The 72089-nt window shown below is 41.3% G+C and overlaps 1 long non-coding RNA gene and 5 gene segments (V, D, J or C); 2 read left to right on the top strand and 4 right to left on the bottom strand.

The window, feature by feature from the left end:
* LOC118240845 overlaps window positions 1-11627 on the top strand; it is a 320919-nt gene extending 309292 nt beyond the window's left edge. Inside the window, 2 exon segments of the V gene segment in view lie at window positions 9864-9901; window positions 11308-11627. Coding sequence covers window positions 9864-9901; window positions 11308-11627 — 358 coding nt within the window.
* Window positions 11628-19558: 7931 nt separating this feature from the next.
* LOC118240927 lies at window positions 19559-20231 on the bottom strand. The segment is given in 2 exon segments: window positions 19559-19881; window positions 20066-20231. Coding segments are annotated over 2 exon segments (360 nt in total).
* Window positions 20232-28642: 8411 nt separating this feature from the next.
* LOC118240943 lies at window positions 28643-29812 on the bottom strand. The segment is given in 3 exon segments: window positions 28643-28680; window positions 29269-29583; window positions 29758-29812. Coding segments are annotated over 3 exon segments (402 nt in total).
* Window positions 29813-37603: 7791 nt separating this feature from the next.
* LOC113568263 lies at window positions 37604-40465 on the top strand. The segment is given in 2 exon segments: window positions 37604-37618; window positions 40127-40465. Coding segments are annotated over 2 exon segments (354 nt in total).
* Window positions 40466-42286: 1821 nt separating this feature from the next.
* Window positions 42287-42895, bottom strand: LOC118240928. The segment is given in 2 exon segments: window positions 42287-42673; window positions 42847-42895. Coding segments are annotated over 2 exon segments (378 nt in total).
* Window positions 42896-44667: 1772 nt separating this feature from the next.
* Window positions 44668-47108, bottom strand: LOC113592213. Its single transcript, XR_004775709.1, has 3 exons — window positions 47019-47108; window positions 46108-46168; window positions 44668-46023 (listed from the first exon to the last, which is right to left on the bottom strand). It is a non-coding gene; the product is annotated as an uncharacterized LOC113592213 (long non-coding RNA).
* Window positions 47109-72089: the final 24981 nt, after the last annotated feature.

The raw sequence follows: 72089 nt of genomic DNA, 5'->3' as shown, positions 1-72089 counted from the left end.
AACTCTCAGTTGGACGTAAGTAACTTTCACTGCTTATCCAAATGTTGGTATTTTCTGAAATAATAATCGATATGTTTGATGTTTGATAATGATGGAGACTTAAAACATGTTGCGGTAGCATTTCTTGTGGTTTACGGTGCAACAGCTATTACGGGGTAATTTATCTAATAATATAATGTATGTTTGTATTTTGTTTAATTACTTTATAAATCTGAAAAGCGTTTGGGTAAGTCTTATGAGTTTTCTAAAGCATTAATGTCGAAGCTGCATATTACATGGTAAATAGTGGCGAGAGCGGCGTGTTTAGATCAGGAGGTTTTTGTATGGACAGGAAATGAGATTGTAGCTCTGTGGTGGACTTTCAGCGGCGGAACAAAACTATCAGTTGGACGTGAGTAGACTTTAGGTTTTCTTCACAATTAATCCACGTTATCTGAGCATGTCAATATGCCCGGTGGTTCTGTAAACCACCCGTACTCTTTTATAGACTAATTGTATACTGACATGTTCTCCTCTCATTCATTAATGTGCTGCCTTTTAGATAGTCTGTGTTTATTACTCAAATGTTCCTCTGTTTATTGGTCAAAATGAAATAAACAATTTTGAATAAATTTGATAGTCTCTTATTTAAAACATTTCCCACAACATTACTCATAACAATAAAGTCCTACATTTCTATACAGCAGAAATGCTAATGTGTGATGAGGTACAGGATTAAACTTTGATAAAGCTGCCGTTTCATTACTCATAATAAAGAAGGAAGCAGGAAGCCAGATATTATGGAACCAAAAAATAAGATATTTCCACGTTTCATTCAGTAGAAACTGTAACATGAGTAAGTCAGTGTATTTTTGGAACATCAGGGGACAAACCATCTTTGGGCCTTTCAGTATATCACATTATCATTTTTAGTTTATTTCTGCCAGAAAATAATCCCATCATGCTTTATATCACTTTGTAGCACAAGATGGGCTGTTTCAATACAGTACTGTCATGGGTCACTTATGAAGGCAGAAAGTTGTTCTATCCAAAAAAGACTAAATATTTACAAATGTTTCATGAAAAAGAAATCTTCCCTACCTGTACAGGTTTAACATACATACACCCCACTCACCTGATATCCACCCCGACTCTGTGTGTGTGTGTGTGTGTGTGTGTGTGTGTGTGTGTGTGTGTGTGTGTGTGTGTGTGTGTGCTAGAGAGCATTGCATGTTTGTGTGTGTGAGAATTTTACTGAAAGGTAAATTTAATTTTAAGTTTTCAGACAGTTTAGTAAAAAGTCATTGTTTCAGTTGGTGGCATTATTTCATCTTGTTGTGTAGTAAGTTTATTTAAGCAAGTATAGTGAGGTTATTTAACTTTACCCTAAAGAGCTTAAATTTTTCACTTTTACTTTTAATAAAGATTTAGAATGGACATGAAAAGTATGTGTTGGTAGAAGTGTTTCACAGTGGCTGAGAATAATCAGATGAAGGCACAGACATGGTGATTAGTGCTTTAGTGTCCACTACCACTGAAACGAGCTGGAGTTCCTGACTGTAAGCTAGTAGCCCCGTAGATCAGGAGTTTAGGAGCTTCTCCAGGTTTCTGCAGGTACCAGGCTAAAAAGTTATTATTATACACTGCAGGGTTTGTTCTACAGCTGATGGTGACTGTGTCTCCTGGAAGCTTTAGTGTGTGCTTACATCACCTCTAAATAGGACAGAATCTCCTGAAGATTACTGACACTGATTAATGGTAACTCTGACAGTAATAATCTCCTGCATCTTCAGTCTGGACTCCTCTGATGGTCAGAGTGAAGTCAGATCCAGATCCACTACCACTGAAACGAGCTGGAGTTCCTGACTGTAAGCTAGTAGCCCCGTAGATCAGGAGTTTAGGAGCTTCTCCAGGTTTCTGCAGGTACCAGGCTAAAAAGTTATTATTATACACTGCAGGGTTTGTTCTACAGCTGATGGTGACTGTGTCTCCTGGAAGCTTTAGTGTGTGCTTACATCACCTCTAAATAGGACAGAATCTCCTGAAGATTACTGACACTGATTTAGCAGTCATTCTACTAGTAGAGATTTCTCTCCACTAATAACTACCTGCTCTATTATAAGAACAACTGTCCCAAGAGACCAAAGGTCTCAGTACTGCAGTGTTGTGACTGGTTTCTGATGCTCCATGCACTGGGTGTGTGTAAATGTGCCTTTGTGGGGTCTTGATAAGCACTAGATAAATTCCATGTGTTGTTATTATTGTTATAACTGCAGTGTTTTGTCTTCACCTGCTCCAGCAGAAACAGAGAGATCATCTGATCAAAGAAAAGAGATACAGGAGAAGTTTAGGAGCTTCTCCAGGTTTCTGGTGATGCAGCTCAGTCTGAGCTGTTATCACTGTCAGTGTCAACAGCAACATTAGCATTGTGTTTAATGGTGGGTTTCTTCTTGATGGATCATACTAATGTTCACACCTTCCATTTCTAACACATAGACAGCAAGAGTAGAAGGACATATAGATCTCCAAAACTCTCCTCCAACAGAAGTGCAACAGTGTTGTCTGTATTGTGTCTTTGTGATTCATTATAGATTTTTTTGTTGACTTTAGTGAGTGTGTTGTGGTTCCTAGAAGAATTATTTTCTTTAGATGTGTGTTGTTCAGTAGTGAGTGAGTGTGATGGGGCATCTCTCCTCCACAGAGTGTGTCATTGTGCTGTATCACATCCTCCCCCTCCACACCTGCAGTAGGTCCCAGCTGCAGCAGTGCAGTCTCTGTGCAGTCTGACTGAGGGAGGTTTTTGTACGACTCTCTAACACTGTGTGAACAGGTGTACACTACTGATATAATGGTAACTCTGACAGTAATAATCTCCTGCATCTTCAGTCTGGACTCCTCTGATGGTCAGAGTGAAGTCAGATCCAGATCCACTACCACTGAAACGAGCTGGAGTTCCTGACTGTAAGCTAGTAGCCCCGTAGATCAGGAGTTTAGGAGCTTCTCCAGGTTTCTGCAGGTACCAGTTTAGATAATGTCCATAGCTGCTGTGATAATACACTGCAGGGTTGGTCCTACAGCTGATGGTGACTGTGTCTCCTGGAAGAGCAGATTTCACTGCAGGAGTCTGAGTCACAGTCACCTGACACATGGATTCTGGGGAAACAACAAAACAAAACAAAGTAAATCCAATTTAAATCATATTTTATTTTCCATTTCTTATGTTGCTTATATCTGTTAATAGAAGGTTTAGAATATTTTATTAAACAAGACATCTGTTTTTTTAGGTTATTCACCTCAAAAGCAAAGCATAAAATGATCTTTTACCTTGAGTCCAGAGGGCCAGTGTGCAGATGAAGATGGGGATCAAAGTCATGGTTGCTGTGGGTGAAGTTGCTGGGGCAGGCAGCTCTCAGTCATGAAGTGTTAAACTCACAGGACTATAAACACTCCCAGAGCACTGCAGGTTCTGTACATGCAAAGTTACCTCCCTGTATTAATACACGTCTACCCAATACTCTCTGTGGCTTCTCTGTATTAATATATGTCTACCAAATACTCTCTGTGGCATCTCTGTATTAGTTTTTTATGTTTCTTTACACACTATGATTAACAATAACTTACAGTTAGTGAAACCTGACACTCAGAAAGCAACGCAGAACTATAAGCAAACGTCTCAGCCTCAGACTTTAACCAAATCACTACACATACACAAACCACTTCTACTAAACACACTTGTCTACATTAGACACAGAAATCTAACACGATGTCACTTCTACTAGTTTATCTGTCTTTAAGTAAAAGACCTGCAGTATAAATATATGGAAGTATGTAATGTATTCATGTGATGTGTTCACCTCAGTATTGTTTGCTGCACGCAACCTTTTTACAAGTCCGTTTCTATCAGGTCAACACAATGTAGTCTGGACTTAACCTGACAAATGTAAGAAGAGTGAAAAACATCACTGGCCACAGAGCTATTTTGAATGTCCAGGGCCAGCGTGGTGGTAACATCACAATGTGGCTACAATCACACAGAATGGAGTCCATTACCATGGCAACCTGGGTCCTTACAGCAACACAGTCTAGACACTCACTTTAGACAGACTACACACCATCATCACAGTCCACACACTCACATTAGACAGACTACACACCATGATCACAGTCCACACACTCACGTTAGACAGATTACACAACATCATCAAATTGTCATGTTATTGTATAAATTATTTTGCAAATGAACTGAGGTGTTCTGCTACTTTTATGTTGCTATGTGAAATGTGTGTAGTGATCTGACAAAATGAGCCCTGTTTTCAAAATGAAGCTTAAGCAACTGTATAAAAAATTATACCAAATTCCTCCTCTCTTAGCTGTCATGACAATACAAACTAAACTAGATTATTAATATTCATTAAATATTAGGACAGTGTCATGGTGCTTGTGCGGTATTATGTATGGTAGCTCAGTGGTTAAGGTACTTGACTACTCGTCAAAAGGTCACTAGTTCAAGTCCCCACTGTTGGGCACCGGAGCAAGACCCTTAACCCTCAAATTGTGTTCTGTCATAACTGTAAGTTGCTTTGAATAAAAGTGTCAGCTAAATGCCATAAAATGTAAATAGTTTGGGTAAAGATGTGAAAAGTAATTAAAGATTTAAAAATGATCCATTTCTGAAATATGAAGCTTAGGGTTGTGTGTGTGTGTATGTAGTTGCTATAAAGTCAAAGAGGTTTTTGAATGACAGCTTCATTAGAATGTATCACTATGGGTGACTCGTGGATGAGGCACTAAACTCAGTGAGTGGTAAGCTGGACTGTGGATGTCTGAGAGGTGCAGCAGGAGAGCAGAATGCAGCAGCTCTGTCTGTATTCTGTTCTGTGTCCTGGCATTTCTGTTACTTCCACTGAAATAAAGCTTCATTTTGGACATTGTCTGCTCTTTTATAAGAAATTAAGATCTTTATTAATGTTACCAGGCAGTTTCTTGTGCCTGAGTGAGCTTATCTGAACAGATCAGAACATCTGGTGAAAGTGTGGCTCTATTCTGGGAGAAAGAGAATCACCCAGCCATGGTAATGCAAATCTGAGTTACACCCCACTGCTCTCTCTCTCTCTCTCTCTCTCTCTCTCTCTCTCTCTCTCTCTCTCGCTCTCTCTCTCTCTCTCTCTCTCTCTCTCTCTCTCTCTCTCTCTCTCTCTCTAGGCCAGCTGAGGTGGACTATGTCGCCCCCTGCTGTCCAGGTTGGTGGCTCACTCTCCCTGCAGCTACACCAACACCACCTAACATTCATTCCTCTTGTGGTGGTGAGTGTATCATTACCTTGATTAAATGAACTAAATAAGAAAAACAAAAGGCCTCATTCTTAGTAAAGAGAACATGTTTATGCCCCGTAACAACACAGTTCATATTCCTACACTCGCTTCACGGTTCACACTTCCTGTTTACACTTCATTGTTTGCACTATCTAAGTCTGATGTATACATATGTAGCACTGCTAATATTTCTATTTCCATTCTATATCTCTTATATTATTTATTAATGTTATTGCTGCTGGTCCCTCTGTGAGCTAAGTTTTGTTGTACAAGTACAATGATAATAAAGTCTTTTCTTATCTTATCTCAACAAAGACATGAACTAACACAGGTTGTGTTTGACCCCCACCTCCACACCACATGGTCAGACCTTTAGGGTTTAACATGTGGATGACCTCACAATCTTATGCTGAATTATTCAAAAACTTCCAAGGCTAATATCTTTTTTTCTGTAACTCCTTGTTACGTCCTTGTGATTTTCTGAGTTGTTTCCTCTTGCTGTGGTGTTAAAATTTGTTTTTCAGGTTACCCGCATGAGGGCGCACTAATAACCAGTGAGCTGTAGAAATAACACAGTCAAAACAACGGATGACCTGATTGGTTAAAGGGATAATTAACCTTCCATCTGTCATATACAGTCATATACAGATATTTGATTGTCAGAAACATTAAGTGTTGTTCTTTTCTTATTGTTTGGAGTTGTAGGGATGGACGCTGTGTTCTTTTTGCTTTGTTGTTGTATTTCTGTTTTTGTGATTAAGGAGTTGAGGTAAGAGTGATTTGTATTTTATTTTCTTTTGTTTTAGGGAGGTTAGTGATTGAATTCACTTTAGTAGATTTTTTGTTTGTTGCTTTGTTGTAAAGCCCACCCTGAAGAAACACTCCTGTTTAGATTCGGTTTTACATATATATATATATATATATATATATATATATATATATATATATATATATATATATATATATAGTGAGAGAGAGAGAGAGAGAGAGAGAGAGAGAGAGAGGGTCTCTTAGTTCATGGGTCTCTTAGTTTCAGTCCTGCTCAATTAGTGTTTGGACATATGGTTAGAGAACCTCTGAAACTTTTGAAGGATTGATGGCTACGAAGCGATGAGCCAAATTTAGGATTGATAAATTATGTGAGTCATTTTAAAGAATCGTTAGAATCCGCTTGTTAACTTCTTAAAAGGAGTTAGCTGCAGTGCAATCAAAAATGAAGAGGAGATACGATAAAATTGCTACAGTCTGTTCGTTTTAGCCAGGTGATGAGGTGTTGGTTTTGTTGCCTCATGTCATTCTAAACAAGATTTTCAGCACCATATGTTATCATGGATAAAATCAGTGAGACGGATTATGTGATACAAACTCTGGACCGAAAACATAAAACTCATGCTTGCCACATCAGTAAATTAAAACGGTATATTCTACTGTCACGTTCAAAACCTAATGTTGTTCCTTCTGCTGTTGCTATGTTGGTACCTATAAAGGATGAGGATAATGGGTTAGTTCCTTCTGCACCAGTGATGGCTGCGCGTTTGCCCAACTCCACTATACTACAGGAATTGGATGGTTATTTATCAAATCTAGAGCCAAAAGAGTGTTCTGATGTTAAGTCTTTAACCCGATATCATGGTTTGTTTTCTGATATACCAACTCAGACCTCCGAGATCGTTCATGATATGGATGTGGGAGATCATCCCCCAATTAAGCAACTCTCTTTGCTTAGTCGGATTAAATGATCAGATTTCAAAAGTGACCTCTACTGGCAGTAACTGCTGAGTCACACAAACCTTTATATAGTGCACGCTGGCAATAAAGCCTTTCATGCTTTTGTTCTATAATAAACCAAGCAGGAATACAGGTTTACATATTAAGCCATTTCATGTTTAGTAGGAAATTTTGATGAGAACAAAATTATTGTGCTTAAAACAGAAGTTTCTATCTGGTCTGACTGGTTTATTTTTCCATGGTTTCTTTTACCTATACCATATCAGGGCTGGGTTGGTCCAAACCCACATATCTCCATAACTTCAGCAAGTGTCTCTAGATTACTAATCGTAGCCCAAACTGAGAATATACTGAATATATAACACAATGATGTAAATCTTTATTTACTTTACATAGAGAACACAGGTCTGATTTGGTGACACTCTGCTTTAAAGCAGACAAGAGCCAGATTTTCCAGATGCACTACAGTACTTCAGAGTATCAGTCTGTGCACTCTCTCTAATAGTTATAATGATTTTACCACTACAGCCGCTCTACTGATGTCAGTAGCATAAGGATGATTGATATGTGCCTCAACCAGCTTATTGTAAAACTCCTGTAACTGATTCTTAACTGTACTCATTACCCTGGCAGCAGGTCAGTGAACTGTATGGCCTTTTTGGAAGGCAGATAGAACATTCCAGGGATGAAACATGGAGACGGGCAGATCGGCAAGAAATGACAGACATGATGAAGAAAATAAAATAGGGTGAACAAACAAGAGCAAGATGAGAAACATGAAACAATAATCATGCAGAGAAAGCACAAGTTAGGCTGAAACAGTATGAGGACCACTTAAATATTCAACTCTTCTAGTATAAAGAATTTTCCTGATATATTCTTCTGTGTTTCCTGTTTGTCCTACAATGTATTGAACAGAAATAGCACAGGTCACATTGCACAACAGAAACCAACAGAAATAAACAATAAATACCTTATTACAACAGCCTGCTGATCATGTAATTAAAACAAAGGTAAGCTTCTCTCCTTGCACTGTCTGGCTTATCATTCATGTTGCGTTCATTTTGTAATAAACTGCGGTTGGATTCTTACAGTGACTCCAAAATTCTTTGGCAGGTGTGGGTAAGAATCTGATGTGTTTTGTAAATCTGCATGTTCATTCAGTTCTCTCGACTTTTGGGGATCACTGGCTCTCTGCCTCTGAGAAGATGATGAGCAATGTGTGAGACAACAGCAGTTCTTCCCTCAGCACAGCTGGCTCTTCATCTGGCTCTGGGCTGATTGGAGATCGGTGGATTGGGTGAGTTCAGGAGTGTCTCTGTGATGAGCCTCACCTGGGTCTCATTAGCTCTGTTCTGGGAGCTGTCCAGGGTTCTGAAGCACGTGGAGTTCCGTGTTGCTGAAACAGATGTTACGACCCAGTCTAAACAGGGGCAGTGACAGATGATTAAATGATGAATTAAATGACAATAAGCAAACAATAAACAAAAACACACTGGCCACATTTACATTTCGTATATTTTTATGCATGAAAGCTGGACATGCAGCTATCAAGTGCCCTCTTTCGTGACAGTAAAAACACTCCTGTTTCCGAGGGACTTCACTGGTTTTCTGTGGGGTAACGGGACTGCATTTACAACCAGATACACCGATCCTGGATCAGCTTGTATACTTGGATAATATGTTTAACCCACTGAAATCTCAGGGCATTGCCTCTGTTTTTGCATATTTTCTCAAATTCAGTTTTAAGCTTCTTAATTATATTTTCATTTACTTATATTAGAGCAAAATTGAGTATTGTCAATGTATGCTACTTTTCCTGATCAAGTTCTTAATACAATGGCTCTCAGATCATTGTAGTGTTTTATCAAGAACCACTGGAGGGCAGCCTCACATTGTTTAGTGCATCTTAATGTTTGTTTGTTTACAGTGTCACTCTCTATGAATGTTGTTTTTGTTGATTCTTTGTCTGGTTTCATATTTATTTGTAGTGAAGATGCTGCCAAACAAAAACAAGGCACTAAATTAGCATTTTATTGGATCATTATTTGGTTATTTAGCAGGAAAATCCACAGTAAATTTAACAGGACTGTTCAGCTAGAACTCTTTAATTAGTCCTCTTACGTTTGTCAGCATTGATAATTGACTTTGTAAAATTATATTGACACGTCCAAAACAAAATTATTAAAAAATTATTTTACATAATTGTTTTTAAACATCTTAATTACATATATGTTTTGATAATACCGATTAAGACAAATTTTAACATATCGAAAAACGAACAAACGGGGGAAAAAAATTAATTTATTTTTAATGCCTAGATATTTTTTTGCATATTTTAAAAAGTAAAAATTGTAGCAGGTCACTATTGTTTTGAAAAAGGCTTTCTAAAACGCAAAGAGAGAGAGCGGCTTCTTTAGTGCAGGAGGTTTTTGTACGACCACTGAACGACTTCGTGTCACTGTGGTACACTTTTGGTGGCGGCACAAAACTCTCAGTTGGACGTAAGTAACTTTCACTGCTTATACAAAATTGGTATTTTCTGAAATCATAATCGACATGTTTGACGTTTGATAATAATGCAGACTTAAAAACTTGTTGCGGTTGCATTTAATGTGGTTTACGGGGCAACAGCTATTACGACGTAATTTATCTAATAATAGAATATATGTGTGTATTTTATTTTATTATTTTAAAAATCTAAAAAGCTTTTGGGTAAGTCCTTTATGAGTTTTCTAAAGCATTAATATCGAAGCTCCATATTACGCGGTAAATAGTGGCGAGAGCGGCGTGTTTAGCTCAGGAGGTTTTTGTACAGACAGTAAACGAGATTGTAGCTCTGTGGTGGACTTTCGGTGGTGGAACAAAACTATCAGTTGGACGTAAGTAGACTTTAAATTTTCTTCACTATTAATCACACATTATGTAGCGTTGTATGCACGGTGGTTTTGTAAACTACTCGTACTCTTTTATAGACTAATTGTGACGTTAAGTATCTTCCTATATCATAACCGCTGCTATGTCCTTATAGACCTTTTAATTTATACCGATGGAGAGTTTCTTAAGTGTCGTTCAGTAGTAAAAACATACATGTTTCAGAAATATCTCTCCACAAGCCTTCATCTGCATGCTGGGTATATTTTAAAAGGCAGAAATATCGGTGCCTGACTGGAACGTATCGGTGCAGTTCACGTTTACCACAATACTCGCATACTGAAGGATCAAAACCTTGTATGTCTTTAGATAAATTATCTTGACTTGGATGTTGCATTAAATGTTGTGTTTGTAGTATACAAAAATATGAAAAATATCTCCTAAAACACATTTTTGTAATCAATTGATATGATTCTACAGAGTCTACATATATCTAACGCATAGACAATAACGATATAAGTCTGAAATAGTTTAAAGGGATCATCGAATTCACTTTACACGCACACTTCGCAACTCAAAACTCTCATTTGGATGTAAATAACGTTTTCTCCGTATTCAAATTAGCTTCTGTTTTTATTTTTATATCTTTTTTCTAATTATATATTGTATGTATGTAGTATCTTTAATAACTTCTTTCATTACAAAAAAAAGACAAAAAAAACAAAAAAAACAAGCGTCTTTGGGGTTGTATCGTTCACTAATTCTGAAGCTAAACTACGGCGCTGTAAAGAGAGGAGACGGCAGTGTGTTTAGAGCAGGTTTATGTACGGACCTTAAACGAAGTTAGTGTGGAGGACACTGGACGTAAGAAGAACTTCACTTTTTATTCCCAGTACATCACAATTTTAAGTTATTATTGTTTTTAATAAGGGTATCTTTATTCTAGCGCATTAAAGGTCAATTTATTAGTGCGTTTATCCTAACCGTAACAGTGGTGTTGCGAGCTTTTAGTGTAAATCGACCCACATTATTAGCGTTTTTTTAGTAAAAGAATAAATGTTTCAGCAAAATCCCTCATCAAACCTTTATTCTGCCTACTGGGTTAATTTTCATTAATATAAGTGTTTGTCCCTGACTGGAGGTTGTTGATGCAAAGCACTTTAACCGTCATACTCGCATACTGAACAATCACCGCCTGTTAAATATACTTCCATTTTAATCTATGTATGACTATACATTATATTGATTTAAATGGTTCATAAATTAAATATACTGTCTAGGGTTTTAATGCCAATGGAAAATGATATAATATATTTCTGACTTCAGCTCCACAGAAAGAGGAAGTGAAACACAACTGATTTTCCTGCTAACGGTTCCTGCCTGTCTGAGCTGTAGACCGTGTTGTGTCTCCTAGGTGACGCCCCGCCCACCCTCACGGTCCTGCCCCCCTCCAGTGTACAGCTGCAGCAGGAGAAGGTCACACTCGTGTGTCTGGCCAACAAGGGCTTCCCCTCAGACTGGAAGCTGAGCTGGAAGGTGGCTGGTAGCAGCTGGAGCTCGGGGGTGAGCCAGAGCTCCGGGCTTCTGCAGAAGGACGGCCTCTACAGCTGGAGCAGCACCCTGACCCTCCAGAAGGAGGAGTGGCTGAAGAAGACAGTGACCTGTGAGGCCACCAAGGACTCCCAGTCTCCTGTCACACAGACACTGAGTAGAGAGCAGTGTGCTGAGGCGTGAAACTCCCACATGTGTACTGAAGTGTTCTCCTCTCACTCATTAATGTGCTGTCTTTTAGTTCAACTGTGTTTATTACTCAAATGTTCCTCTGTTTATTGGTCAAAATGAAATAAAAAATGTGAACAAACAACATTATAGTCTTAATTGAAGATTCTTTGCCAACATTGCACATAACAAGAAATGCCTTTAATGTGCTAATTGTCTGTACTGCAGAAGTCCGTGTGTGTAATGAGTTATAGGATTAACTTTGATAATGTTGCTATTTGACCACTCTTGGTAAAGTTTGTTAAGGAACCAGGAAATAAGATGACTCAACATAAGTTTCATTCACTAGAAACTGTAATATGTAAGTCAGTGTATTTTTGGAACATCATGGAGTGGGTGCTAAAACATCTTTGGTCCTCTCCATATACCATAATATTATTATTGTTTGTAAATGTATGCCTGAAACTAACCGCATATCACTTTTTAACGCACACTGGGCTGTTTTAATAAAATATTGTTATGGGTCCCTTAGGAGGTAATAAAGTTGTTTTTTATTGCAAAAGAAAGTACAGGTTTTATATTAAAAAACAACCAACTTTTTATTAAAAACCCACAGTCCTAATATATTTTCCCAATAGATTTTATAATAGAAACTTTATGCTCCAGGCCTCTGGTATCTGTTTAAAATAAAGCTTCAAGCTAAATGTAATAAATGTAACAGTAAATAACTGCTTAATGTTTGGTATGTTTTATATTATTTGAGTCATACAGTGCATTTATGACACAGGCATGTCCTTCACACCAAAGCAAAAGTTTTAGTGTGAGATAAAAGATTTTACTGAATGTTCTTTGGCTGGTGGCATTTAGTAAATTATAGTAAGATTATTAAACATTACCCCCTAAATATATTTACTTTTACACCTTTGATTGTTGGTAATAAACATTTATAATGAACATGAACTGTATTTTTTGGTAGAAGTGTTTCACAGTGGCTGAGAATAATCAGATGAACGCACAGACATGGTGATTAGTGCTTTAGTGTGTGCTTTCATCACCTCCAAACAGGACAGAATCTCCTGAAGATGACTGACACTGCTTTAGCAGTCATGCTACTAGTAGAGATTTCTCTCCACTAATAACTACCTGCTCTATTATAAGAACAACTGTCCCAAGAGACCAAAGGTCTCAGTACTGCAGTGCTGTGACTGGTTTCTGATGCTCCATGCACTGGGTGTGTGTAAATGTGCCTCTGTGGGGTCTTGATAAGCACTAGATAAATTCCATGTGTTGTTATTTTGTTATAACTGTAGTGTTTTGTCTTCACCTGCTCCAGCAGAAACAGAGAGATCAGCTGCTCAAAGAAAAGAGAGAAGGGAGATGTTTGGGAGCTTCTCCAGAATTCCTGAGCAGTTGTAGCTCATAGATTTTTATGTTCAGAGTGTTCAGACTGAGGGAGGTTTTTGTATGACTCTCTAACACTGTGTGAACACTCAGCTACCACTGAGGTAAAATTCACTCAGACACTAATAATCTCCAGCATCTTCAGTCTGGAACTCTCTGATGGTCATAGTGAAGTCAGATCCAGATCTACTACCACTGAAACAAGCTGGAGTTCCTGACCATAAATTAGTAGTATAGTAGATCAGGAGTTTAGCAGCTTCTCCAGGTTTCTGCAAGTACCAAAACAGATCAACACCATCATCCACTCTGTGGCTGGTCCTACAGCTGATGGTGACCGTGTCTCCTGGAAGAGCAGATTTCACTGCAGGAGTCTGAGTCACAGTCACCTGACACATGGATTTTGGAAAAAAAAACAACAAATATGAAGTCAGTATGAATCATGATTAAACATGAGGCCTGACCTCTGGATTCAGAATGAAAGAAAATGCAGGAATAAGAAAGCTATTATGTCTAACTATTATTAAAATACTTAATCATTCACTGACTTAATTTAATTTTATTCATTCCACTTTTTTAAATCCTACCTTGAGTCCAGAGGACCAGTGTGCAGATGAAGATGGGGATCAAAGTCATGGTTGCTGTGGGTGAAGTTGCTGGGGCAGGCAGCTCTCAGTCATGAAGTGTTAAACTCACAGTACTATAAACACTCCCAAAGCACTGAAGCAGGTGCTGCACATGCAAAGTGACCTATCTGTATTAATAAACGTCTACCAAATACTCTCTGTTACTGCTCTGTTTTAATACACGTCTACCAAATACTCTCTGTGGCCTCTCTGTATTAATACTCATCTACCAAATACTCTCTGTGACATCTGTATTAATACACATATACCAAATACTCTCTGTGACCTCTGTATTAATACACATCTACCAAATAATCTCTGTGACCTCTGTATTAATACACATATACCAAATAATCTCTGTGGCCTCTCTGTATTAATACACATCTACCAAATACTCTCTGTGGCCTCTCTCTATTAATACATGTACACCAAATACTGTCTGTGGCCTCTCTGTATTAATACATCTCTACCAAATGGTCTCTGTGGTCTCTCTCTGAAGTAATGCCTCCACTGAATACCTCTTACATAACCATATTTAACAGAACCAACCATACTAGAGAACTATAAACTTTATAATATAATGTAATATATAGGTCAAATAGCATTTCTATTTAATATAAACAATGTCAGAAAACTATGGAACAGTTTGCTGATTATTGGATAACTCAAGTTCAAGTTCAAGTTCAAGTTTGGTTTATTTGTCACATACATAGTCATACACAGGATAACTCGCAGTGAAATGGTTGAGAGTGCTCTGCCCAAACTGAGGAAGAAGAAAAACGGGTGCATAGAGAAATATATATTCTATATATGTACAAAATATATTAACAATGTATGTACAATATATGTATATTATGATTATATACACAATGCACAATGTATATGGTTCTGTGTATATATATGTACACAATGTACAGAATGTACAGATCCATTTTGTAAAATGGCATATTTACAGTTTTTATGTTACATGGTGGTAATAGAATATATATATATATACAGTTATGCTACATGGTGGTGGTGGTCCCCACAGTTTATCAGTTTCCTTGATTCAGGGCCCGAATGGCCTGTGGGAAGAAGCTCCTCTTCAGTCTCTCTGTCTTGGTCTTCAGGGAGCGAAAGCGTCTCCCTGAACTCAACAGAGAGAAGAGTCTATTGTAGGGATGGGTGGGGTCCTTCACAATCCTCCTGGCCTTGGTCTGGCACCGCTTGTAGTAGATGGTCTGCAGGTCAGGAAGTTCCATGTGAGTGATGCACTCTGCTGAATGCACTACCCTTTGGAGTGTTTGTCTGTCCTGCTTGGTGCTATTCCCAAACCAGACTGTGATGTTCCCTGTGAGGATGCTCTCGATAGTGCAGGTATAGAAGTTCCACAGTACCTTGGAGGGCAGTCTGAAGTCTCTTAGGCGTCTGAGGTGGTAAAGACGCTGATGAGCCTTCTTTGCCAGGGAGTTGGTATGGCAGGACCAGCACAGGTCCTGCAAGATGTGAACACCAAGGTACCTGAAACTATCTACTCTCTCCACCGTGGTTCCACTGATCCTCACAGGTTGGTAGTGTCGCTCCTGCTTCTTGCTGCAATCCACGATCAGCTCCTTTGTCGTACTGACGTTTTGGAGGAGATTATTTTCCTGGCACCAATTTTCCAAGTGTTTAATCTCCTCCAGGTAGGTCCTCTCATCATTGTCTGAGATCAGGCCCATGACAAGGGTGTCATCAAGCAAACTTGACAATGATGGTGGAGCTGGAAGTGGCTGTGCAGTCATAGGTGTACAGTGAGTAGAGCAGAGGGCTTAGGACACAACCGTGAGGAGCTCCAGTGCTGAGTGTGAGGGTGGATGAGGCACAGTTGCCCACGCGTAACTAGAACTGATGAACGGATTTATAGAGAATGATAAATAAGAAGTATCTAGTATATTTTATGTAAATATTTCTAAAAGTGTGTGTGGTGTAGTGCTCTCAATCGCTCCTCTGTACAGGATCTCTGTTGTGCCTGCTGTCTACATACTTTCCACAAGGGGCGCTGGTGAGTTGCACAGTGGATGTCTAAGAGAGTGTTCTGACCAGAGTAGAAGAACAGAACTTCTGTTACAGTCACAGCAGCTCACTGACTCTTAGTGCTGCATTTAGGGAAGAGGAGGAGGAGCTCTACCATCTTCCATGATGACCTCAGTCAGCTGTAATGTGATGTAACACACTTACACAGCCCTGAACAATGGAGCTTATAGTCTGAAGAATGCTCTTTTTTCTTAATTCACCACTCAGCTGGTTTTGATTCTTGGGTTTTGCTATCACTGCAATAAGCTTCATTTTGAACATGATCTGTTCTTGTATTATTTTATTATTCACTATCTGCACTGTAAGATTCTTTGTACTGGAGTGTGTTGTTCTGGGGTATGTTGTGCTTGAGTAAGTTTGGCTAATGTAAGTTGAACATCTGCAAAAAGTGTTGTTCTATTCTGGGAAGGAGCAGGTTTCTCAGGGCTGTAAACACAAATCTGTTTCATCCCACTGCTCTCGCTCTCTTTCACTCTGACTGGTATTCACATTACTAGAGAATAGTTTCAGTTCTTCATTAAATATCTGAACATTATCTACACAGGAAAAGGAAATAATTACCAATAACACAGTATCAAGATTGAATAAAAATTATGTTCTCTAGTAAGTAAGTTTATATAATGAATATAAAATGTATTTAGCAAATGTCACGGAATGCTCCCCCTTCACGAGTCATGTGGTATGGGGGGGGAATTACGTTTGTTGTCACGCCCCCTACATGATGGCACGCACCTGTACGGGGTTCATGTTGAGTGTATGTCTGTTTATTTAAAGCCCTGTCAGTGTGGGCCTCATGGATGGTCATTGTTAGTGTTAGTGTAATGTTAGTGTTAATGAGTGTGTAGCCGCTGTTAGTATAACCCAACGTTTGTACCATTTTATGTTGTCGTTGTTGTTTGTGTGTTCCTGTCTATTAGTGTTATTATGTGTGAGTGCTACACATGTCGTTTATGTTTCATGTCATTAAATGTTTCACATCGTCAAAGGAGTCTGTGCGTCCTGCTCAACGCCCTGCGGCACTCGGGCTGTGACAGCAAATAAATGAATGAATGAATGAATGAACAATCACATACTTGAATGCTTCTGTCCATTTCAGTGTGAGATTGTAGGTATTTTATTATTTCTCTATTAGCAGTATAGCATTCTATACTAAGATCCTATACTAAGATAAGACTACAGTAACCCCGTAAGTGAAAACACAGACAATAAAACCCAGGGCCCAAACACAACAGCATCCACTCCCTACTTATCAGAGCACACAAATAGATACATAATATATACAAATACATACATACTATATACAAATAGGTAAATTATATATACAAATTTACAACAGTGGCCAAGTTAGAGGGATCAAACAAGCTCAGAATCAGAGTAAGGGGAGAAAGAGGCCAAGCACTGAATCAAATATCACAACTGTCACTAGAACAAACAGGTGTCCAAAATTTCATCTTTCTTTTTCTTCTTCCTCCAAAACACTTCCTTATATCCCTCCTTGGGGCAGGGCCTTGTTTCAGGACTGGACAGTGAGTATGAAGATCTGTAGAGGAACTCTGGACTGGGTCTGGGGTAACTGGAACTGGAGAGAACAGAGATCCACACACATACATATGACACAGTGGGACACAGGACGTAACTACTGTCTCATGCTCTTCACCTGCAGGTCAACATCATGTGAGCAACTGTCCCCACTTTTACATCTTAATGAGTTAAATGTAAATGTTCTGATAATCTTGTGTTCCTCAGTGTGGAGGTGCAGGTGTATCCAGTACAGTTCAGAAGCAGCCCTTCACTCTCTGTTCTGTAATGGTGATTTATATCAGTGGATGTGTGGAAGCACATGAACAGACAACACTCCAGTTGTCTGGTAGATGTGGGAACTCTTTAGGAGAAAGGACTTCCTGATGTGGGGACTCTTTAGGAGGAAGGAATTCCTGATGTGGGGACTCTTTAGGAGGAAGGAATTCCTGATGTGGGGACGCTTTAGGAGAAAGGAACTCCTGATGTGGGGACTTTAGGAGGAAGGACTTCCTCATATGGGGACTCTTTAGGAGGAAGGACTTCCTGATGTGGGGACTCTTTAGGAGGAAGAAATTCCTGATGTGGGGACGCTTTAGGAGAAAGGAACTCCTGATGTGGGGACTTTAGGAGGAAGGACTTCCTGATGTGGGGACCCTTTATTAGGAAGGAATCCTGATGTGAGGACTCTTTAGGAGAAAGGATTCCTGACGTGGGGACTCCTTAGGAGAAAGGACTTCCTCCTTCTCTGTGGTTTGTGTGGTTGAGCTGCTACAGGTATTCAGACTGTGATATGTATCCTTTTCATTATCACATTATCATTATGCATCTCACACACACACCTGTGTATGCATGCGTGTATGTGTGTGTGTGTGTGTGTGTGTGTGTGTGTGTGTGTGTGTGTGTGTGCCTGTGTGTAGGTGTGTATTGATTTTTTTTTCTCCTTTAAGGAGTTTGTGTTTCCATGTATTTCCATTTCCATGTATCCTGTGTTTTAATCTTTATGTATCTTTTGTGTGTAGTTTATGTTTGCTGTGGTTACAAGCTTTTTGGTCTTTAACTACTGTGGAGTTCTCATGCTGAAGGTTGTTGTTGTTTGTTCATGTTTCTTTTGTTTACTTTGCTTCTGTTACCTTTGGGATCACTGACTGTATTTCCAGTGTGTTACAGCAAGGTTTTGACCACTAGCTGCATAAATCCTTGTACATGTTGTATAACTCCAGGTGAAGTCTGATCCACACTGTGACCAATTCATCCATTTCTGTGATTACCATCATGTGGTTCTCTCACTACTCAGCACAGACATCTGCTGGAATACAAAGTTATTTTCTCCTCTTCTATAAATTATTGTAATGTATTACTGTACTACTGTCCATCATTACAGTAGAAGCTGAGTCTAGTCTGGATGGTGGAATCCCTTCACTCTTGTAGATCACTGGATGTTTGCTGTTCTGGATGTGCTTGTGTGATCCAGGAATATGATTAGTCTGCCCCCACAAGGTCAGCATCAGTATTGCACCCTGGTTTGCCTGTTTCCTTATCCTGAGGCAGATAATAATTTTGGCTAAATAAAAGTGTGACATTATTATTCATTTAAATTGCAAAATGTTGATATCAATAAGACATATGATTGTATAGTTAATGCTGGTTTAAAACTTTGTAACACAAGTTTTTTTTTTTTTATTATTAATTGTTTGTAATATATTAATGCAGGTTTTTATGCTGAGCCATATAAAATTCATTCATTTATTTCAAATTCAGTAAAATGATAAATCATATGAAATTCCTTCTTAGCCTGGCAAAACTGTGTAAATGGTTAAAATTGTGAATTTTTCCCTGGGGTGAAAATGATGGATGATGTATTCAGGTATACAGTAATTCTAGATTTTAACCCTGTCTGTCCCATTACCTCCTGACATGGACTTTAAAATTGCTCTTTTATTCTAAAAAGAAAGAAGAATTAACTTTCCATTCCAGTTGTGGCCTGGACAGTTTAACATTGAATTTCCTCAGCTGTCTTTCTCCAAGCTTCTCCAAGTAAAAAACAGCAGTAAAATTAAAAGAAAAGTAAATTAAGAAGATTAAAAGAATCCCATCTAGAATAACTCAGACCAGCCCACTAGGTAGTGTTCACCTGTCCTTATACACCACAGTGATGTGTTCATATATTACTGCATATGTAGTGATGTAAGTATCTATTACACAATGATGACAATTTAAAAGAGCAAACGGTTCAGTACTGTAGTGTTTTGGAGTTGATGAATTGAGTTGAGTACAGATTTAGCAGTTCTGCAACTGATCTCAGATCAGTCTGTTTGAGTCAGAGCAGTTCCTCTACAGCCGAGGGAGGTTTTGTACAGAGCTCTAACACTGTGTGAACCCGCTGTAACCCTGCTGACAGTAGTAATCTCCTGCATCTTCAGCCTGGACTCCAGTGATTTTTAGAGTGAATTCTGTACCAGATCCACTACCACTGAATCGATCTGGAACTCCAGTCTGACGGTTTGATGCATAATAGATCAGGAGTTTAGGAGCTTCTCCAGGTTTCTGTAGGTACCAGTGGAGGCTATAGCCAATGTCCTGACTGGCCCTGCAGCTGATAGTAACAGTCTGTCCTGGTGTAACAGACTGAGATCCTGGAGACTGAGTCAGGATTATCTCTCCAAATGATTCTGAAAAAATATTCACATACAAAATGACATTTAAATTTAGAAGAATTTTAAATAAAATCAAAATAAAATCCAAATTAAAAAAAAATTGTAACTCTGAAAATAAAGGATAAAAACCATTACAAATAAACATGACCATCCAAAACCAAGTAAAAATGAAAACTAAACTTATTTCAGTTTGTCTCACCCTGAGTGAGGAGTCCCAGTGTCCCCAGCAGTAGAATGAGTGACATCATCATTGTGCTGTGTGTCAGTGTGTGTTAAAGGACTGAACACTCTCTGATCACCACTACAGCTCTTAAAGTGTGTAGACCAGTGAAGCAGCTCACATATGCAAACAACACATCTGTCTTTTTTTTACCACAGAACTAGTGTGAGTGTTTATCAGATGAATGATAAAATCTCTCCTCTTAGAGCTCTCATTTATCCCCTCTTATGTGCTGCAGTCACTTTTACATTCAGTCAGGATTTTCTACACTTAAAGAGTCATGAAATAACTGAACTCATGTTGGTATTGATGACACCTGGATCTCATGTAGTGTCTGAACACTGTTAGTCATCACTCTAAATGCCATCAATTTCACTGCTTCAATATTATGACCTTGTCTAGGTTTAAGGCTGTAACAAGAGTTTTGTGTTAAGAAAAAAAATCTCAGAGAAGACCATCATAGTTCAAGGTCTGCCAGTGTATTATACAAACAAATATCCAACATATAATACACACAAAGTGTAACACTGGTGCTACAGCAGGAGGTACAGAGTCCAAAAAAATAAACAAACCCACACTAGAAAACAAAGATGCTGACTAAACCTGTACAAGACAATGTAAACACATAAGACTACACTAACTCTGTAAGTCAAAACAAAGACAAAATAAATACATAAGACTACACTAACTCTGTAAGTCAAAACAAAGACAAAATAAATACATAAGACTACACTCTTCCTAAGTGAAAATACAGACAAAATTACCCAGGCCCCAAACACAACAGCAGTCACTCCCTACTTATCAGAGCACACAAATAGATACATAATACATACAAATACATACATACTATATACAAATAGGTACATACGTTATACAAATACATACCTACTATATATACATTTACAACAGTGGCCAAGTTAGAGGGATCAAACAAGCTCAGAATCAGAGTAAGGGGAGAAAGAGGTCACGCACCGAATAAACATATCAAAACTATCACTAGACACAAACAGGTGTCCAAAATATCATCTTTCTCTTTCTTCTTCCTCCAATACACTTCCTTATATCCCTCCTTGGGGCAGGGCCTTGTTTCAGGACTGGACAGTGAGTATGAAGATCTGTAGAGGAATTCTGGTCTGGGTCTGGGGAAACTGGAACTGGAGAGAACAGAGCTCCACACACACATACATATGACACAGGGGGACACAGGACGTAACTACTGTCTCATGCTCTTCACCTGCAGGTCAACAGCATTAATGTGACTGTCCCCACTTTAATATATTAATGAGCTAAATGTAAAGGTAAATGTTGTGATAATCTTCTGTCCCTCAGTGTGGAGGTGCAGGTGTATCCAGTACAGTTCAGAAGCAGCCCTTCACTCTCTGTTCTGTAATGGTGATTTATATCAGTGGATGTGTGGAAGCACATGAGCAGACAGCACTCCAGTTGTCTGATAGTTATGGGACTCTTTAGGAGAAAGGACTTCCTGATGTGGGGACTCTTTAGGAGAAAGGACTTCCTGATGTGGGGACTCTTTAGGAGGAAGGACTTCCTGATGTGAGGACTCTTTAGGAGGAATACAGCATCAGTGCCTGGCTACATCAGCAAGTGCATTGATGATGTTACTGTCTCCAAGACCATCACCTCATGCCCCAACCAGAAGCCATGGATGCCTGCTGAGGTGCGCATGCTACTGAGGACCCGTGACTCAGCCTTCAGAACAGATGACAGAGAGGCTCTCAGGAAAACAAGAGCCAAACTGTCACGTGTGATCAGGGAAGCAAAGCGTGCACAGCACAGGGGATCCATGGACACTTCAAAGACACTGGTGACACACGGCGCATGTGGGAGGGCATTCAGGCCATTACTAACTACAGGAAAACATCACCTTCCTGTGACAGTGATGCCACCCCAGATGCACTGAATGACTTCTAGTTCAAGTTCAAGTTTGGTTTATTCGTCACATACATAGTCATACACAGTATAACTCGCAGTGAAATGGTGGAGAGTGCTCTGTCCAAACTGAGGAAAAGAAAACAGGGGTGCATAGAGAAAAATATATATATGCAAGATAAATATATATATTCTATGTATGTACAAAATATATTAACAATGTATGTACAATATATGTATATTATGATTATATACACAATGTACAATGTATATGGTTGGGTATATATGTACACAATCTACAGAATGTACAGATCCATTTTGTATAATAACATATCTACAGTTGTTGTTTAACAAGGTAATTGAGTATAAAAAATATATATATATATATATATATATATATATATATATATATATATATATATATATATATACAGATGTACAGATATACAGTTATGTTACATGGTGGTGGTGGTCCCCACAGTTTATCAGTTTCCCTGATTCAGGGCCCGAATGGCCTGTGGGAAGAAGCTCCTCTTCAGCCTCTCTATCTTGGTCTTCAGGGAGCGAAAGCGGCTCCCTGACCTCAACAGAGAGAAAAGTCTATTGTTGGGATGGGTGGGGTCCTTCACAATTTTCCTGGCCTTGGTCTGGCATCGCTTGTAGTAGATGGTCTGCAGGTCAGGAAGTTCCGTGTGAGTGATGCGCTCTGCTGAACGCACTACCCTTTGGAGTGTTTGTCTGTCCTGCTTGGTGCTATTCCCAAACCAGACTGTGATGTTCTCCGTGAGGATACTCTCTATAGTGCAGGTGTAGAAGTTCCGCAGTACCTTAGAGGGCAGTCTGAAGTCTCTGAGGCGTCTGAGGTGGTAAAGACGCTGACGAGCCTTCTTTGCCAGGGAGTTGGTATGGCAGGACCAGGACAGGTCCTGCGAGATGTGAACACCAAGGTACCTGAAACTATCTACTCTCTCCACCGTGGTTCCACTGATCCTCACAGGTTGGTAGTGCCGCTCCTGCTTCTTGCTGCAATCCACGATCAGCTCCTTTGTCTTACTGACATTTAAGAGGAGATTATTTTCCTGGCACCAGTTTTCCAGGTGTTTAATCTCCTCCAGGTAGGCCCTCTCGTCGTTGTCCGAGATCAGACCCATGACAACGGTGTCGTCAGCAAACTTGACAATGATGGTGGAGCTGGAAGTGGCTGTGCAGTCGTAGGTGTACAGTGAGTAGAGCAGGGGGCTTAGGACACAACCCTGAGGAGCTCCAGTGCTGAGGGTGAGGGTGGATGAGACACAGTTGCCCACCCGTACTGATTGTGGTCTGTCTGTTAGGAAGTTGGAGATCCAGTCGCACAGGGATGTATGCAGTCCTAGATCCCCCAACTTAGTAGTGAGTAGGGAGGGGATGATGGTGTTAAATGCTGAACTGTAGTCGACAAACAGCATTTTAACATAATTTCCCCTCCCTTCGTCCAGGTGAGTCAGTGTAGTGTGGAGCAGATGTGCAATTGCATCGTCAGTGGCACGGTTGTGGCGATATGCAAACTGCAGTGGGTCCATGGAGGCTGGCAGTGAAGATGTGATGAAGTCCCTGACTAGCTTTTCAAAGCACTTCATCACGATGTGAGGGCGACAGGGCGGTAGTCATTGAGGTCGGAGGGTCGAGGTTTCTTCGGGACGGGGACGATGGTGGACCGCTTGAAGCTGGACGGGACGATACCGAGCGTCAGGGAGAGATTGAAGATGTCAGTGAATACCGGGGCTAGCTGATCTGCGCAAGCTTTGAGCACCCTCCCGCAGATACCGTCTGGTCCCATCGCCTTCCTGGTATTCACCCTTTTAAATACTCTCCTCACGTCACTCTCCGTGATGATGAGAGGGCGCTGTTCTATGTTGGGCTGTTCTATGGTGCGCTGTTCTATGGTGGGCGCTGTTCTTTTGGACTAGCGCAGTTAGCATTAGCGCTGTTAGCGTTGGCGCTGTTAGCACTAGCGCCGTTAGCATTGGCGCTATTAGCATTAGCGCTGTTAGCATTAGCGCTGTTAGCATTAGCGCTGCTAGATGTAGCCTCGAAGCGAGCAAATAATGTAGTCAGCTCGTTCGTCAGAGACTCATCCGCACTCATCAGTCCAGAGGGTGGGCTCCTGTAGTCCGTGATCATCCATAGTCCCTGCCACAGGGATCTAGAGCCACTCTGTTGGAACTGTGTCTCTAGTTTCTTCCCATAGCGCCGCTTTGCCTCCCTCACCGCCCTGCGCACTCCGTATGCCGCAGACTTGTACTCGTCCATGTTCCCGCTGATGATCCTTGCATTGTAGGCAGCAGTGCAAGAGTTCAGAGCTTCGCGGATGGTTCTCTCCACCCAGGGCTTCTGGTTGGGAAACTTCTTGATGGTGATTCTTGGAATCGTGTCGTCCACCAGTTTCCGAATGAACTCCACTACTGCCTCCGTAAACTCGCTGACATCATCAGTGCTGTGCCGGAACATGTCCCAGTCCGCGTCATCCAGAGTGTCCTGCAGAGCGGCCACCGATTGGTCTGTCCAGCGCGCGACCTCCCTCTGAACCGGAGCTTCCCATTTCAGCCGTTGTTTATATTTTGGTATGAGGAAGATGGCCGCGTGGTCCGACTTACCAAACGGTGGATGAGCTAGTGCCTTGTAGCTGTCCTTGTATGGGGTGTAGCAGTGGTCTAGTGTCCTATTTCCCCTGGTGGGGAAGGTTACGTGCTGGTAAAGGTTGGGCACTGCACGCTTGAGGTTAGCGCTGTTGAATATCCCCAACCACAATAAGTGCAGCATCCTGGTGCTGTGTCTGAAACTGTGTGAGAGCCTCATGAAGTTCACACAGGGCAGTGTCCATGTTGGCCTGAGGTGGGATGCACATGGTGTTGATGATGACCGAAGTGAACTCCCGGGGAAGGTAGAAAGGACAAAGCTTGAGGGCAAGCAGCTCCAGGATGGGTGAGCAGGAGCGGGTGAGAGTAACAACATTGGCATTGTTGCACCAGCTGTTGTTTACCATCACACACACTCCGCCGCCTCTGGACTTCCCCGAATTCGCCATCCTGTCCATGCGGTGAACCGAGAAGAACTCGGCCGGCTGGATGGCGTGGTTTGGTACCGCTGGGTTCAGCCACGACTCGGTGAAGCAGAGGAGATTGCAGTCCCGAATGTCCCTCTGGAACTTTATCCTGGCCCGGAGGTCATCGAGCTTGTTATCCAGAGACTGGACATTGGCTAGCAGGATGCTGGGTAAGGGAGCTCGGTGTGCCCGAGCCCTCAGCCTGTTCCTGACGCCGGCTCGCTTCCCTCGAGGCCTTTTCCTCGCGCCGCGTCTTTTGTTTTCCCTCAGGATCTCCGTCGGCCATCTTGGGTCCGGGGTTACAGACGGCTTGAGGTGAGTGCTATGTAGATTAAGAGAAATAAGGGCATCTCTGCTGTATGAGATAAGCTCCGTGGTGTGTAGAGAAGGGCTGCAGAGAAATCAGGGGTAGCAGGAAGAGCGAAAAGAGCGAAAAAAGTGCCAGGTGTGGACGGAGCAGTCGTGACGGCAGCCGACCTCACCGGCGCCATTTTGCTAATGAGTCTATGCACGGTTTGAAGCGCAGAACAACGTTGCAGCAGAAAAGTCCATCCCACCGCAAAATGACCAGGTACTGTGCCTGACTGCGGCTGATGTGAGGCGTACTCTGCGTGGAGTTAACCCACGGAAAGCTGCTGGACCAGACAACATCCCGGGTTGTGTGCTCAAAGAATGTGCTGACCAGCTTGCAGATGTCCTGACAGACATCTTCAATATCTCTCTGAGCTGTGCCGTGGTCCCAACATGCTTCAAGACCACCACCATCGTCCCCGTGCCTAAGAAGCCCACGGTGTCGTGTCTCAACGACTACCGTCCCATCGCACTCACATCCATCATCATGAAGTGCTTCGAGAGACTCGTCATGAGACACATCAAGACCCAGCTTCCCCCTTCTCTGGAGCCCCTGCAGTTCGCGTACTGCTCCAACCACTCTACAGATGATGCCATCTCTACCACACTTCATCTGGCACTCACACATCTGGATAAAAAGGGCACCTACATAAGAATGCTGTTCATAGACTTCAGTTCAGCATTCAACACCATTGTTCCTCAGCATCTGATTGGAAAGTTGAATTTACTGGGCTTGAACACCTCCCTTTGCAACTGGATCCTGGATTTCTTGACTGGTAGACCTCAGTCAGTCCGGATTGGGAGCAGCACTTCCAACACCACCACACTGAGTACTGGTCCGCCCCAGGGCAGCGTACTCAGCCCTCTGCTGTTCACACTGCTGACTCATGACTGTGCAGCAATGCACAGTTCGAATCACATCATCAGGTTCGCTGATGACATGACTGTGGTTGGTCTCATCAACAAAGACAACGAGTCAGCATACACAGAGGAGGTGCGAGAACTGTTGAGCTGGTGTAAGGTCAACAACCTGTATCTGAATGTTGACAAGACAAAAGAAATGGTTGTTGACTTCAGGAGAGCAAGGCAAGATCACTCCCCGCATGCCATCAACGGATTCTCAGTGGAGATCGTCAAGAACACCTGGACCCTGAACACCAGTTCCATCACCAAGAGAGCCCAGCAATGTCTTTACTTCCTTCGGAAGCTGAGGGAAGCCCATCTCCCATCACCCATCCTCACTACCTTCTATAGAGGTATTGTAGAGAGCATCCTGAGCAGCTGCATCATTACCTGGTTTGGGAACTGCACCGCCTTTGACCACAAGACCCTCCAAAGAATAGTGAGAACAGCTGAGAAAATCATTGGGGTCTCTATTCCCTCCATCACGAACATCTACATAACACGCTGCATCCGGAAAGCCACCAACATTGTGAAAGACCCCACACACCTCTCACATGAACTGTTCACCCTTTTGCCATCTGGAAGAAGGTACGGCAGCATTCGGTCCTGCACCTCCAGACTGTGCAACAGCTTCTTCCCAGAAGCGATTAGACTCCTGAACTTTGGCTAAGTCCAATCCCAATTCAGATTCCAAAATGGGCACTTTTATACATGCTTATACACAGTCACACACACACACACATACATACATACATACATACATATCCATACACACACTCACACATTGTTTTGCATCGGACTAGTGCTGAAGTCAAACCTCAAAGAGAGACAAATAAACTATGCACTCCTGTTGCAGTCTTGCACATTATCCTACTTGCTGCTAGAGTACTCTACTAAACCAGCACAGTACTCTGAACTGTTCTGGCTGCTACCGGTGACTGCTATGACCAGGGTAGCATGTCACTGATTGCTATGCACAACTCACTTTACATATTCCCAGTACTGTGTACTGGACTAAATAATTGCACTGTCTACTCATTTTGTATTTGTCCTGTCCTGTATTTATTATTGTTTATTTAATGTTTATTTAATGACATTTTTGCACTATATTGGACTGTTTGCACTTTTGTGTTCACTGTCAGTCTGTTGCACTGTTGTTTTGTGTTGCACCATGGTCCTGGAGGAACATTGTCTCGTTTTTGTTGTGTACTTGTATATAGCTGAAATGACAATAAAACCTCTTTGAACTTTGAACTTTGAAGGACTTCCTGATGTGGGGACTCTTTAGGAGGAAGGACTTCCTGATGTGGGAACTCTTTAGGAGGAAGGACTTCCTGTCTGCTGGTGTTCTGGTCCTTCTGGGCTTCCTCCTTTGTGTTTGGTGTGGTTGAGCTGCTGGTATTCAGGTATTCAGACTGTGATGTGTGTCCTTTTAATTATCACATGATCAGGAGTTTGTGTTTTGCCTCCTTTTCCATGTATCCTGTGTTTTAATCTTTATGTAGCTTTTGTGTGTAGTTTATGGTTGCTGTGGTTATGAGCTTTTGGGTCTTTAACTACTGTGGATTTCTCATGCTGAAGGTTTTTGTTGTTTGTTTATGTTTCTTTTGTTTACTTTGCTTCTGTTACCTTTGGGATCACTGACTGTATTTCCAGTGTGTTACAGCAAGGTTTTGTCCACTAGCTGCATAAATCCTTGTACATGCTGTATAACTCCAGGTGAGGTCTGAACCATACTGTGAATTTGTGGTCTTGGAATATGATTAATCTGTGTGTGTGTGTGTGTGTGTGTGTGTGTGTGTGTGTGTGTGTGTTATATTGGGCAACTATATTTTCCCTTCATTTCCATTTTTTCAAGTTTTAGCATGACTATAGATCTCTGCATGTTTGCTGAGACATTTCTTATTGCATTATTATGTTATTTCATTACGCAGGAAAATTCTTATTATTATGCCAAAGAGGTGAGATTCATCTTGGGAAAACTAGTTTTATGTTCTCCTGTGCAGTTTTAGTCTGTTTGTGTTAATATTTGCAAGAAAGCAAGTGAGGTTTGCTGCCTACATTTACCTGATGGTTTTATCCAAAGTGACTTATGACTGACTACAACTTAAGCAATTGAGGGCAACTTAGCAGTGGTGGGGCTTGAATCAACAACCTTCCAATTACAAGTTAAGCACCTTAACTACTGAGCTACCACTGCCCCACCTTTTAATGAAATTAAACAAAAGGGATATTTTACAAAAAGAGAAAACTGCCCAGTACTGTAATGGTTTGTAGTTGATGAATTGAGCTGAGTGCAGAATTAGCAGCTAAAAAGCAGCTATTATCAGCTAATTAGCAGATATCAGACCAGTTTCTGTGTCTACAACTGAAGGAGGTTTTTGTGCACAACTATCACTATCATGCAGATGTTTGGGTAGTTTACACTCTGACACTTGGAAGTCAGTGGGTTACACCACTGAGATCTCCATCCAGAAGATCACAGTCTAATTATTAGTACTGTTGTATGTTTCTATAGGTTTCATGACAATAGGTGTTACTAATGTTAGTATAGTAAATTATTATATTATAAACTGGGGACAGGCACCAGAAAACTGGAGTGAGGCAGGGGTAACCAGATACACTGATCCTGGATCAGCTCATGGACATAGATATGTTCAACCCTCTACATACAGCTTGTACAGTTTTTCAGATGTAATACCAAACACATCCAAAATAAAAATCAATTCTGACATTGTACAGTCATGAGTCAGTGTGTTGTGGTTCCTAGAAGAATGATTTTCTATAGATGTGTGTTGTTCAGTAGTGAGTGAGTGTGATGGGGCATCTCTCCTGCACAGAGTGTGTCATTGTGCTGTATCACATCCTCCCCCTCAACACCTGCAGTAGGTCCCAGCTGTAGCAGTGCAGTCTCTGTGCAGTCTGACTGAGGGAGGTTTTTGTACGACTCTCCAACACTGTGTGAACACATAGCCACTATGTTCACTCTGACAGTAATAATCTCCTGCATCTTCAGTCTGGACTCCTCTAATGGTCAGAGTGAAGTCAGATCCAGATCCACTACCACTGAAACGAGCTGGAGTTCCTGACTGTAAGTTAGTAGCCTCGTAGATCAGGAGTTTAGGAGCTTCTCCAGGTTTCTGCAGGTACCAGTGTAGACGGTTATTATTATACACTGCAGGGTTTGTTCTACAGCTGATGGTGACTGTGTCTCCTGGAAGAGCAGATTTCACTGCAGGAGTCTGAGTCACAGTCACCTGACACATGGATTCTGGGGGAAAAAAAACAAAACAAAACAAAGCAAATCCAATTTAAATCATATTTTATTTTCCATTTCTTATGTTGCTTATATCTGTTAATAGAAGTTTTAGAATATTTTATTAAACAAGACATCTGTTTTTTTAGGTTATTCACCTCAAAAGCAAAGCATAAAATGATCTTTTACCTTGAGTCCAGAGGACCAGTGTGCAGATGAAGATGGGGATCAAAGTCATGGTTGCTGTGGGTGAAGTTTCTGGGGCAGGCAGCTCTCAGTCATGAAGTGTTAAACTCACAGAACTATAAACACTCCCAGAGCACTGCAGGTTCTTTACATGCAAAGTTACCTCCCTGTATTAATACACGTCTACCAAATACTCTCTGTGGCCTCTCTGTATTATTACATATCTACCAAATACTCTCTGTGGCTTCTCTGTATTATTACACATCTACCAAATACTCTCTGTGGCTTCTCTGTATTAATATATGTCTACCAAATACTCTCTGTGGCGTCTCTGTATTAGTTTTTTATGTTTCTTTACACATTATGATTAACAATAACTTACAGTTAGTGAAACCTGACACTCAGAAAGCAAAGCAGAACTATAAGCAAACGTCTCAGCCTCAGACTTTAATCAAATCACTACACACACACAAACCACTTCTACTAAACACACTTCTCTACATTAGACACAGAAATCTAACACGATGTCACTTCTACTAGTTTATCTGTCTTTAAGTAAAAGACCTGCAGTATAAATATATGGAAGTATGTAATGTATTCATGTGATGTGTTCACCTCAGTATTGTTTGCTGCACGCATCTTTTTACAAGTACGTTTCTATCAGGTCAACACAATGTAGTCTGGACTTAACCTGACAAATGTAAGAAGAGTGAAAAACATCACTGGCCACAGAGCTATTTTGAATGTCCAGGGCCAGCGTGGTGGTAACATCACAATGTGGCTACAATCACACAGAATGGAGTCCATTGCCATGGCAACCTGGGTCCTTACAACAACACAGTCTAGACACTCACTTTAGACAGACTACACACCATCATCACAGTCCACACACTCACATTAGACAGACTACACACCATCATCACAGTCCACACACTCACGTTAGACAGAGTACACAACATCATCAAATTGTCATGTTATTGTATAAATTATTTTGCAAATGAACTGAGGTGTTCTGCTACTTTTATGTTGCTATGTGAAATGTGTGTAGTGATCTGACAAAATGAGCCCTGTTTTCAAAATGAAGCTTAAGCAACTGTATAAAAAATTATACCAAATTCCTCCTCTCTTAGCTGTCATGACAATACAAACTAAACTAGATTATTAATATTCATTAAATATTAGTGGTTAAGGTACTTGACTACTCATCAAAAGGTCACCAGTTCAAGTCCCCACTGTTGGGCCCCTGAGCAAGACCCTTAACCCTCAAATTGTGTTCAGTCATAACTGTAAGTTGCTTTGAATAAAAGTGTCAACTAAATGCCATAAAATGTAAATAGTTTGGGTAAAGATGTGAAAAGTAATTAAAGATTTAAAAATGATCCATTTCTGAAATATGAAGCTTAGGGTTGTGTGTGTATGTAGTCGCTATAAAGTCAAAGAGGTTTTTGAATGACAGCTTCATTAGAATGTATCACTATGGGTGACTCGTGGATGAGGCACTAAACTCAGTGTGAGTGGTAATCTGGACTGTGGACGTCTCAGAGGTGAAGGAGGGAGTTCTGACCAGTGCAGGAGAGCAGAATGCAGCAGCTCTGTCTGTATTCTGTTCTGTGTCCTGGCATTTCTGTTACTTCCACTGAAATAAAGCTTCATTTTGGACATTGTCTGCTCTTTTATAAGAAATTAAGATCTTTATTAATGTTACCAGGCAGTTTCTTGTGCCTGAGTGAGCTTATCTAAACAGATCAGAACATCTGGTGAAAGTGTGGCTCTATTCTGGGAGAAAGAGAATCACCCAGCCCTGGTAATGCAAATCTGAGTTACACCCCACTGCTCTCTCTCTCTCTCTCTCTCTCTCTCTCTCTCTCTCTCTCTCTCTCTCTCTCTCTCTCTCTCTCTCTCTAGTCCTGCTGAGGTAGACTATGTCGCCCCCTGCTGTCCAGGTTGGTGGCTCACTCTCCCTACAGCTACACCAACACCACCTAACATTCATTCCTCTTGTGCTGGTGAGTGTATCATTACCCTGATTAAATGAACTAAATAAGAAAAACAAAAGGCCTCATTCTTAGTAAAGAGAACATGTTTATGCCCCGTAACAACACAGTCCATATTCCTACACTCACTTCACTGTTCACACTTCCTGTTTACACTTCATTGTTTGCACTATCTAAGTCTGATGTATACATATGTAGCACTGCTAATATTTCTATTTCCATTCTATATCTCTTATATTATTTATTATTGTTATTGCTGCTGGTCCCTCTGTGAGCTAAGTTTTGTTGTACAAGTACAATGATAATAAAGTATTTTCTTATCTTATCTCATCATAGACATGAACTAACACAGGTTGTGTTTGACCCCCACCTCCACACCACATGGTCAGACCTTTAGTGTTTAACATGTGGATGACCTCACAATCTTATGCTGAAGTATTAAAACACTTCCAAAGCTAATATCTTTTTTTCTGTAACTCCTTGTTATGTCCTTGTGATTTTCTGAGTTGTTTCCTCGTGCTGTGGTGTTAAAATGTGTTTTTCAGGTTACCCGCATGAGGGCGCACTAATAACCAGTGAGCTGTAGAAATAATACGGTCAAAACAACGGATGACCTGATTGGTTAAAGGGATAATTAACCTTCTATCTGTCATATACAGTCATATACAGATATTTGATTGTCAGAAACATTGTGTTCTTTTCTTATTGTTTGGAGTTGTAGGGATGGACGCTGTGTTCTTTTTGCTTTGTTGTTGTATTTCTGTTTTTGTGATTAAGGAGTTGAGGTAAGAGTGATTTGTATTTTATTTTCTTTTGTTTTAGGGGGGTTAGTGATTGAATTCACTTTAGTAGATTTTTTGTTTGTTGCTTTGTTGTAAAGCCCACCCTGAAGAAACACTCCTGTTTAGATTCGGTTTTACATATATATATATATATATATATATATATATATATATATATATATATATATATATATATATATATATATATATATATATAGTGAGAGAGAGAGAGAGAGAGAGAGAGAGAGAGAGAGAATGTGTTTTTGTTTCCATATAAAATAAAAAAAACAAACATCACTGACTGAAAACCCCGTACAGAGTGTGTCTCCGTGTTTCTTTTTATGTTGTTCCCTTTTTAGTCCTTACAGCATCTTACAGCATTTCTTTTGGCCAGTGTTAGTCTGACGTGAGGGACTATTGTTGGTCTTGTCATACCTGTCAGCTAACCGGCAAACCAAAGCAAAAGATGCCGCCTGCCCTGTTTCGGCCTATACCTGTGGTGGGTGTTCCTTTTGATACACTTCTTTCAGACTGCGTAGGCCCACTGCTCAAAACAAAAACGGGACATCGGCTTCTGACAGGAATGTGTGCCAATACAAGGTTTCCAGAGGCTATTCCATTGCACAACATAAAATTTAAGTCCATAATTTAACTTTTGTTCTATTTTTGGTTTACCACAGTACATTCAGACTGACCAAGGATCCAATTTTCTATCCAAAATATTTGCCCAAGTTTTACAACAGTTGTCTATGAACAATTGTCTATAGGGTATCGAGTACTCACCACTCTGAGATCCAAGCAGCTTTGGAATTCCTTTAGTTTTATTTGCGCTTGGACAGACTGTTCAGGGGTCTCTTGGTTTCAGTCCTGCTCAATTAGTGTTTGGACATACGGTTAGAGAACCTCTGAAACTTTTGAAGGATTGATGGCTACAAAGCGATGAGCCGAATTTAGGATTGCTAAATTATGTGAGTCATTTTAAAGAATCGTTAGAATCCGCTTGTTAACTTGTTAAAAGGAGTTAGCTGCAGTGCAATCAAAAATGAAGAGGAGCTACGATAAAATTGCTACAGTCTGTTCGTTTTAGCCAGGTGATGAGGTGTTGGTTTTGTTGCCTCATGTCATTCTAAACAAGATTTTCAGCACCATATGTTATCATGGATAAAATCAGTGAGACGGATTATGTGATACAAACTCTGGACCGAAAACATAAAACTCATGCTTGCCACATCAGTAAATTAAAGCAGTATATTCTACTGTCACGTTCAAAACCTAATGTTGTTCCTTCTGCTGTTGCTATGTTGGTACCTGTAAAGGAGGAGGATGATGGGTTAGTTCCTTCTGCACCAGTGATGGCTGCGCGTTTGCCCAACTCCACTATACTACAGGACTTGGATGGTGATTTATCAAATCTAGAGCCAAAAGAATGTTCTGATGTTAAGTCTTTAATTACCCGATATCATGGTTTGTCTTCTGATATACCAACTCAGACCTCCGAGATCGTTCATGATATGGATGTGGGAGATCATCCCCCAATTAAGCAACTCTCTTTGCTTAGTCGGATTAAATGATCAGATTTCAAAAGTGACCTCTACTGGCAGTAACTGCTGAGTCACACAAGCCTTTATATAGTGCACGCTGGCAATAAAGCCTTTCATGTTTTTGTTCTACAATAAACCAAGCAGGAATACAGGTTTACATATTAAGCCATTTCATGTTTAGTAGGAAATTTTGATGAGAACAAAATTATTGTGCCTAAAACAGAAGTTTCTATCTGGTCTGACTGGTTTATTTTTCCATGGTTTCTTTTACCTATACCATATCAGGGCTGGGGTGGTCCAAACCCACATATCTCCATAACTTCAGCAAGTGTCTCTAGATTACTAATCGCAGCACAAACTGAGAATATACTGAATATATAACACAATGATGTAAATCTTTATTTACTTTACATAGAGAACACAGGTCTGATTTGGTGACACTCTGCTTTAAAGCAGACAAGAGCCAGATTTTCCAGATGCACTACCGTTCTTCAGTACTACAGAGTATCAGTCTGTGTGCTCTCTCTAATAGTTATAATGATTTTACCACTACAGCCGCTCTACTGATGTCAATAGCGTAAGGATGATTGATATGTGTCTCAACCAGCTTATTGTAAAACTCCTGTAACTGATTCTTAACTGTACTCATTACCCTGGCAGCAGGTCAGTGACCTGTATGGCCTTTTTGGAAGGCAGATAGAACATTCCAGGGATGAAACATGGAGACGGGCAGATCGGCAAGAAATGACAGACATGATGAAGAAAATAAAATAGGGTGAACAAACAAGAGCAAGATGAGAAACAAGAAACAACAATCATGCAGAGAAAGCACAAGTTAGGCTGAAACAGTATGAGGACCAGTTAAATATTCAACTCTTCCAGTATAATGTTTATTTTAAAGCAACACCTAAATGCATTTATACAATTCTCCAAATTTGATCTTACTGGATATGTTCAAATTTGACCTCCATTATACCCAATAGAAAAAAGACCCAGGCCCAAACAGGTGGCGGTCCAGTGATGTAAGTATCTATTACATAATGATTTAAATGATAAGTGTCAAACACTGAGTGAAGCTGTTTGTGTTTGTGTTTCGGAAGTCTTGTCAAACCGTGTTACGTTTGTTGTTTTGTGTGTTGCTTCTGGTTTGTTGAATCTCCGCCTGTGTTTTGGATTACTCTCTTTGCCTGATCCCTATTTGTTTTGGTTTACATTGTGCATTGCTTTTCTGAATTATGAACTTGGCTTATGTACTTTGGATTCTGTTTGTGAACTAAATGTGTTCTCTAATAAAGATGAAACTGACTTACTGTGACTGACTCCATCTCTGTACGTGCTCAGAACATTACAAGATGACAAAATACTTTTGTAAATCACTCTAGATAAGAGCTCCTGCTAAATGCCAAAAATTTAAATGTAAAATGTAAGTGTTTGAAAAATTATTTGGAGTCAAATCTGCAGAGTAAACTAGCTTATATGAATAAAAGTTGTCTGGAATCCTGTTAAATATGAAAATAACAAAGCCCATTAACAGTGTGGTTCCTTGGGAAGGGTGTGACATCATCTTCACAGCCTGGAATGGTACATTTCTGTATGTAATCTGCCATTTTCATTGTTGGTCTGTTGTCATTGTTTTGTTCTTCACAACACCTGCAGAACTGCTGAAGCTTTAACTGTGCAGGTCGATGGTAATGTCACCTGGGCTAGAATGTGACATATGCAACTTTTAGGAGCATGAATATCAATGAGTCAAGACTGTTGTGTAATATTCTAGGATTTTGGAACTGGCTCATTTTACTGCCTTGTTTGGCTTATGTGGTATTTGTATTTGAAAGAGGAGTAAATAGTGTTTGAGGTTCACAGTATGTCAGTTCCACGTATCAAACTCTCCTTATTCAACTTTGTGAAGGAAAATGCCATTTTTTCTTTTTATAAGACTGTCCATAGTAGACAGTGAGCCTCTCTACTCTACACAGGCTGCTACTCACCTGCTCTTCCATGGTGAGATCTTCTCTACCCATAGCAGGTTACATCTCTATAACAACACTGACCCAGAGTCACTGTGAGAATCCAACCGCAGTTTATTACAAAATGAACGCAACATGAATGATAAGCCAGACAGTGCAAGGAGAGAAGCTTACCTCTGTTTTAATTACATGATCAGCAGGCTGTTGTAATAAGGTATTTATTGTTTATTTCTGTTGGTTTCTGTTGTGCAATGTGACCTGTGCTATTTCTGTTCAATACATTGTAGGACAAACAGGAAACACAGAAGAATATATCAGGAAAATTCTTTCTATTTGGCCAGGTGTGGGTAAGAATCTGATGTGTTTTGTAAATCTGCATGTTCACTCGACTTTTGGGGATCACTGGCTCTCTGCCTCTGAGAAGAAGATGAGCAATGTGTGAGACAACAGCAGTTCCTCCCTCAGCACAGCTGGCTCTTCATCTGGCTCTGGGCTGATTGGAGATCAGTGGATTGGGTGAGTTCAGGAGTGTCTTTCTGATGAGCTTCACCTGGGTCTCATTAGCTCTGTTCTGGGAGCTGTCCAGGGCTCTGACACACATTGAGTTCCATGTTGCTGAAACAGATGTTACAACCCAGTCTAGATAGGAGCAGTGACAGAAATTATTAAATGATGAATAGGATGAATTTAACACAATCAATAAACAAAAATGGACCGACAAAACTGACCGACCGCAGTTACCTTTCATGTCTTTGTACGCATCAAAGCTGGACAAGCAGCTATCAAGTGCCCTCTTTTGTGACAGTAAAAACACGCCCGTTTCTCAGGGACTTCACTTTTTCTGTGGGGTAATGGGACAGTCTTGCAAGGATGGGTTTCTCTTTTTGGCACAGGCAGAGAAGCAAAGTTTTGTGTATTAACATGAATTCATTGGCAGCAAAAGCTGTCTGAGAGAGTCGATACTTCTGCTTATTTAAACACACCACTACCTGTGTGGGAGAGTAGATTTTGAATTCTTCTAACATGAGTTCCTTTAGCTCATGAAAGCTCTGACTGACAGGCAGCACACCATTTATCAAATTACACAGATTTCCCATACAAATTCTACATAAGTTTAGAGGGGTGTTTGTCTAGTTGCCTGAAGTTCTGCTGGTAGGCCTCTGGGATTAACCCAAGAGGTTTAGGCGGAACCCTAGGGACCTTGTTTCTTTATGGGAGGATATTCTCCAATACCAAGACTTCCTACAAAATGGCCTTCATGTCTACCTTGAGGCCAATGTATCATTATGTCAAAGAAATCTGCTGTAGCATGAAGACCGTCTTTACAACACCTATCAAATACCTCCATAGTAGGGCAGAGTGAGAAATCCACTATTCTGAAAGGAACCATCCTAACCCAACAGCTAGCAACAATCTCACACTCCCCAGGGAAAAAAAATGCCCAACAAATGCACACAACCAAAAATGGATGAGCCCCTAATTTCTGTTATGACCCAGTCCAGGTAGGGTCTGTGACAGAAATTAGTAAATGATGAATTGGGGTTAATTGGCAAGTGAAAGTGAGTATGAATGATGGATATGTGAGTAAACAAAATGGAACAAATCAGAGATGAAACAGTTTTATTATGATCAATTATATAATAGTATAATACAATAGGCACAAATCACACCAGAAAGACTTCAGATGGGTCAACACTGAAAATGGTAAATCACCAAACAAGAATAATGAAACTGACTAATGCTTCCGACAGGAACAGGCAGAGGTAGAATGCAATTGCAGGAGGTGGTTTATTAAATGTAGGAAACATGACACGAAGGGTAAAACAAACAGGCTAAGGGCTGCTGAGGGTAATAACACATGGTTGGAATACACAGAAAAGCAATGACGGCAACAGTAAAACAGGCATAAGGCAAACCTGACAGAGAGACATAACTTACCACCATAACAAACAACCAGAAGACAAAACCACAGGGCTTAGATAAGCAAGACAAGCAGACACTAAACAGATACAGGTGAACATGGGAAGAGTGGAAACTAAAACAAGGAGTGGAATAGAGGAACAGACGGGTGTGGATAAAATGAAACTAAGGCTTGGAACCAGGGAGTGCAGGAAGACAGGTAAACCATGACATCAGGGACGTGAGGAGGGTGGACCTTTGTGACACTGACCATAAGTGGGGCTACAAAACCTAATGAAACAAAATGAGAAAACCAAAACACATACACACTTTCTTATCTCCCTCACCAGACACAAAACAGAGACAAACCCAAAACTGCAGAACAAACAGCACCCCACCCTACACCTGGTGTGAAGTGACACAAGTGAATACAGACTATACAAATTAAAATATAGACACTGTATACACTATATACACTAGATATAAGGGCAACAGAACAAGCAGAAGGCCAAAGCGAATCTCACTGTGGAAGTAGACTAACAGGGTCAGAGCACAGAACAATCAAAACAGCAAATAACAAACACACAAATGAAAACACAAGGTTGGGCATAAAGCTTCCTAATAGTGTCTTCAGGACCCTTTTATACCTGGAAATGAGATTGTAGCACTGTGGTTGACTTTCGGTGGCGGAACAAAACATGTCAGTTAGACATAAGTAGACTTTAACTTTTAATCCACATTAGGTGACACTATTAATCCACATTAGGTAACGTTGCATCAGAACGCACGGTGCTTTTGTTAACTACCCGTACTCTTTTATAGACTAATTGTGACTTTGTTAAGTATCTTCCTATATCATAACCATTGATATGTCCTTATAGACCTTTTAATTTATACCGATGGAGAGTTTCTTAAGTGTCCTTCAGTAGTAAAAACATACATGTATCAGGAATATCTCTCAACAAGACTTCATCTGCATGCTGGGTTTATTTTAAAAGTCAGAAATATCGGTACCTGACTGCAGCTTTATCGGTGCAGTTCACTTTTACTGTAATACTCGCATACTGCAGGATCAAAACGTTGTTACAAATACTCAAATTCCTAAATTATACATCTAGAACACATTTATTTATGTCATTAGATAAATTATCTTGATTTGGATGTTGCATTAAACATTGTTTTTAGTGTACATAAATATATCTAAAAACACAATTCTTATAATCAATTGCTATGATTCTACAAAGTCTACATGTATCTAACGCATAAACATTAACGATATAAGTCTGAAATAGTTTAAAGGGATCACCGAATTCAGTTCTGCGAAACAGGTTCATACACACACGCACACTTTTAGCGGCACAAAACTCTCATTTGGATTTAAGTAACTTGCACTCTTTATTCAAAATTAATGTAGTTACTGTCTTTATTTTTCTATCTTTATTTATCTTTATTTCTAATTGTATATTGTATGTATATAGTATCTTTGATAACTTCTTTCACTACACAAAAAGAAAAGAAAAACAAGCGTCTTTGGGGTTGTATCGTTCACTAACTCTGAAGCTAAACTACGGCGCTGTAAAGAGAGGAGACGGCAGTGTGTTTAGAGCAGGTTTATGTACGGACCTTAAACGAAGTTAGTGTGGAGGACACTGGACGTAAGAAGAACTTCACTTTTTATTCCCAGTAAATCACAGTTTTAAGTAGGTATTGTTTGTAATAAAGGTCTCTTTATTAAAGCGCATTAAAGGTGATTTTATTAGCGCATTTATCCTAACCGTTGCAGTGTTATTGCAGCCCACATTATTAGCGTTTTTTGGTAAAAGCATAAATGTTTCAGCAATATCCGCCAGCAAACCTTTATTCTGCCTACTGGGTTAATTTTCATTAGTATAAGTGTTTGTCCCTGAGTGGAGGTTGTCAATGCAAAGCACTTTAACCGTAATACTCGCATACTGATGAACCACCGTCTGTTAAATATACTTCCATTTTAATCTATGTATGACTATACATTATATTTATTTAAATGTTTCATTAATTGAATATATTGGGGTTCTAATGTCCAGGGGGTAATAATATTGAAAAAAAAAAAAAAGTTGATCTAATACGTTTCTGACTTCTGTTCCTCACTGAAGAGGAAGTGAAACACAACTGATTTTCCTGCTAACGGTTCCTGCCTGTCTGAGCTGTAGACCGTGTTGTGTCTCCTGGGTGATGCCCCGCCCACCCTCACGGTCCTGCCCCCCTCCAGTGTACAGCTGCAGCAGGAGAAGGTCACACTCGTGTGTCTGGCCAACAAGGGCTTCCCCTCAGACTGGAAGCTGAGCTGGAAGGTGGCTGGTAGCAGCTGGAGCTCGGGGGTGAGCCAGAGCTCCGGGCTTCTGCAGAAGGACGGCCTCTACAGCTGGAGCAGCATCCTGACCCTCCAGAAGGAGGAGTGGCTGAAGAAGACAGTGACCTGTGAGGCCACCAAGGACTCCCAGTCTCCTGTCACACAGACACTGAGTAGAGAGCAGTGTGCTGAGGCATGAAACTCCCACATGTGTACTGAAGTGTTCTTTTAGATCGTCTGTGTTTATTACTCAAATGTTCCTCGGTTATTTGATCAAAATGGAATAAAAATTTTGAATAAACATTATAGTCTCTTAATTAAAACATTTCCCACAACAATACTCATAACAATAAATACCTTTAAAGTCCTACATTTATATACAGCAGAAATGCTAATGTGTGATGAGGTATAGGATTAAACTTTGATAAAGCCACCATTTCATTACTCATAATAAAGAAGGAAGCAGGAAGCCAGATATTATGGAACCAAAAAATAAGATATTTCCACGTTTCATTCAGTAGAAACTGTAACATGAGTAAGTCGGTGTATTTTTGGAACATCAGGGGCTGGAGGACAAACCATCTTCGGCCCTTTCAGTATATCACAATATTATCATTTTTAGTTTATTTCTGCCAGAAAATAATCCCATCATGCTTTATATCTCTTTGTAGCACAAATTGGGCTATTTCAATACAATACTCTCATGGGTCACTTATGAAAGCAGAAAGTTGTTCTATCCAAAAAAGAGTAAATATTTACAAATGTTTCATGAAAAAAGAAATCTTCCCTACCTGTACAGGTTTAACATACATACACCACACTCACATGATATCCACCCCGACTCTGTGTGCTTGTGTGTGTGTGTGTGTGTGTGTGTGTGTGTGTGTGTGTGTGTGTGTGTGTGTGTGTGTGTGTGTGTGTGTGTGTGTGTGTGAGTGTGTGTGTGTGCTAGTGTGCTAGAGAGCATTGTGTGTTTGTGTGTGTGAGAAATAATTTTACTGAAAATTACATTTAATTTTAAGTTTTCAGACAGTTTAGTAAAAAGTCATTGTTTCAGTTGGTGGCATTATTTCATCTTATTGTGTAGTAAGTTTATTTAAGCAAGTATAGTGAGGTTATTTAACTTTACACCCTAAAGATCTTACATTTTTCACTTTTACTTGTTAACAAAGATTTAGAATGGACATGAAAAGTATGTGTTGGTAGAAGTGTTTCACAGTAGCAGAGAATAATCAGATGAAGGCACAGACATGGTGATTAGTGCTTTAGTGTGTGCTTACATCACCTCTAAATAGGACAGAATCTCCTGAAGATTACTGACAATGATTTAGCAGTCATGCTACTAATAGAGATTTCTTTTCTCTAATAACTACCTGCTCTATTATAAGAACAACTGCCCCAAGATACCAAAGGTCTCAGTACTGCAGTGCTTGTGACTGGTTTCTGATGCTCCATGCACTGGGTGTGTGTAAATGTGCCTCTGTGGGGTCTTGATAAGCACTAGATAAATTCCATATGTTGTTGTTATTGTTATAACTGCAGTGTTTTGTCTCCCCCTGCTCCAGCAGAAACAGAGAGATCATCTGCTCAAAGAAAAGAGAGACAGGAGAAGTTTAGGATCTTCTCCAGGTTTCTGGTGATGCAGCTCAGTCTGAGCTGTTATCACTGTCAGTGTCAACAGCAACATTAGCATTGTGTTTAATGGTGGGTTTCTTCTTGATGGATCATACTAATGTTCAAACCTTCCATTTCTAACTCATAGACAGCAGGAGTAGAAGTACATATATATCTACAAAACTCTCCTCTAACAGAAGTGCAACAGTGTTGTCTGTATTGTGTCTTTGTGATTCATTATAGTTTTTTTTGTTGACTTGAGTGAGTGTGTTGTGGTTCCTAGAAGAATTATTTTCTTTAGATGTGTGTTGTTCAGTAGTGAGTGAGTGTGATGGGGCATCTCTCCTCCACAGAGTGTGTTATTGTGCTGTATCACATCCTCCCCCTCCACACCTGCAGTAGGTCCCAGCTGCAGCAGTGCAGTCTCTGTGCAGTCTGACTGAGGGAGGTTTTTGTACGACTCTCTAACACTGTGTGAACAGCCAGTTACCACCAATGCTGTGTAAACTCTGACAGTAATAATCTCCTGCATCTTCAGTCTGGACTCCTCTGATGGTCAGAGTGAAGTCAGATCCAGATCCACTACCACTGAAACGAGCTGGAGTTCCTGACTGTAAGCTAGTAGCATCGTAGATCAGGAGTTTAGGAGCTTCTCCAGGTTTCTGCAGGTACCAGGCTAAAAGTTGATTATTATACACTGCAGGGTTGGTTCTACAGCTGATGGTGACTGTGTCTCCTGGAAGAGCAGATTTCACTGCAGGAGTCTGAGTCACAGTCACCTGACACAAGGATTCTGGGGGAAAAAAACAAAACAAAACAAAGCAAATCCAATTTAAATCATATTTTATTTTCCATTTCTTATGTTGCTTATATCTGTTAATAGAAGGTTTAGAATATTTTATTAAACAAGACATCTGTTTTTTTAGGTTATTCACCTCAAAAGCAAAGCATAAAATGATCTTTTACCTTGAGTCCAGAGGGCCAGTGTGCAGATGAAGATGGGGATCAAAGTCATGGTTGCTGTGGGTGAAGTTTCTGGGGCAGGCAGCTCTCAGTCATGAAGTGTTAAGCTCACAGGACTATAAACACTCCCAGAGAACTGAAGCAGGTGCTGCACATGCAAAGTGACCTCTCTGTATTAATACACATCTACCAAATACTCTCTGTGGCCTCTCTGTATTAATACACGTCTACCAAATACTCTCTGTGGCCTCTCTGCATTAATACACATCTACCAAATACTCTCTGTGGCCTCTCTGTATTAATACACGTCTACCAAATACTCCCTGTGGCCTGTTTGTATTAATACACATCTACCAAATACTCTCTGTGGCCTCTGTCTGAAGTAATGACTCCACTGAATACCTCTTATATAACCATATTTAACAGAACCAACCATACTAGATAACTATAAACTTTATAATATAATGTAATATATGGATACTCTTAAAGGTCAAATAGTATTTCTATTTAATATAAACAATGTCAAAAAACTATGGTACAGTGTGCTGATTATTGGATAACTGGAACTGATGAATAGATTAAGAGAGAATGATAAATAAGAAGTATCTAGTATATTTTATGTAAATATTTATAAACATGTGTGTGGTGTAGTGCTCTCAATCGCTCCTCTGTACAGGATCTCCGTTGTGCCTGCGGTCTACATACTTTCCACAAGGGGCGCTGGTGAGTTGTAAAGTGGATGTCTAAGATGTGAAGGAGAGTGTTCTGACCAGAGTAGAAGAACAGAACTGACTGGTAGTGCTGCATTTAGGGAAGAGGAGGAGGAGCTCTACCATCTTCCATGATGACCTCAGTCAGCTGTAATGTGATGTAACACACTTACACAGCCCTGAACAATGGAGCTTATAGTCTGAAGAATGCTCTTTTTTCTTAATTCACCACTCAGCTGGTTTTGATTCTTGGGTTTTGCTATCACTGCAATAAGCTTCAATTTGAACATGGTCTGTTCTTGTATTATTTTATTATTCACTATCTGCACTGTAAGATTCTTTGCACTGGGGTGTGTTGTGCTTGACTAAGTTGGGCTAATGTAAGCTGAACATCTGCAAAAAGTGTTGTTCTATTCTGGGAAGGAGCAGGTTTCTCAGGGCTGTAAAAATAAATCTGTTTCACCCCACTGCTCTCGCTCTCTTTCACTCTAACTGGTATTTGACATTAATAGAGACTAGTTTAAGTTCTTCATTTTTTGTCTGAACATTATGTACACAGGCAAAGGAAATAATTACTAATAAAACAATATTCAGATTGGATAAAAATTATATTCTTAACTAAGTAAGTTTATATAATAAATAAAAAATGTATTTAGCAAATGTCACGGAATGCTCCCCCTTCACGAGTCATGTGGTATGGGGGGGGAATTATGTTTGTTGTCACGCCCCCTACATGATGGCACGCACCTGTACAGGGTTCACGTTGAGTGTATGTCTGTTTATTTAAAGCCCTGTCAGTGTGGGCCTCATGGATGGTCGTTGTTAGTGTTAGTGTAATGTTAGTGTCAATGAGTGTGTAGCCGCTGTTAGTATAACCCAACGTTTGTACCATTTTATGTTGTCGTTGTTGTTTGTGTGTTCCTGTCTATTAGTGTTATTATGTGTGAGTGCCACGCGTGTCCTTTATGTTTCATGTCATTAAATGTTTCACATCGTCAAGGGAGTCTGTGCGTCCTGCTCAACGCCGTGACAGCAAATACATGAATGAATGAATGAATGAATGAATGAATGAATGAATGAACAGTCACATACTTGAACACTTCTGTCCAGTTCAGTGAGTTTGTAGGTATTTTATTATTTCTCTATTAGCAGGAGAGCAGAGTGGTGCAGTGGAAGTGTGCTGGGACCATAACCCACAGGCTGATGGATCACAACCATCCTCTGATAATATCCTATACTAAGATAAGACTACATTAACTCCCTAAGTGATAACACAGAGAAAATAACCCAGGGCCCAAACATAAGGGCAGGCCTTCCCTACTTTCCAGAGCACACACAAATACATACATACTATATACAAATTTACAACAGTGGCCAAGTTAGAGGGATCAAACAAGCTCAGAATCAGAGTAAGTGGAAAAGAGGCCAAGCACTGAATCAAATATCAAAATTGTCACTAGAACAAACAAGTGTCCAAAATATCATCTTTCTCTTTCTTCTTCCTCCAATACACTTCCTTATATCCCTCCTCTGGGCAGGGCCTTGTTTCAGGACTGGACAGTGAGTATGAAGATCTGTAGAGGAACTCTGGACTGGGTCTGGGGAAACTAACTGGAGAGAACAGAGCTCCACACACACATACATATGACACAGGGGGACACAGGACGTAACTACTGTCTCATGCTCTTCACCTGCAGGTCAACATCATGTGAGCAACTGTCCCCACTTTGACATCTTAATGAGCTAAATGTAAAGGTAAATGTTGTGATAATCTTGTGTTCCTCAGTGTGGCGGTGCAGGTGTATCCAGTACAGTTCAGAAGCAGCCCTTCACTCTCTGTTCTGTAATGGTGATTTATATCAGTGGATGTGTGGAAGCACATGAGCAGACAGCACTCCAGATGTGTGGTAGATGTGGGGACTCTTTATTAGAAAGGACCTCCTGAAGTGGGGACTTTAGGAGGAAGGACCTCCTGATATGGGGACTCTTTAGGAGGAAGGACTTCCTGTCTACTGGTGTTCTCGTCCTCCTTCCTCCTTCTCTGTGGTTTGTGTGGTTGAGCTGCCGCAGGTATTCAGACTGTGATATGTGTCCTTTTAATTACCATTATCATTACTCTCCTCACACACACACATGCACACACACACACACACACACACAAAATCTTCTCACATTCTCACATAATAATTGTATTAATGCTGCTTAAAAAATGTGTAATAAAAGTATTATTTGTAATATATGTATGCAGGTATTTATGCAGATCAAATAAAATTCATTTATTTATTTCAACGTCAGTAATATATTAATCATATGAAACTAATAATACATTATTTGTGTTAGCATAGCAAAACTTTAGTTTGTGTAAATGGTAAATATTGTGACTTTTTCCCTGGAGTGAAATTCCCAGGATGATGTACTCAGCTACACTTCAACAGTAATTCTAGATTGTCACCATCTGTCCCATCATCACCTGAAATTATCCAGAAATTAACAAAGCAGGACTTTGAAAAAAACTCTTTTATTCTAAAAAGAAGGAAGAATTAACTTCACATACCAGTTGCTGTCTGGACAGTTTAACACAGTATTTCCTCAGCAGATTTTCCAGGATCTCCAGGCTAAAAACAGCAGTAAAATGATTAAAAGAATCAAGAGTAACTCAGACCAGTTCACTAGGTAGTGTTCACCTGTCCTTATACACCACAGTGATGTTCATATATTACTGCCTTTGTCCAGAACCTGAGTGTGGAAGCAGGACGTTATCAGGGGTTGGTTTAAAGGAAAGATGTTAACCTGCTACATATGTAGTGATGTAAGTGTCCATTACACAATGATGACAATTTAAAAGAACAAGCAGTTCAGTACTGTAGTGTTTTGGAGATGATGAGTTGAGGTGATTCCAGATTTAGCAGCTCTGCAGCTGATCTCAGATCAGTCTGTGTTTGATTCAGAGCAGTTCCTCTACAGCTGAGGGAGGTTTTTGTACAGAGCTCTAACACTGTGTGAATGGAGTGCTGTAACCCTGCTGACAGTAATAATCTTCTGCATCTTCCTGGACTCCAGTGATTTTTAGAGTAAATTCTGTAAAGGAGAGACTACCACTGAATCGATCTGGAACTCCAGACTGACGGTGTGATGCAGCATAGATCAGGAGTTTAGGAGCCTCTCCAGGTTTCTGTAGGTACCAGTGGAGGTAACTGCTAACACTCTCACTGGCCCTGCAGCTGATAGTAACAGTCTGTCCTGCGGTAACAGACTGAATCCTGGAGATTGAGCCAGGATTATCTCCCCAAATAATTATAAAAAAAATAATCACATACATAATAACATTTCAATTTGGATGAATTTTAAATAAATAAAATCCAAATTAAAAATATTGTAACTCTGAAAATTAAAATTGCAGCAAATAAACATGACCATCCAAAACCAAGTAAAAATGAAAACTAAACTTATTTCAGTTTGTCTCACCCTGAGTGAGGAGTCCCAGGGTTCCCAGCAGTAGAATGAGTGACATCATCATTGTGCTGTGTGTCAGTGTGTGTTAAAGGACTGAACACTCTCTGATCACCACTACAGCTCTTAAAGTGTGTGGAGCAGTGAAGCAGCTCACATATGCAAACAAGACAACTGACATTTCACCTCACAGCACTAGTTTGTACGTCTGATTCACTTTATCAAATAAATGATAGAATCACTCCTCTTCTCTCCTCTTCTCTCTCTCCTCTTAGAACTCTCAGTAATCCTCTCTTATGTGCTGCACTCTCACATTCAGTCATGATTTTTCTACACTTGGTTTTCCTGACATTGAAGATCATGTTGGTATTGATGACACCTGTGTTATGTCTGCATCAGTAGAACATTTAGAAAAGACAGTATGTAATGTCTACATTCAATAACACTATGGACATGTGGAAGTGGAATTGGAACTCTCCTTTTTACTAGGTCATTCACCCAAGCTATGTGAATAACACTGCCACCTAGTGGTGAATATAGATAGCAGCAAGTTTAAGCAATACACATTTCCTCCCACCTTACTAAGAAAGTCTTAGTAATTACAATTCTCTATCTTTTTTTCTAGAGGTAGCGGGTAGACTGCATCTTACCTCGAGTCAGTTCAGGAGAATATTCTGCCCCATAACAGAACAGGCTCCCTACAGCAGACAGTACTCTGGGTCTCAGAGCATCAAGATGAGTACGCAACTGCAGCCCTGATGTGGAGTGTTACGGTAGGTCAGCAAAAATGTGTCTAACCTCTACTGGACAGTGATGGAGTGAGACTTGGAGGATCTCAGTGCAAACTCGCACAAACATTTCTGGATGGTCTGCAGCTGAGTGAATGTTTCAAGGTTCAAGTTTGGCTTATTTGTCACATACATAGTCATACACAGTATAACTCGCAGTGAAATGGTTTTGTGAGTGCTCTGTCCAAACTGAGGAAAGAAACAGGTGCATAAGGAAATTATATATATATATATATACATACACTTCCACAATGAAAGGAAGAGAAGGGTCGGGCTGTTGGAGAACGGGTGCTGAAACAAAGGCCCCCTTCAAGGTTAGGAAAGCCTGATCCATGGCCGAGGTCCACTGCAGCTGCTTTCTGCCCTGCTTATTTTTTAGGAGGTCTGAAAGGGGAGCAGCTATGGTGCCAAACCCCTGAATGAACCTTCATTAGAAGTTGGCAAAACCCAAGAAACATTGCAACTCCTTGACAGTGGTGGGTTTAGGCGAACTATGTATAGCAGTTACCTTATCAGGGTCCATGGAGAGGGCTCCCGGTTTGAGAGTACACCCTAAAAAGGTGACACATTTACTGTGGAACTCACTTCTCAGCCTTACAGGCTTACAGTTGATTTTGCTGGAGATGCGTCAGGACGGCCGTTACATGATCCACATGCTCCATTTCTGATTGGGAAAACACGAGGATGTCGTCTATGTAGACAATCAGGAACTTGTCTATCATGTCCTGAAATATATCATCCATAAATGCCTGGAAAACAGAGGGACTATTAGATAAGCCATATGGCATTACCAGGTATTCATAATGGTCTCGTGTCATGGTGAAGGCTGTCTTCCATTCATCACCCTCACATATGCATATGTGGTTGTAGGCATTACACAAGTCTAATTTTGTGAAGATGGTAGCCCCTAATAGTCATTCATGGGTTAAAGAGATGAGGGGAAGAGGATAGGAATACTTCATTGTCACCTCGTTAAGGGCCCGATAATGGATGCACAGCCTTAAACCCCCTCCTTTCTTCTCCACAAAGAGGAATCCAGCAGCGACTGGTGAAGCAGAGGGCCGTATGAACCCGAGCTGCAGTGCCTCACTGACGTAGGCCTCCATTGCCTCCGCTTCAGGTCAGGAAAGCGGGTGAGGCTTAGATCTGCGAGGTAGGGGAGCCCCAGGAAGGAGCTCTACAGCACAATCACAAGATCAATGAGGTGGGAGTTTAGTCACTTTAACCTTAGAGAACACATCAGCGAAGGCTCTATAGAGCTGAGGGACAGACTGGGGTGCTGGCGGCTCAGGGCTCATGACTGTAGTGGAGAAAATAGGCAAAGACATGCAGTTTTGGAAGCAGTGTGCACTCCATGATGTTAGTTCAGCCAAGGACCAAGAGATACAAGGGTCATGGATCCACAGCCAGGGAAAGCCCAGGATGACAGAGTCACGGGACATGGGCAGAAGCAATTACTGAATCGACTCGCAATGGAACAACCCAATCTTTAGTGTGACTGGGACAGTTTTGTGTCGGACAATACCCTCACCTTTGGGTTGGTCATTAAGAGAATGAATACATAATGGAGGATTTAAGGTGACTCTAGGGATTCCCAGTGATGTAGCTAACCCAACATCTAAAAAATTCCCTGCTACACCGGAATCCACTAAGGTAGATAGAGAAACACTGTTACCATCAGCCCTAAGGACTACAGGGAGTGTAAGCTGACAAGTCAGATACAGTAGTGATGTTCTTATGTGTGTGTTGAACGTAGGAGACCTCCCATTCCCTCGACGGGGATGGGGACATACAGGACAGCTGTAGCGGAAGTGGCCGTTAGCACCGCAGTACAGGCACAATCCACCGGCGAATCGTCTGGCACGTTCTTGAGGGGTGAGGCGTGAGCAACTCACTTGCATAGGCTCAGGGACCCCACCGGATCTATCGTCAGAATCCTCTGATATGAAAGCCCGGGGTACACGTTGTAATGGCTGATGGGTCTGTCATAGGTTATCCAATAGCAAGTTTGATAAAATCGGACAGTGTAGTTGACTCCCCTCAGCATGCAAGTTCCGCCTGGAGTCCCGGAGAAAGGGTCCTGGCTATCCCAGAGGGCGGTTACCCAAGTCCCTGCCTCACCAGTTAGTAGCAACAGCACAAACTGTACAGGGTCCTTGTCGGTGATGAAGTACATGGAATAATGGGAGAAATACATGAAACACTGCAACAGGAAGTTCTTGCATCGATCTGGAGAGCCATCTAATCGTTCTGGGTGGCCATGGGAATGCAATGAGTGAAGGAGTCACTGAAGTCACAGTAAGTATGACCTGTGAAAGTCTCTGAACGGTTTCATGTCCTCGGCCATGGAAACCTCATGCTGGACCAGTCTGTTTTGTACCTCCGCTGGATCCATGAAAATGGTGAAGTATTCTGTAATGATTGCACAAACCCTGAAGTGGATGCAGTTGTGGAGGTTTATTTATGCAATCAAACAGATACGTTTAGTAACATGGGTAAGCATAGTCAGGTTGGTCTGAGGTCGATATACAGGGTAGCGTTCAGGAGGTGTCCGGGGGTCAGGCAGGAGAGAAAGTCTAGAAGCCAAGCAGGAGTCAGGAAAGCACACAGGATGAGGAAACGCTCGGTATGGCACATGGGAACAATACTTTGCAATGTGTGCACAGGGAAGGGAAGTTTATAAAGGGTTGGTAATGAGGGGAATGGGATTCAGGTGTGTGCTAGAATTCCGGTGAGTCAGATCGAGGGTGTGTGCGAGTGGGCATGGCTGTGCAGGGCTGATGGTTGTTCCTGGGGCTCGTAACAAAATGAGATCTTCTCCATCATAACTGTATTCATTAATGCAACTTAAAATATTAAACATTACATTAATTTCACAGCCAAACCTTCACGGAAGGATGTGAACATCTGAAATTGAGTTGAGACACAGACACGTTTAGTACACAAACATTTCTCATGAGTTGTCCACTCTCCCACAAGTCTTTGTACAGTGCAAACATCCCCAAGAGTAAACAATAACACACTAGAACTTATACCTAGTGTACATATTCAGAGGACTAAATGAATGCAACATCCAAAATGGTATACAAACTGTGCTTTCTTGACTATATGATGTTTTAGAAATTTGTCTTAAATATGTACAGCAGATTGTTCAGGACACAGACCAGTGCAGACTAGTATAACTTGGAATGGAATATAAAATATGGAACAGTAAATCAACTCATTTCTGTATAGGAGGTGTAAAAGTCTGTTTACACACTGTAGGCACCCACGGTATGAACAGACACCCAAGACATTATAAACTATTTAAAATGGCAGTGATTGTTTATTTACATGTACATCACAATACAACACATAAATCAATACTACTACAATACATCATTAAGGCAAAAAAATAAGAACACAATTAAGTGTGTGTTTTTGATGGAGGTACAGGAAGATGGTGTTTTGATGGAGGTATGTGTAAATGGTGTTTTTGATGGAGGTACAGGTAGATAGTGCTTTTGATGGAGGTACAGGTAGATGGTGTTTAATGGAGGTATGGATAGATGCTGTTTTTTATGGATTTGTGCATAGTGTTTTTGATGGAGGTACGGGTAGATGGTGTTTTTGTTGGAGGTACAGGTATATATATATTTTTTAATGGAGGTACAGGTAGATTGTGTTTTTGATGGAGATATGGGTAGATGGTATATGGTGTTTTTGATGGCGGTATGGGTAGATGGTGTTAAATGGATTTATGGATAGATGGTGTTTTTGATGGAGGTACGAGTAGATGGTGTTTAATGGAGGTATGGGTAGATGGTGTTTAATGGAGGTACGGTGTTTCCTGGTGGGTGTTTCTTCCTGCACCATCTCCAACTGTGCCCTTCTGACTCAAACATCTTTCAGCACAGCACTGACTTAAATGAAACACTAAAACATTAATAAGCTCCAGATCTGTTTCCTTGCTACATGTACAGACCAGTCTGATCCTCATCAGAACTGGGGTCATATGAGATCAAAATCTAAAATCAGGTAAAATCTGAAGCAACTCAGGAGAATTTAACACAGTGACGCCATTTTTCTTTAAGCAAATAAACAGGCCTGTTTATTGTTCTTGTATTGACTATTTCAGCAGATTTCCATAACTCCACAAACACAGTATTTTGGCCTAAGACTTTTACACAGTACTATGTATGGCAGACATAACTGTACTATACATATCAGACATAGCTAATTAAAAATTAATGAAGATCTACTCCTTCTGCTGCATTAATAATGTAGATCTACTCCTTCTGCAGCATTAATAATGTAGATCTACTCCTTCTGCAGCATTAATAATATAGATCTACTCCCTCTGCTACATTACCATCAAAAAATAAATATTTGTAGAAACTGACAAAAACATTTTCTCATCTGATTTATTGTGTCCAAGGTCCTTAATAATTAAATGTAGATGGTCATTTAACCAATGTCTATATTCCTGTAGTTCATCCGTGCCTGTTTGCCAGCAGCAAAACTTTGGCAGCAAACTCATGTAAAATGTCTATTAAGCTTTATAAACCCTATAAAATATGCCAATCACATTACTATCAGACCACTAAATTCTTGAAGAACACTTTCTCATGTACCCATTCTATGGCTTTCAATTTTATTCACTGTAGGAATTCTGAGAAATGGGATTGCAAACTCCTGTTAAATGTGCATTCATTTCCTTATATACAACTTGTAAAATTAACTAATCAAATTGTTATTTAAGAACACTTCCTTATATGCTCATGATTTTGTAAATTTAAAGTGTCTTTACTGCAGGAATTTGGAGTAATGAAATGAAAAATATGTTTGAAATAACCCTTCCAGATTGTGGTTATATCTTGTTCCTCATACTCATACTACTGGAGGCCTGGGAGTTTAAAGATGTAGTGCAGTATTTTGCTGTTCCTGTTGTGCTCTTCTGCACTGAGGTTGAGGATGTCCTGTCTGGGATCTGATGGAGGCTGTTCTACAGCTTAGGGGTCACAGCCCCAACTGCTCATATCTCCACTGGCACAACCTTGGTGTTAATTTCCACCATCTCTTTATTGATTCTTTGTTTCCCTGCTATTAATCCAACTTATCATATTCCTTCTATTAGATGTTTCCATCACTTGGGACTGCGACATCTATTACCACTGCTGTTCTCTGCATCTCGCCCACTATCACAATATCTGGTTGCTTTACTACTCCTTGTTTATGTCTGTCTAGATTTCATGGTCTCACAGGATATTAGTCTTGTTGTTCTCCATCACTCTGTGCTTCTTCACATTTGGTCTCCAGCTCATATGCCATGCATATGTTTCTGTATATGATCTGCCACTTGCATGTCTATTTCAATGTTTGCTTTCTTTGCCAGCATCTTGCATCCTGGTACTAGGTGCTAGATCACCTCAGAGGTTCATTTGCACAGACTACATCTTGGGTCTTCTCTGGTGCTATACACCTCTGCTTCATCTGCCTAGTGCTTAGTGTTTGATCTTGTGCTGCCATGATTACTGACTCTGTGCTGTCCTTCAGTTCTGCCTTTTCCATTTATTGGAAGGATTGTCTTTAGTCGACAACTTCTGCTATCACTTGGCGCTTTGTTTCATTGAGGGGCATCTCTTTCCATGGAACCTCCTCTACTTCCATGGTGAGCCCATCTGACATCTCACTGAGGCACACCATCAGCTCATCCTTGGGGGCCATTGCTTAGATGTATTCATGAACGTTTCATGTCTCACCCTGGACAGTGGATTTGTTAGTCAACTTCACCCTCATTCCTTTTGCTATTTGCAGCTTTTGGGTGGAGTGCTCCATACATTGTTTCCTGGCCTTGATGTTGGCAGCTTGCAGTTCTTCTCTTTGCCAGCTTATCATGCCTGCTGGATAGCTGATGACTGGCATGGCATACGTGTTATGGTCATGATCTTATTGTTCCCAGTCAACTGAGTCTTGAGGACTTGCCTTACCCTACAGAGGTACTTGAATGTTGCCGTCCATCTCATTACCTGTGTTGCTTTACTTTGGAACTCCTTGCTGAAAAATCCCTCAACCTGATTTGAAGAGCAGCCTACAGGAATATCTTCATTAAAAACCATTTTTATCTTAGAGAATGAAATGTCCTTCCTTCCTCCTAGATCTCAGTTCTTCACACTGCTCCTGGATGAAGCTCTGCTACTTGTGAGTTTTTCCAAACTCTCCATTATACCATGCACTTCATGCTGGGAGACTAAAATCTCTTTTGAACCTTTAGGTCTCACAGGTTCTTAAAACTCAGATTATATTTCTGAGTAATAAACATTTATAATCTCATTGATTATATTGTTTGTGTAGGTTATAATAAGATCATCAACCAGGGAAACACCATGGTCATTAGAGAGCTGCAAAGCAGAGTGGTGGGAGGTTGGCTGGCTCTCACATTTGATAGAGGACTGCTCTTTAAAAGAACTCATGAATATGGCCTGAAGATACCTATGCACCTTCTTAAACAAGCCAGAGTTTGTTGGAACTTCTGAAATATCAGATCCACTTAGGCTACATGGGGATGAAACCCAAGAAAATGAATCAAGGTCACTAAATATAGTAGGAGAGTCAGTTTCACTCTCTATCACGCTTGATTCAACAAGCTTATCCAAAGCATCAACAATTGTTTCTGCAATATTAGCAGCAGCACACTGCAAGTCTGTTGATGACACTGATAGTGCTTTGTCCTGTGCTAAGGTTCAAATCAGTTTGGGTGGCTGTACCTCGTGCTATCTGCAGTGATGCATTTGTGCACTCACTACCTGACTGTGGTAAGGAATCTCGGAGACGTCGTTGTTGCTGTGCTGATTTCAGACTGATTTCAGTACTGGGAAGGAGGTGCAGCTGCTGACCTCGTCACTCTGAATCCTTGAGTGCAAACTCAGGCAAACTCTGGCTTGCCTGACATATTTCAGATGAACTGCACTTAGCAGGCTGCATCTCATTCTTATATAAATCCAGGATTTTGCAGATGTCCTCATCAGTGCAGGAATCACCATCACCCTGCACTCTTGGTGGACTGCAGCACTGCAACACTCTTTGCAACACCAGCCTTCCCTTGCTACAAAACAGCAAAAAAAAAGGATCTCTGCTATGACTTCAGTGTCAGAATGCGTAATTGGACTTTTATCCAGTGCAACTGGAGTGCGTGTGGAGGATAGGCTGGACCTGCCTGAAGAGCTCCACAGTTCAGTCATCGAGGCTGTGTATGAAGAGCTCCTCAGAAGAATTAAGGCCAGGAAGAATGTGAATGTGACCCAAACATTTGTTACGACCTTGTCTAGGCTGTGAGGCCGTAACAAGGAAAATGAAATGTAAATGGCTAACAGAATGTAAGCTGTAAAAAGTGAATAGCAATAAAACAAACAAAAGCACAAATGGAAGTCTCCTTTTGGTGTATTTCACAGAGGATATTATTTACAAACAATCTTACTGCTGCAATGTCTTCAGCAGTGACCCAGGCCAAAACAATAAACAAAATCCACACTAATGGAAGAAAAATACACACTAAATAATCCCAACAAACTAAAGAAACATACAACAGACTTTCTTAACTACCTGACAGATAAACAGAAGCAAAACCCACACCCAACAAAAATGGCAGTCACTCCCTACCACCAGTATCCAACACCAAAGTACCAAACAAAACAATATTTACACTCTCTGTCCAATATCTACAGGTATATGTGCAACAGCTACTGAAGCAGAAGAGGCGAAGCCAAAGCACAAAGTCCAAAAATGGGGAAAACAAGGTCATACACAAGTCATACAAAATTGCAACCAAAAGCCAAACAAACCAACAAAACTGTGTGTCTTCCCTCTTCCCTTCCTCCCTTGTGGGAGGGGCCATTAAATAGCAGGAGCAGTGAGAACTGTGTCCCTTAGTAAGCAGAGCACTACGGGCTGTGACCCCCATACTGGGAGAACGGCTCCAGCAGATCCCAGGAGCAACATCTGAGATCTCCATCCAGAAGATCACAGTCTAATTATTAGTAATCTTGTATGTTTCTATAGGATTCATGACAATAGGTGTTACTAATGTTAGTATAGCAAATTATTGTGTTATAAACTTGGAGTAGGCAGGAATAAACTAGGTAGAGGCAGGGGTAAACTGGAGAGAGGAGGGGTAAACTGGATAGAAGCAGGGGTAAACTGGAGAGAGACAAAGGTAAACTGGAGAGACACAGGGGTAAACTGGAGACAGGAGGGGTAAACTGGAGAGAGCCACAGGGGTAAACTGGAGAGCCACAGGGGTAAATTGGAGAGCCACAGGGCATAGATAATATGTTTATCCATCCACATACTGTTTGTACAGCTTTTCAGATGTAATACCAAACACATACAAAAAAAAAGTCAATTCTAACATTGTACTGTCGTGATTCAGTGTGTTGTGGTTCCTAGAAGAATGGTTTTTTATAGATGTGTGTTGTTCAGTAGTGAGTGAGTGTGATGGGGCATCTCTCCTGCACAGAGTGTGTCATTGTGCTGTATCACATCCTCCCCCTCAACACCTGCAGTAGGTCCCAGCTGCAGCAGTGCAGTCTCTGTGCAGCCTGACTGAGGGAGGTTTTTGTACGACTCTCTAACACTGTGTGAACACCCAGCTACTACTAATGTAATGTGCACTCTTACAGTAATAATCTCCTGCATCTTCAGTCTGGACTCCTCTGATGGTCAGAGTGAAGTCAGATCCAGATCCACTACCACTGAAACGAGCTGGAGTTCCTGACTGTAAGCTAGTAGCCCAGTAGATCAGGAGTTTAGGAGCTTCTCCAGGTTTCTGCAGGTACCAGTGTAGACAGTTATTATTATACACTGCAGGGTTTGTTCTACAGCTGATGGTGACTGTGTCTCCTGGAAGAGCAGATTTCACTGCAGGAGTCTGAGTCACAGTCACCTGACCACGGCAGTCTGAAAAAAAAAATTTAATCAGATAAATATATTCCTCATCCACATTTACCTGATATGTTGTGTTTACTGTGGTTGGTTTCTTCTTATCCAGATGCCATGTAAAATATAAAGTTGTGTTACCTTGAGTCCAGAGGACCAGTGTGCAGATGAAGATGGGGATCAAAGTCATGGTTGCTGTGGGTGAAGTTGCTGGGGCAGGCAGCTCTCAGTCATGAAGTGTTAAACTCACAGAACTATAAACACTCCCAGAGCACTGAAGCAGATGCTGCACATGCAAAGTGACCTCTCTGTATTAATACACATCTACCAAATACTCTCTGTGGCCTCTCTGTATTAATACATGTTTACCAAATACTCTCTGTGGTGTCTCTGTATTAATACACATCTACCAAATACTCTCTGTGGCATTTCTGTATTAGTTTTTTATGATTCATTACACACTATAATTAAAAATAACTCAAATTTAGTGAAATCTGACAATCAAGAAGCAAAACTTCAGGCCAGATCTGCATAACTAATAAGCACATTCTCAGCCTCAAACTCTAATCAAATCACTACACACGCACACACCACTTCTACTAAACACACTTCTCTACATTAGACACAGAAATCTAACATGATGTCACTTCTTTGCCTTTCAAACCTCCCATCTGTGAACTAACTGAGCAAACACAGCTGTCAAATGTACTTGGGATGATTAATTGGGATGATCACGTGGGTAATTAATTGTGAACTCACCAATCATGCCTTAGCACTGATAAAATGAGTTTATCTGTCTTTAAGTAAAAGACCTGTGGTATAAACATATGGAGGTATGTAATGTATTCATGTGATGTGTTCACTTCAGTATTGTTTGCTGCACACAACCTTTTTACATGTATGTTTCTTGCAGGTCGATGCAATGTTATCTGGACTTAACCTGACAAAAGTAAGAAGAGGGAGAGGCATCACTGGCCACAGAGATATTTTGAATGTCCAGGGCCAACGTGGTGGTATCATCACAATGTAGCTGCAATCACACAGAATGGAGTCCTCCATCGTCATGGCAACCTGGGTCCTTACAAAAACACAGTCCACACATATTAGACAGACTACACACCATCCTCAAAGTCTATACACTCATGTTAGACAGACTACACACCATCACCACAGTCCACACACTCACATTAGACAGACTACACACCATCATCACAGCAGAAGACTAAGTGGATGCAGAGCAGATGAAACACGTCATTGTCATGTTATCGTATAAATTATTTTACAAAAGAACTGGAATGGTGTGTAGTCTGCTAAATGCCATAAATGTAAATGTAACAACTGAGGTGTTCTGATACTCTTGTGTTGCTGTGTGAACTGTGTGGAGTGTTTTGACAAAATAAGCCCTGTTTTCAAAACCAGGCTTAAGCAATCATAAAAAAAATAAAATTAAATATACCAAATTCCTCCTCTTAGCTGACATGACAATACAAAATATACTAGATTATTAATATTCATTAAATATTAGTTTAGGTGGAGATGGGAAAAATAATTACAGATTAAAGATAAAATATGAAGCTTAGGGTTGTGTGTGTGTGTGTGTGTGTGTATGTGTGTGTGTGTGTGTGTGTGTGTGTGTGTGTGTGTGTGTGTGTGTGTGTGTGTGTGTGTGTTTGCGTGTGTGTGTGTGTTGTGTGTGTGTGTGGTCACTATAATGTGAAAGAGGTTTTTGGATGACAGCTTCATTAGAATGTATCACTATGGTTGACTTGTGGATGAGGCACTAAACTCAGTGTGAGTGGTAATCTGGACTGTGGACGTCTCAGAGGTGCAGGAGGGAGTTCTGACCAGTGCAGGAGAACAGAATGCAGCAGCTCTGTCTGTATTCTGTTCTGTGTCCTGGCATTTCTGTTACTTCCACTGAAATAAAGCTTCATTTTGGACATTGTCTGCTCTTTTATAAGAGACAAACATCTTTATTAATGTTACCAGACAGTTTCTTGTGCCTGAGTGATCTTATCTGAACAGACCAGAACATCTGGTGAAAGTGTAGCTCTATTCTGCGAAAAAGAGAATCACTCAGCCATGGTAATGCAAATCTGAGTTAGAACCCACTGCTCGCTCTCTCTCTCTCTCTCTCTCTCTCTCTCTCTCTCTCTCTCTCTCTTTAGTCCTGCTGAGGTGGACTATGTCGCCCCCTGCTGTCCAGGTTGGTGGCTCACTCTCCCTGGAGCTACACCAACACCACCTAACATTCATTCCTCTTGTGGTGGTGAGTGTATCATTAGCCTGATTAAATGAACTAAATAAGAAAAACCAAACGCCTCATTCTTAGTAAAGAGAACAAGTTTATTCCCCTTAACGACACACTCCATATTCCTACACTCACCTCACTGTTTACACTTCCTGTTTACACTTCATTGTTTGCACTCTCCAAGTCTGATGTATACATATGTAGCACTGCAAATATTTATATTTATATTTCCATTTTATTTCTGTTATTTTATTCTTGTTATTGCTGCTGGTCCCTCTGTGAGCTAAGTTTTGTTGTACAAGTACAATGATAATAAAGTCTGTTCTTATCTTATTGCACCATAGACATGAACTAACACAGGTTGTGTTTGACCCCAACCTCCACACCACATGGTCAGACTTTTAGTGTTTAACATGTGGATGACATCACAATCTCATGCTGAAGTATTCAAAAATTCAATTTCCATGGTTGATATATTTTTGTTTTGTATCTCCTTCTCACTTGGGACTTTCTGAGTTGTTTCATCGTGCTATGGAGTTAAAATGTTTTTCAGGTTACCCACACGAGGGCACACTAAGAACCAGTGACCTGTAGAGATGACATCGTCACAACAACGGAAGACCTGATTGGTTAAAGGGATAATTAACCTCTTATTAAATAACTGTGTTGTGAACGTGTTGGTGTCCCGTGATGTCTTGCTCAGTAGACCCCATGTGTGCCATGGTAGACACTGCTCTGTAGGGCTCTGAGTTTGTACAATCACTGCCTGTGGTAGACTCTAAGATTGGAGTGTTGAGGTTGACTGTCCTCTTTTTCTGTCCCAGGTTCTTTGAGTCGGACCTTATGAGTTAGTACTTGCTCTCTAGCGAGGTTCTTAGATAGAACCTTAGGAGTGTACTTGATCTTTAGAGGCTTTATACACAGGGCCTCTAGTAGTTACATGTAATGCTTCTCCATTAGTAGTGTCGAGTTGTTACAGCCAGTTTCAAAAGGACCACTGAGAGTCATATACAGATATTTGATTGTCAGAAACATTGAGTGTTGTTCTTCTCTTTTTGTTTGGAGTTGTAAGGGTGGAAACTGTGTTCTTTTTGCTTTGTTGTATTTCTGTTTTTGTGATAAGGAGTTGAGGTAAGAGTGATTGTATTTTATTTTATTTTGTTTTATGGGAGTTAGTGATTGAATAGTGATTGAACATCACTGAAAACCCCATATAGAGTGCACCCCTGTGTTTCTTTATTTATGTTGCGCCCTTTTCAGTCCTAGGCTTTGAGGTCACCAAAGGTGCAGGTAATAGGGTGGTAACATAAATTGGGGGCTCGTCTGCTTGTTTTGGTCTCTGTATGTTTTTGCTGGGCTGTTGTCATTGTGGTGTGGGGGGTGTTTGCGGTTTCGGTTTTCACCATGTTTGATTTACATGTGTTTACCACTGTGCCTTTGCTGGAGCAGTTTGGCATTTGCCACAAGGTGGATTTGTTACTCATTGCTGACTTTTTCAGTATTCCTGCGAGCTGTTTCGCTACAAAAGTTGACATCAAGGCTGACCTGTATAGACAACTGCTGGACACAGAGGTGTTGCCTGAACATGCTTGTGTTGTCTCTGGGAGTGTGGTGGAGCTGAGGAAGGACTTTCACCTGTGGAGGAAGCAGAAGCCACAGCAGGGCCGCCCAGCGATGCATCTATTGGTCCCTTGACTCCTGTTTCCCATCCTGCCTTGATGATCCGCCTGAAGGAGCTTGAGCTGGAGTTGCAACCCCAGCAGGTTTGTGTCCTGGAAGTCCAGGCTGGTAAAGAAATCAGGCTACCGCAGTTGAAGGTATGCAGAGAGAGCCGTGCCTGTACCTTGTTTGTCCACGTCCAGTCGGTCGGGTGAGTCCCCTGATTTTGATATTAGTCGACAGATTAGGGAGTCAAAAGTTGATTCCTATTTCAACGCTTTTGAGCGTGTAGCTACCACCTTGAAGTGGTCTAGAACAGTATGGACTCTTCTGCTCCAGTTCACTGGTTGGTAAGTCTCAGGAGGTTTTCTCTACATTACCTATTGATAAAAGCCTAGATTACAATGTGGTCGCGGTGTCTGTTTTGCGTGCCTATGAGTTGGTTCACTGGGCTTATATGGATCTGCTGATACCCACAGCCGCTATTTTAACCCCACGCCCACCTTATGGTTCTGCTGGATCACAAAACACACGCGGCAGTGATGGTTAATTTAGTCTGAACGCACATGCACATGAAACTGGGTACCGGAAATATGAGCTTAATCTGTGTATTTACACATATTGAACATGGTAACCTAAACAGGCAAATTAATAGATCAATATGAAATACAGAACAAAAGATTGAAAATGCAAAATAAAGTTGAAAATGAAAGACACTTTGTAAATAGTCATACTTTTAAACTTAAGCAGATGTCGTAGGAGGGCGATGATTGACACTGTAAGCAGACAACACGCACGGCACTAAAAAAACCTTGGTTCTGTGTTCCGTTGCTCTGAAAGCTCCTCTCTCCTCTCTCCTCTCTCCCCTCTGCTCAGTCCTCTCTCATCTCCCCTCTCCTCTCCCCTCTCTCCTCTCTCCCCTCTCCTCTCTCCTCTCTCCCCTCCCCTCTTTCCTCTCCCCTCTCTCCTCTCTCCCCTCTGCTCGGTCCTCTCTCCTCTCCCCTCTCCTCTCTCCCCTCTCCCCTCTCCTCTCTCCCCTCCCCTCTCTCCTCTCCCCTCTCTCCTCTCTCCCCTCTGCTCGGTCCTCTCTCCTCTCCCCTCTCCTCTCTCCTCTCTCCCCTCTCCTCTCTCCCCTCCCCTCTCTCCTCTCCCCTCTCCTCTCTCCTCTCTCCCCTCTCCTCTCTCCCCTCCCCTCTCTCCTCTCCCCTCTCCTCTCTCCTCTCTCCCCTCTCCTCTCTCCTCTCCCCTCTCTCCTCTCTCCCCTCTGCTCGGTCCTCTCTCCTCTCCCCTCTCCTCTCTCCTCTCTCCTCTCTCCCCTCCCCTCTCTCCTCTCGCCCCTCTCCTCTCTCCTCTGTTCCTCAGAGAGCGTTTAGAGAACCCGTACGTCCTTAAACATGGCAGTCAGTTTCCGGGTCACGGGCTGGAGGAGGTACAACAGACGACAGGAGGCGGCACAGACGTGAGATATGACACCAAGCCAGGGTCTCTGAACCCTTGTTGCTCAGTGACGAAAACTCAACAGCGTCCCCCATGTCCTAAGGAGACTGAGGAAGGTGGGCGTGTGCTCACACATCCTGAACCACTTCTACATGAGCACCATGCAGAGCACCCGGCTGAATCACTGTCTGCTACGGGAACTGTTCCGCCTCACACAGGACATCACTGCAGTAACCCATGAAGACCAGCACATTACTGGGTCACATTATCATCAACACTAGCATGGTCCGTGGTAGTAGAGACAGGTTAATCAGAGACAGCACATTACTGTGCTACCCAGGTGCTTGTGTAGTCTCTTGTGATCTCAAAACTAGACCACAGCAACTCGCTACTTGCTGGTCTTCCTTTAAGAGCCATCAGACCTCTACAACTTGTCCAGAATGCAGCAGCACGACTGGTCTTCAATCTTCTGAAGTTCACACGTTACTCCACTGCTGCGCTCCCTTCATTGGCTCCCTGTAGCTGCACGCATCAGATTTCAAACCTTGATGCTTGCCTACAAAGCCAAAAATGGACAACCCCGTCATACATGAGGTCAATGGTCCAATCTTTACCTCGAGTACTTCGAACCTCAAGTACGGCTCAGCTTGACATACCTTGCTTCAGGTCTCATGGACGACAATCATCGAGACAATTTTCTGTCCTGGCTCCAAGATGGTGAAATGAACTCTCGCTTGCTGTCCAGACAGCAGAGTCCCTTGCAGTCTTCAGACACAGACTGAAGACCCATCTATTCATGGAATATTTAAATGACCTCTGAACCTCGGTATTGTTTATTACAATGATGTTGTTAACAAACTCTAGCACTTATTGTTTATTGCACTTATCATTATTGCACATAGCCCTTATGTATTTCTACTTCTAGGCATCAGCAGTGATCCCTGTATTCTACAGTATTCTAGTTCATTGGTATCTTGGACTCTAACCTACTGTACTGTACTAGGATATATTCTATGAGTAAATGACAAAGTACTTTTGTAAGTCGCTCTGGATAAGAGTTGTAATGTAAATGTAAATGTACTGGGTCATGTTATCCTGCCATCAAGGACATTTTCAGCCAGTGATATATAAGGAAGGCCTGAAGCATCAGGAATGGTTTCTGTCAGCCCTCAGATGGTGTGTTTACAACCCAAGTCCTCTGGACTGTGTACTGGACACACTGTGTTTACAATCCAAGTCCTCTAGACTGTGTACTGCGTACCCAACTAAAGCTACACTGCCACGACCTTCTAGCCTCTGGTGGGTTTCTCAAGCACCTACATGAGGGAAAAAAGACTCATTAATAACAGTAATTCATTAACAAAAGGTCAAACATCAAGAGATTTCCCTAATTATTTAGCAATATGTGAAAAAAATCCCACCGAATTCATGAACACCTCTTCACACACTCATTCCGTGATCGTTTAAATTCAGCTACTGCCTACTCTTAAACCGTCTACTAATGGTTTCGGAAATTTCCAAAATGACTCACAGATACCTAAACAATATAAACGGAGCCTAAAATCATCACCTCCTTGGTGCACCCTCATGAGACCGCCCCTGGAACAAAAGACACACTTCCAAGACACGCGCCATGCTGCTTCACCACCCGTGACTCCTTGCATCGGAAGTCAGAGAGATTTGACCCCCAAGCCAAAATTAAACGTAACAACTATTTATATTTTAGTGGATTTATTGGACGAACCCCGTCTTGTAACTGACCTGCCAGTAGCTGTGCCACTCTGCACAGAGGAAACAATTCATCGAGGTGTCCCACAAGGGGAGAGCCCCCTCACTGGAGTGGAAAGGCGGTACTGGGCAAGTTCCATCCCAACGGGTTCTAACTGGTTTGAAGACCATCACCGGGGGTGGAAGCAACAAAAAGTGTTTGTCACAAATTCCCAGAACACGGCCTGCTGATTCAAGCATTAACATACTAGGACAACAAACAGCTAAAGCACTGTGTTCATAGAGTATCGTCTTTCTAAACTATAGGACTTAGTCATCCTGAAACTATACCCCAGCCGCATCATCACGTCTTCAGTTTACGATCAAAGAAACAGAAACCAAAACTATCAGTTGCCTGTATTTGCACAGTGATCACAGTGATAAGCGCAGAAGGGCAGTGCTCTCCATCAGATCAGGGCAGTACAACCCAGACCACCTGCATTCAGCAAGCATTTAATTTCCGTTCCTATGCTGACGCACGCATCGGAAGTATGATAGTGAGCATGGGTTTCATCTCCTGAACTGGGAAACACACTGTCTGCTTATTTTATTGTGCAGATACAGAAAACACATTTCTCACTCATGCTTCTTCTCTCAACAACTTAAAACAAAGCCTGCATAGTATGCGCAGCTCCTTCGTTCACATGACCGGTTAATCACACAATTGAGAGCATACCAAGTACATTTATATTAACATCCTATTTGTAACACACTTAACATTTCTTGCTATATTTAATGTAGTCCTGCCATTGTTTTCCAAAAATATCTGGCAGTAATGTACAATAATCACTGAATGCAACCAGTTATGGTGTGTAAACTACACCTCTGGGGTGAAATGCACTTAGGCAAAATACATGCCTGCCTTCTGATCAACAGAATTATACATCATTCTTCCTTCACAGATAAATATGTCAGCAGATTTTCATATGCAAAAAGGTTATATGCATGGCCTTATTCATTAAGTGATAACAACCCATTTCATATAAACTCATAAACTTTTTATACCTATTTTAGACGCAACTTAGTTTATCATTATTTGATAAAAACATTATACAATATAACCATGTTTTTACAATTGTTCTATGTATACATTATATGAAATGTACATAGGTGTTTATTTGTAAGTGCTGTGTGCGCTTTGTGTTATCTTATAACAGCCGCTTGAATCTTTCATGGGCTCGTTACTGTAGAATGTCATCGTTACAATCGAGACGTGTTAAAAAGGCTTTCCTGCACAATATGCCTCGGCCAGGCTCTTCATTAACTGATTCATCCATTAGACTAATAAGTACTTATCTGTACTTCGTTAAGGCAGGAGGCTGCAGGCTTGGACACCTGATGAGTGGCTTTCATATTGCCCTCATATTACCCATCCTACAGACTAATTTATATATGATTGAATTCCAACTAACAAACTTTAAGTCGAAATGTCTTTCCACTTTCACTCGGTCATGTAGGCTACATATGTTGGGAAGCAGTTCAGTTTTAAATGATCATCCAGCAAGTACACTTTAATAAAATAAAACTATTCAAACAGGTTTGCTGTCAGGTTTGCTGTCTTGCTGGTAGGATTACTTAACTGGCTTTATTCATGATGCACTGGAACTCTTCCAGAAATCCATTATTTTACAGCTATTGCTTGACACTTTCACGCACTATGTTATTCTGTTATACTAAACCCCACTGTAAACTGTTCACAGTTGAAACAAGATTTAAGTAAACCTAAAAAGTACATTCACAATTGTTGCTTTATGCAACAAAAGTGAAATCTACAAGCCATGCCTTCACAGTTTAATAAACTATTTTTCCCCGTAATTCTGACGAGGCCTAACAGGTCTGAAATATCAGTCATTTAGCAGGCATTACATATAATGTCCACAAGATGGCAGCATAGTTCAGATTTTGAAGAGGGAAACGTTACATAGAGCCGGAAAAGTTCTTCTGTTGTTGCTACTGATGATATTAAGAATGCACTAACTAGTACTGGATAACTGAGCAGGGTGGACTTACAGTTCCTTGACGGATTATTATGGTTATTATTGATTATCTGTGATTCACTGATTCCCATCTTGTACCATAAAAGATGTTCAGAAGAGGAATGAATAATTGATTATTATTACCAAACAGAATCCGAATCAATCAGCCAATCTTTCTGATCTTCTCTCCCTCTTAGCTGGGTATTTGTGTGTGTGTGAACTGTGGACTGAGCCTGATTCAGGTGTGACAGTATATGATCACAGTTCACATCAGAAATAATCCTGATGTTTGGACTCCAGGGACCAGGTCAGAAAGATATCAGATATGCTGGTCTGGAGTAGAAACCCACATCTGTCTTCTAAATGACCTTGTGAGTTCAGACCAGTGTGTGTGTAGAAGGTGCATCTTCTCTGTTTGTCTGTTGGGTCTTGGAATCCCTGTTAACTGACTCTGATCTCTGCTGCAGGTTTGCCCGGCGTTCTCGGATGAGTGTCATCGTGAAGTGTGAAGTTAGTTTGTGAACCTCTGCTTTCGCATTCGATGAGCCTTAACGGTCAGTTTGGAATTGTTGGCTCTTATGTGAACTCTTCCTTGGCTCTTACACAGTGTTTTTTGTAAGTGATTCATATCAGTCATGGGTGTGAACAGACCTCCTGCACAGGTGGATAAAGGCAGCAGTGTCACACGTAGGAGACGTAGACACGTGCATGTACAGCAGTAAAAACAACCAAACAAGCAAAACCTAGTGGTGTGACAGAACTTCAGTGAAACTATGGGATACACAGAATGGCACTACAACCCTCATATGCTGCAGAGGTGTGGTCAGCTGGCCGGTCACTGAAGATGAAGATGAGAAGGTGAGGAAGGGGTGATGGGTGGAGTAGGTATCGTGGGAGCTTCTACAGCGGACGTGTGTGTGTAGAGGGGTGACACGCTGACCGCGTGACACGCCCTCATGCATGGCTCGGACGCTGACCGCATGTGTGCTGGGGGCCGTCCCATTCGTTTACTCGCTGAAGTGAAGTGTGAAGTGTGAAGTGTGAAGTGTGCTTGGGAGCGGCTAGGGGATGAGTCAACAGGAGTGTTGTGTTCAGTTGCAGAACTTTCCCAGGAATTAATGCAATCCGATTTCTCTTTCAGCCTTCAAAAACAAAGGCAACTCAAGCCATTTATAAGTGTGAGCCAGAGCAGTGAAATGCTTCAGTGGTTCATATTATTTAACAAAACCTGGACAGAAATACATAAATATGTGTGAGTGATTGTAAAAGCTGATATGTCTGTAAAGCATCCTTGAATCTCAGAATGGCGCTATATAAATGTAAATGATGATAATAATAATAATAATAATAATAATAATAATAATAAAAGGTAAAATACATAAACATTGGACTTATGTAGCAAAATGCTGCTCCCTGCCCATGTGGTGAATATCAGGTGAGGGGAAGGTACATTACAATGGCCTGAAATGGGAGCCAGGAGGATGTGAGCCAGCACGGAGGACGAAGCAGAATCTCATTTCAAAAGATTTGCTTTTTCTGTACACCCTGCTTAAAAAACACAAGTGCCTCTATCTGTCTGTGTCCTTCTGTCTGTCTCGCTCTCGGTTCAGATCATTAAAATTAAACAGGGCCACCCAGATCATGCACTAGTCTGAAATACTCTCTTCACACACACACAGAGCTTCTGTCTGCCTTTCTCTCTTCCTCTCTCTGTCCTGAGGTGGGCCAGTTCCTGATTCCACAGAGCTCAGCATTGAGAACCTCACGCCACGGTAAGGAAATAGCTCCAGCCAAGCAGGAGGGAGATCTCACGTCTTAATTGTGCCCCAACTTGGGTTATGTTCCAGCCTGTTATCACACACACACACACACACACACACACACATGCAGACATACAGAAGAACACATCTCTGTAGGGGTAAGTCTACTGAGCTGGGAGTCTGTTTTCAACTCTAGAACAACTCCATAGCAAGGGAAAGCCCACCAGTGGAGATTTCATCCCAGAAGTGACACCTGCTGCAAGGCGACCTCAATCATCCAAGCTTTAATCCAATCTTTAATCCAATCTTTAACTGCTTTAACTGTGTTCACTGCTGCGTTCTCCCTCACTCACTCTGTCTCTGTTAGACTTTTTAATTTTTTCTACCTCTTTCTGTAAATATGCACTGTAAATTGGTGTTTCCTTCACCTTATTTAGCTGGTGTACTGCTTGTTAACGTGCTCCTTTTTCACATGGGCGGGGTTGCTACTGTAAGACCGAGGCTGCAGGTTGGATGGCAGCTACATTGCAGGAAGCCCAGTTTTCAGTGTGAACCTTCTGACACACCTTAGCTCAGACACACCTTAACTCAGACACACCTTAGCTCAGACACACCTTAGCTCAGACACACCCTTAGCTCAGACACACCCTTAACTCAGACACACCCTTAGCTCAGACACACCTTAACTCAGACACACCTTAGCTCAGACACACCTTAGCTCTGACACACCTTAGCTCAGACACACCCTTAGCTCAGATTCACTTTAGCTGAGACACACCTTAACTCAGACACACCTTAACTCAGACACACCTTAGCTCAGACACACCTTAGCTCAGACACACCCTTAACTCAGACACACCCTTAGCTCAGACACACCTTAACTCAGACACACCTTAACTCAGACACACCTTAGCTCAGACACACCTTAGCTCTGACACACCTTAGCTCAGACACACCCTTAGCTCAGATTCACTTTAGCTGAGACACACCTTAACTCAGACACAACCTTAGCTCTGACACACCTTAGCTCAGACACACCTTAGCTCAGACACACCCTTAACTCAGACACACCCTTAGCTCAGACACACCTTAACTCAGACACACCTTAGCTCAGACACACCTTAGCTCTGACACACCTTAGCTCAGACACACCCTTAGCTCAGATTCACTTTAGCTGAGACACACCTTAACTCAGACACAACCTTAGCTCTGACACACCTTAGCTCTGACACACCTTAGCTCAGACACACCTTAGCTCAGATTCACTTTAGCTCTGACACACCTTAACTCAGACACACCCTTAGCTCTGACACACCTTAGCTCTGACACACCTTAGCTCTGAATCAAGCATAAAATCCTTCTACTCACATTCAGGCATGCATTTACATTTTCACATCATGTAAAAACATCATATTAATATACAAGCAAGCATACATAATTATGCCATTCATTATTAAAATGGGGATTCTGGATGAACACACTGTAAGGGAGAATGAAACAATTCCAGATTTCACACACTCCCGAAGGCCGGCGGCTGAGCCAGGAGCTTGTGTGTGTGTGTGTGTGTGTGTGTGTGTGTGTGTGTGTGTGTGTGTGTGTGTGTGTGTGTTTTAGAGGGGTTAAGTGCGTGCGAGCATGTGTGTGTGTGTGTGTGTGTGTGTGTGTGTGTGTGTGTGTGTGTGTGTGTGTGTGTGTGTGTGTGTGTGTGTGTGTGTGTGTGTGTGCCACTGACTGGGCGACAGCAGAGCTGCTCTTGGCCGTGCACGTGGTGAAGCCACAGCCGAGCGGCAGCCCGAGGAAACGACGAGCTTGCGGAGAACTTTAAATACCAGTGTTGCTGCAGCCCGGCCAGCTCGCTCACATTCTTCTTCCTTCTCTCTTTTTTTCTTTCTGGCAGAAAAAAATCTGCCAGAAAGAAAAACTTCAGACAGTGGAGAAAGTGACAAACGCTTCATTGTTTTCATACCACTTGACTTGCAGTTATTCAGAAGTTGAGTGGTAGCGGGACCAGAGCCACCCAGAGCATGCTGACCCCCGGAGCTGCCCAGAACCTCCCCCTGCTGCTTTTACATTTGGGATTGTTTACATCCCTTTTCTTGCTTTTTCTTTTCCATAAGTGAAGCTTCCTATAAGGATGCGTGTGTGTGTGTGTGTGTGTGTGTGTGTGTGTGTGTGTGTGTGTGTGTGTGTGTGTGCGTCTCATTAGCAGTAATTCCGCCCAAAGCTTACATTTTAGTCTGAGTGTGTGTTTAAATTGTCCATTTTAATTATAAGTTCATTATAATTATCTATTTGCAATGCTATCTGAAATATGAAGCTTTGGTTTGTGTGTGTGTGTGTGTGTGTGTGTGTGTGTGTGTGTGTGTGTGTGTGTGTTTTGGATGGGTTAAGCATGTGGGTATGTTTTGCAGGGGTTAAATGTGTGTGTGTGTGTGTGTGTGTGTGTGTGTGTGTGTGTGTGTGTGTGTGTGTGTGTGTGTGTGTGTGTGTGTGTGTGTTTGACAGGCTGATGGCTATTGAGCATGTCATTTCCTGGCCCCGTGTGAGAGTGGGATAGATCCCTCGCTCCCTCTGGGAGGGAGGGAGCTTGTCGCTGTGGTCCATGGAGGCCAGTGGAGGCTCCACCCAGACCCTCTCCATGAAGTGCTAGGGCATTGATTCTAACCACTGAGGCTTTCTGCTCGGACCATTTCACATTACACACACACATTCTCTGATTCTTTACACACACATGCTGCTGGCATTTCTTTTATTGCTCTGGCGTGACTGTGGTTCTCCCCAGGGACCACAGGGAGGCGCTGCCTCACAAAACCTGGTTAACCCACTCCCAGATAAGTGTGTGGGCTTCTGCTTGTATTCTGTGAGTATGCAGATATATTCCCATACTGCAATGTGTGTGTGTGTGTGTGTGTGTGTGTGTGTGTGTGTGTGTGTGTGTGTGTGTGTGTGTGTTTGTCTAAGTGAGTCAGTTTGTGTGTGTTTGTGTGAGTGAATCAGTGTGTGTGTTTGTGTGTGTGTTTGTCTAAGTGAGTCAGTTTGTGTGTGTTTGTGTGAGTGAATCAGTGTGTGTATGTTTGTGTGTGTGTGTGTGTGTGTGTGTGTGTGTGTGTGTGTGTTTGCGTGACTGTGTCCGTGTGGGTGTGTATGTGTGTGTGAGTGTGTGTATGTGTGTGTCTGTGTGTGTGTGTGTTGGTTCACTGCAGCAGAGGCTAGTCCTCTCTGAGGATGATGAGGGGTGTCTGAAATCAATTCAGTGTTAAGTGCAGGTTGTGTGAGTGACCGGGGCTGACCTCAAGGGCCAGACCGATTCCTCACACTCCACTGCCCGGCACACACACGTACGTGTGTGTGTGTGTGTGTGTGTGTGTGTGTGTGTGTGTGTACAGTGATGAACTGTAGTTAATACAGCTCCTAATAACACACAAAACAACAAACTGCACAAAAATAAAAGAACACGTCACTGCTAATATGCCAAATAGTGCACTAATAGGTTTATCTTATTATTGCTGTTGTTGTTTTTGTTATTATTATTATGTTGTTGTTGTTGTTATTAAGTTCAATCGAGCAGAGTGTGATGCAGCTGTACTAGCATGTCTGACCTGTAGCTTGAAAGAGAGATGGGAGATAAGACAGAAAATAGATGAGAGAGAGCAAGAGAGAGAGAGCAAGAGAGAGAGTTGGAGCAAGAGAGAGAGAGGGAGTGAGAGAGAGAGAGAGAGAGAGAGAGTAGACAAGACCCTGCACACTGTGTGCTTCCTCTTTCAAAGTAACACCGGATCTGTCACGCTTATCTTGTTACGAGGACATGTCAGATCAATAAGAACTCTCTCTCTCTCTCTCTCTCTCTCTCTCTCTCTCTCTCTCTCTCTCTCTCTCTCTCTCTCTCTCTCTCTCTCTCTCTCTCTCTCTCTCTCTCTCTCTCTCTCTCTCTCTCTCTCTCTCTCTCTCTCTCTCTCTCTCTCTCTCTCTCTCTCTCTCTCTGGGTCTTACATGCAACAGCACAGCTCCAGACCAAAACACACACAGGCATGCACAAAATTCTTCTCATTGTTACAGTTTTCTCACTTCAGTGGAACTGATAAAGATACAACTGCTCAGCTAGCAAATGTAAACCATCCAACATATTTTGTCACCTCTCCAGAGAAGATGAAGGAAAGAAGGAAGGAAATAAATAAATAAAGCAGACAGAGTAAGATGGATTTTACGGGGGATTAAGAAGTGTATCGACCTTCCAGACTGCAACTTTAATTTAGCCTCTGCACGTACCTTGATGGTGAGAGGTCCATATTCAGTTTAATAAGTTTAGTTAAATCTTCCTTTACTCTGTCTAATTTAGCTCATTTCTTTTTAAAGTAATTATTACGTAAATAAAACAGAAAGATAATCATCATCATCATCATCATCATTTACAATATTCAGTAATATGAATAGTAATAATATGAATTAATATGAATACTGCACGCTACTGGTACAGTTAAGCTCTCTCCATCTCTCTCTCCATCTCTCCATACATATATATGTATGTCTTTTTCTCT

Source organism: Electrophorus electricus, chromosome 2, assembly GCF_013358815.1.
Source record: "Electrophorus electricus isolate fEleEle1 chromosome 2, fEleEle1.pri, whole genome shotgun sequence".
Taxonomy (NCBI): domain Eukaryota; kingdom Metazoa; phylum Chordata; class Actinopteri; order Gymnotiformes; family Gymnotidae; genus Electrophorus; species Electrophorus electricus.
The sequence above is the reverse complement of the archived record's forward strand: the minus strand, read 5'-3'. Positions and strand labels throughout refer to the sequence as shown.